The sequence below is a fragment of the Aquarana catesbeiana genome, linkage group LG13, assembly GCF_042186555.1.
Source record: "Aquarana catesbeiana isolate 2022-GZ linkage group LG13, ASM4218655v1, whole genome shotgun sequence".
Taxonomy (NCBI): domain Eukaryota; kingdom Metazoa; phylum Chordata; class Amphibia; order Anura; family Ranidae; genus Aquarana; species Aquarana catesbeiana.
Window position 1 is genome coordinate 162,044,707 of NC_133336.1, and position 72,089 is coordinate 162,116,795.

Sequence of the window (72,089 nt, forward strand, 5' to 3'; positions counted from 1 at the left end):
ACATCAGATATAGTCAGGTGCATTTTTTAAATGCATACGAAGAAAAGGGGGGAGGGGGGGCAGAAGTGGAACAAAGAAATGTCCCCAAGAGGATAGCAATTAGGAGGATCAGCCACGGTGTATCAAAAACTAAAAAAACTTTATTAGGTAATCAACAATGAGATTAATCCACTATAGGTATGGTAGCACCATGATAGTGGAACCTTCCCCCCAGTGCACCCAGGTAAAACCACATACATAAAATTGACAACGTTGTTACAATATGGCGCCAAACTCAGGGCCCTACGCACACACATCCATGCATAACCAGCTATGGAGAAGATGGAGCTGCTCTAAGTGGTTCATCCAATATAATGATGCTAATGGTCTGTGGTACCGTACTCTACACCTGGCATGTCCATAGGTAGGGCTTGTGCAATTATTGTGTTGATATGTTGCCTTGGTAAGTTGTAGGTCACAGAGAGTTATAGGACACACAGACGACGGGGCATCCAGAGTCAATTATGCAATTTGCATATGCCAGCATATAGCCGAGTTCTGATTAAACCAGTGTCCATGTAACATGAAAAAAGGTAGTCTCTTAATGTACCGAGGATAATTCAATCTGGTCACATATAGAGGTAACTGTCAGTGTTTCATGCTAGGTATGCCTTAACAGACTTCACAGTCCAATATTGATGGAATATGACATGTCACTGGGAGCTCAGTTGAGGGGTTTGTCAAGTAGGAGAGGGAGGGGGGGATGCCCATGGGCTCTCACCACTCCATGGTAGTAGCTGTGATGACGATGATGTGTGAATCACGTTCCTTCATAGACACTGCAGTCAGCGTGTGGATGAGTTCTTGACAAATCCTCATGTTTGTTGCATCGGCTATCTGGCAAGCAACAGCTAGATGCTGAGCATCCAGTCGGATGTTAGGTATGTCAGGTCAGGAGGCCCGTAAGTGAGTGTGGAGCAGGCTTGTCCAATCAATCCATATGGAAATGTCAGCTCGATGTTACGCCGCACACTTGCTGGAACGCATGGTGGAGCGCAGGGCGGAGATGGCGCTGCCTACATCAACGCGTTTCGCACATGTTCACAAGTGCGAAACACGTTGACGTAGGCATACCTATAGTGGATTAATCACATTGTTGATTACCTAATAAAGTTTTTCTACTTTTTGATACGCCGTGGTTGATCTTCCTAATTGCTATCCTCTTGGGGACATTTCTTTGTTCCACTTCTGCCCCCCCTTTTCTTCGTATTGATTTAATATACCACTGGAGGTATCCCGTCCATTGGACGAATCGATTACTAATATATGCTAATATTTCCAATGCTTGGAAAGTGGGTCTCATGTCTGATTTTATTCTTGCATTTTTAAATGCTGTATGAACATGGTGCAAAGGCATATCCAAGAAAAATGTATATCAGTGAGCCTAGTTTACACCATTGCAGTGCTTTCACATGCAACATACTGAGCAGGGTGTATGGTGTTACTTCACCTTTACATTTTTTCTGAAAACGTGAACCAAAACTTTAAACAAACACACTGCAAATGCATGGAAACACACTAAAAATGCACTGAAAACACTCAAAGCATGTAAATGCAGTAGGAGCCATGATCTTATTTTAACCCCTTCAGTACCAGGATGTTTAAAAAACAAATACCTTAGAGGATGAGGGGTTAAAGACAGAACCTTTGTCAGGTAACCTTTCCAAGCCTCACCTTTCTAGGAACACTGCTTTCAGACATAGCCTGGTCCTCGTATTGTCAACAAAATTCTAGTAAAATGAAACCACTTTATTGTCTGTCTTGTTCAGCTGTAAGATTTATTGTGAAGGTGTACAGGCATGCACAGGTAAACAGCCATCAAAGAAGAAACCTTGACTGCAGAAAGTTTCTTCTTTGATGTTCGTTTATCTGTGCATGCCTGTACACCTTCACAATAAATTATATAGTCAAACAAGACAAAAGATGAAGTGGTTTCATTTTACTGGAATTTTGTATCACGTAGACCCCGTTCACACAGGCATTATAAAAGGGCAGCTCATCCGCATATTTACCCCCCCCCAAGGCAGCAAGAGGCGATTGAACACATGCAGTAGCAAATTAAACTTGGGCAGCAAAGCCTGTCAAACTTGCCCATTGTCAAGTCAATGGGACCACACTGCAACTGCAAGCCAAGTACTAAGCTTTCAGTTGTGGTGTGTTCCATGCAAAATTGCTGTTCAGCAAAAACAAAAAAACAGGCATCCAGGATACAGTATCACCTCCCGAGTGCCAGAAAGCCACTGCTCTACCACCCTCTGAAAAGCAATATTGCCAAAAAAAAAAAAGCTGTGGAAGTTTTAAGTTACTCCCAAGCTTAAACCCCCCCCCCCCCTTGTAAAAAATGTTTGAGCCCAAATCACCTTCATGTACATGCACATGTGACCATAAACATATGCCCCAGGGAGTGACTGTGCACAAAAACGTCAATTGCACTACATATTACGTATTGCCATGTATGCTGGAGTTTGAGCAATAGTTCTACAGACAATATTCACAGTTAATTCTAAACTGATGTCCTGTATGGCCTTCTAAAGCATCACCTATGGAAACATTGTTGAGGAGCGCACAATTTGAAAACTTTAGATGTTTGGTATCTGCTTACTTGGTGCAACTTCATCTTTTATACTTTACCAAAAATTGGGTAATATATTGTATTTGTGGGCCCTAAGATTTCCAAGATTTCTTGAAACAATAGTTTTTCGCAATACTACGGGCGCACACAATTTTAAGACGTGACATGTTTGTTATCTATCTACTTGATGCAATCCCATCTTTTATATTTTACCTAAAATTGGGTATTATATTGAGTTTATGTACACTGAAAATTCATTTTATTATATATTTTTTGTTTGCTGAAAGTATGCATTTGATGAACACAATAAAAATTGTGCAAATATTGTGCAACATAAAAAAATTGGAATTACTATCTTTTTATTATATGAAGCCTCTGCTTTCAGAAAATACACAATGTTCTGAGAGTTTTAAGTAATTTTATGTTATGTGTGCAAAAAATGAAAAAAAAATTGCTCCAGGGCAGAAATAGTTAATGAGCCTCAGGTAACCACTGATCCATGTGTTCAACTACTAGGACCAATTTTGTTGGGCTTATAGTGTCTGCAGCTGCTGTTCTCCTCTATATGAAGACAGGCTAATTTGAATAGAGTTGTCAAATAGTTTTATTTCAGCTGCTTGGTTCTCCAATGTTTGTTTATCACTTATTTTCTAGTACTGTACTTATTCCAATAGCTATTTAGCCCTAGTCGAGCAGCCTGCTAATTGACCTTAGTTCAGCAGCTTTTGTTGAGCAGGAACCAGCCAAGATTCAAACTGTGTATGGGCAGGCTGAATGTACCAAGTTGATTGATCGATTAACTTGGGTACAACAACCAGCCTGCCAGATTCTCTTGCAATTATTGCTTCTCCTGGCATGGACAGCTTCCCCTTTTTACAGCAACTTGGCTTCTCTTGGTTTTACATTAGTTTACCGGTCCAATTACAGGAGTTTGGCTCTTAGTGCTTTTGTATTCATTCCTGCAGGGGTAATGTAGTCATATTTCAGCAGCTTGATTTTTTTTTTTTTTAGTCCTCATTTTAGTAGTTATATAGTTGTATTGGTTTTATTTCAGCAGGATGGTCTTTCAGGTCTGATTTTTCAGTGCCTTTCTGCACATTTTCTCTGTGATGCTATGTATGTATATTTAGGTGACTCTGCCACCTTTGGGTGCCACGATTATGGCGCCTGTGCAGATATACCCACAGGCTCTGCCCGGCCTTCAAGTCCTGGCAGAGCCTGTCAGCACAGCTGATTTGCCACACAGGTGCAAAGACTGGGATCTTTTCAGATGTCTCTGGTTGCAGTCTTTGCACATGCATGAGAAACTTGACGGGTGCGCAGATGTGTCACAGGGCTCTCTCTGAGCCCAGCGGCACATATATGCATGCGCAGGAGGCTGGAAGAAAGCCTTGCCTTGGTAAGAATTCTGTATGTGATACTTTGCAGCACAAATAAAGCCTTTTAGAATTAAAAAAATGGATATTCCATTTGTGAGAGGGAGGAGGTAGGGGAGCCTAACATTCCCTAAAGGGTGAAGAGCTGCTTTAAATACATTACCTGATGATTCTGCCACAAGGGCACTTTCTTTAATTTGGTGACAATGTTCTCTCCTTATTTCCCTTGTATTCTCCTGCATTGTCACCTTCTCTCTTAATGGAAACTACAAGCAGCAGTGCCAGCTTCTGACTGAATTGAACTTACCTGAAAGCACTACACCTGGAACAATACCCACAAGAAGGGGGTACACCCTGGAAGCTTGTCCTAAAAATGTGGTTGTTAGTGCAAATAAAAAAAGTATCACAGACAGTACTCAATTGTTTCTGTTGCAAGAACACTAATATGGCTATAATCCCCTGTAGTGAAATAGCATCCTTACAGGATGTCTCCAACTTACAAACCGACCTCAGTGCACTGTTTAATTGGGCAACTATCTGGCAAATGAGGTTTAATGTTGATAAATGTAAAGTTATGCACTTGGGGGCTAAGAATATGCATGCATCATACATACTAGGGGAGTACAACTGGGGAAATCAATGGTGGAAAAGGACCTGGGGGTTTTGGTAGATCATAAGCTCAATAATAGCATGCAATGCCAAGCTGCGGTTTCCAAAGTGACCAAAATCCTTTCTTGTATTAAGAGAGGTATGGACTCCAGAGAGAGAGATAAAATTTTGCCCCTGTACAAATCATTAGTAAGACCTCATCTGAAATATGCAGTTCAGTTTTGGGCTCCAGTTCACCAAAAGGATATTGAGGAACTGGAGAAAGTGCAGAGAAGGGCAACCAAACTGATAAGAGGCTGGATACTAACATTTATAGGTAGTGTTGATCCAAGGAACATCCGATTGCCTCTTGGGGGATCAGGAAGGATTTTCCCCTGCTGAAGCAAATTGTATCATGCTTTGCTGGGCTTCTTTTGCCTTCCTCTGGATTAACTGTGGGTATAGGATTGTGTATATAGGATTGTAAAAAATAAATGTTCCCCCTTTCCTGGTTGAACTGGATTAACTTGTGTCTGTTTTTCAACCAGACAATGTAACTATGGGGTTGATTCACTAAGAGTTAAATATCACCAAATAAAATGCAGTAAAATACCACATGCGGTAAATCAATTGTGAAAGTTCAATTCACTAAGAATTTAGCGTTAAATGACAAATGCGGTATTTTTTTGATTACTCGGTAATTACGGCATTTTCTCATGCGGCAATTTATCGCACCTGACAGTAGTTAAGGGTTGTTTGCCTTTATTTCCATGAGGTCATGTCAGTGTTTAAGGGTTGAATTAGGCTCTTTGTGGGTATTCTGTGGGTTTCAATAGGCCCCTCTTTCTGGGTCTTCTATGGGTTAAACTATGCTCTCTGTGGCTGTAATTAGGCCCCTCTCTGAGGGTAGTATTCCACCCCTTTCTCTGGGTGGAATAGTACCCCTTCCTGTTGGTGGAATTAGGCCCCTTTCTGTGGGTGCTATCGCCTCAAATGTCTGAATGAGAGAAATAATTCTAGCAGCAGAGCTCATAGATAACTCTAAACTGTTAAGCAGTAAAAGCTTTTAAAACATGGCCTATGAAGACTTCTTGGAAGGGTTTATTTCCCAATGGGCCTTTAAAACAGCCATGTACAGGATCATAGAAATTATTTCTTATTGATATATAAAGAATGGTTTATTTACAAAATGTCCAATATCATGATTTAATTAAATACGATATGTACAATAAAAAATCTAGTCCAATGACACAATTCATATTTCACAATTCATTAAAAACACATTGGTGCACATTGTTACATTACATAATGTTGCGTAATATGCGAGCCCCGGCGCGTTTTGACCTAGATACAGTCTCTTCAGGGGGCACAATTAGATCTAAAAAATATATTACATGTATTCAAAATTAAAGAAATATATCGTCATTCATCACATTAAATAGACCATGATGGTATATTTTTACCGTTCAAGGGTGGAATGGGTGTCCTATATTCCAGGATAGACTGAAGACTTCTTGGAATGATAGCTTTTTGCAATACCACAGGCGCACACAATCTTAAGACTTGACATGTTTGTTATCTATCTACTTGACGCAGTGGCAGCCGGTGGAACCACTGTAGCATTTACCCCATCACCGGCAGCTTGCACTTCTCGGCGTGGCAGCCTGCCGTTCTCCTGCTCTCCACGGGTCATCATGTTGATGGCGTCTTCCATTTCCTCCCTCCTCCTCGGCGGCCAATCGGGAGTCTTCTCTTTTCAGCCAATCGGAAATCGGGTCTCACATCCGCTTCTGATTGGCCAGATTGAGGATCAGTGTTTCAACAGCGAATATTAATTTGCTGTTGTAACACACCTGGGTGGGCTCCGGTCGCATACTCTGTGACCCGAGCCCACCCTATTTTGAAGCCTATTAGAGCCTCTGGCTCTAATCTGGTGCTTCAAAACAAAAAACCTGGCTGCTGTAATTCATGCGCCCGGAGCTCTGAAAGGGGCCAGATGAATGAATAAGGGGTGGCCGCGGCGGCCGTGGATAGATTCATGCTGTGCATGAATCTATTCATTGCATATAGGGGGTGGCCTGGAGAGAGGGGGCGGCGCCCGGGCGCCCCTAATGGACTGGCAGCCACTGACTTGACGCAACCCCATCTTTTATATTTTACCTAAAATTGGGTATTATATTGAGTTTATGTACACTGAAAATTCTTTTTGTTATATATATATATATATTTTTTTTGCTGAAAGTATGTATTTGATAAACACAATAAAAATTGTGCAAATATTGTGCAAAATAAAAATTGCAATTACTATCTTTTTATTATATAAAGCCTCTGCTTTCAGAAAATATACAATGTTCTGGGGGTTTTAAGTAATTTTATTTTATGTGTGCAAAAAAAATGAAAAAAATTGCTCCAGCGCAGAAATAGTTAATGAGCCTCAGGTAACCACTGATCCACGTGTTCAACTACTAGGACCAATCTTGTTGGGTTTATAGTGTCTGCAGCTGCTGCTCTCTCATCTATATGAAGACAGGCTAATTCGAATAGAGTTGCCAAATAGTTTTATTTCAGATGATTGGCTCTCCAATGTTTGTTTAGCACTTATATTCTAGTACTTATTCCAATAGCTATTTAGCCCTAGTCGAGCAGCCTGCTAATTGACCTTAGTTCAGCAGCTTTTGTTGAGCAGGAACCAGCCAAGATTCAAACCGTGTATGGGCAGGCTGAATGTACCAAGTTGATTGATCGATTAACTTGGGTATAACAACCAGCCTGCCGGATTCTCTCACGATTATTGCTAGTGGCTGCTATAGCCGCTAGAAATAATCACTGCCTTCTCCTGGTGTGGATGGCTTCCCCCCCGTGGTTGCAGGAAAGAAACTTGCACCGTTCATGGCCAGCCTTAGTGATTTGTCATTATTTATTCTATTAGCCAATTAGCCTTTTTTTTTTTTTTTTTACAGCAACTTGCAAGAAATAATCACTGTCTTCTCCTGGCGTGGACGGCATCCCCTTTTTAAAGCAACTTGGCTTCTCTTGGTTTTACATTAGTTTACCGGTCTCATTACAGGAATTTGACTCTTATTGTTTTTGTATTTATTCCAGCAGGGGTAATTTAGTCATATTTCAGCAGCTTGATTTTTTTTTTTAGTAGTTATATTAGTTTTATTTCAGCAGCATGGTCTTTCAGGTCTGATTTTGAAGGGTTGACTTAGGCTCTCTGTGGGTTGCAATAGGCCCCTCTTTCTGGCTCCTCTGTGGGTTGAATTAGGCTCTTTGTGGGTGTTCTGTGGGTTGCAATAGGCCCCCTCTTTCCGGATCTTCTGTGGGTTGAATTATGCTCTCTGTGGTTGGAATTAAACTCCTCTCTGAGGGTAGTATTGCACCTCTTTCTCTGGGTGGAATAGTACCCCTTCCTGTGGGTGGAATTAGCCCCTATTCTGTGGGTCTTCTTTAGGTTGAATTAGTCTCTCTGTGGCTAGAATTAGGCGGGCCCCTCTCTGAGGGCAGTATTGCACCCCCTTCTGTCGGTGGATTAGTACCTCTTGCTGTGGGTGGAATTAGGCCCCTTTCTGTGGGTAATATTGTGCCCTTTTCAGCGGGTAGATTTGTGTCCCATTTTAGTGGTTCCATTTGTGAGGAACATGTATGCAGATCTTCTTAGTTGGTATAGTTCACCATCTGTTGGTGTTTCCTAAGAAGTAATTTTATGTGCCCATTTGTTTGGGAGTCCTTAGTCGGACAATGTGCCCATTTGTGTGGTGGGTGGGACGGTGGGGTGGTATAATGCTCAATTGCGTGGGTTTCCCATTGAAGAATATTGGGTGTCGAGGAGTAACAGAGTGCTCATTTTTTAAAGTGTTATATGTAAATTGTTCATTTTAAGGATCATATACATAACTGCTATGTAAAGACCACTGTGTCCATTTTTGTTTTAGTTGTATATTTCCTACATGTCGTGCTGCAATAGTTAAAATTGCTGGAAATGAATAAATGAACGAAACAAAAAAAAGATAATGAATTTGACTTTGATTCATTTTTAATCAAGCGTACATTGTTATTTGTTTAAATGTGTTGTGTTTACTAATTGTTGTTTAACTCGCAGCCTAATGTACAGCATCAGGATCAGCTCCTTGGTCAGCCTAAACTTCCGTAGAGCCTCACCCTCTGTGAAGTTGTCCAGCAGGGTCCTCTCCACAAAATGTCACAGAGCCATCTCCATAGTCCTCCTCCTCCATCTCTGATGCCTTCTGAGCAAGTTAAATTGGAAAATATTGCATTTAAAAAGCTCCATAGCTGTAATGCTGCTGAGCACGCTCTCTCATCTCCCAATCACTCCAACAGGAAATACTGTACTGGTTACCGCCACCAAAAGGGCGGTGTTAAATACCGTGACTTTTTTTAGTTCCTGTTCTGTTTGTGAGTTGGACTTAGTGCACGATTTGCGATGTTTACTGACAATTTTTTTTTCGATATGTACTGCTTTTTTTTTTTCTAAAGAATTGGACTTTGTTTACCAAATGTGATAATTTATGCAAATGAGTAGCATGGTACCCTTATCGCAAGCGGTAATGTTTAGTGAATTGACCCCTATGTAACCTCAAGTACACTATGGGGGCTATTTACTAAAGGAAAATCCACTTTGCACTGCAAGTGCACTTGGAAGTAAAGTCGCTGTAGATCCGAGGGGGACATGCAAGGAAAATAAAAAACAGCATTTTAGCTTGCACATGATTGGATGATAAAATCAGCAGAGCTTCCACTCATTTCAGATCTACCCCTTAGATTTACAGTGACTGCGCTTCCAAGTGCACTTTCAGTGCAAAGTGGATTTGCCTTTCGTAAATAACCCCCCAATGTATAAAATACCGATGCCTAGAATTCATCTGTAACTGTTGGTGTACTTGTTATTCCTGCCACTAGATGTCACCACACTTCCTTAGTTTGCTGCATGGAAACAAATCTAGCTAGGAACCTTTCTTAATGCATTTCTGTGGATGGGGAAGCTTTAGACTGCTGCTCCTTTGTCATATAAAAACACAGCACAGCTGAATGGTAAGTGATGTCTGTAGGCTCTGGGAGCTGTGCACTTCCTCTCTTATGTAGATTCTGTTCATTTTTATCAGCCAGCTATCATTAATATGTGGATGATACAAAGGAGGGATATGTGGGGTTTGCTCTGTAGATGAGGAGCAGTTAGTAGCTGACATATATCCATTCACCCTGATAAAGATCTTATGAGTTCTCAGAGGTGGACTGAGGGGAGATAGTGTTGTTTTTTGATAAAACCTTTGTTTATTTTTAATGGTGGGGTTGATTTTAGGCTTTCTACCTTTGCCAACTTTTTGAATGGCAGCTTACACTGTCATCAGCGGTATTCAGAGGAGGGAAATCATTGCGCACTCTATTCCTCCTAACTTAAAGTGGAGTTCCACTTCTAAAATTATTTTTGCATTATTCAGCTGCATTAAAAACAATTAATAACATTTGGTAAAAAAAAAAAATTTTTACTCACTTTTTCATGACTGTTGCTGGGGGTCCCTCGTAATTTGCCTCTTCCTCTCCCTGGCGCCTGACATCATTTCCCTCGGCGCCCGTGCTCGCTAGTGCTCCTGGGAGATGCTTGTCATCATTCGCAAGGAGTCAGTGGGGAGCGCCGAAGGGTTTCGTTGCCATCACAACGGGGGCGGGCACTTCCGACGACACCACCCGTTGTGATGGCAATGTCAGAAGTGTACGGCGCATGGGCGAGAACGGCGCGGTGCATGCTGGTCACTCAGCTGCACCAGAGCCCGGAAGATAGTGCTTGTGGGCTTCACATGCCCACAAGCACTATGGAAACTGCCAGCAAAGAGGAATACAAGATATATTCCTCTTTGAAATTGGCAATCGAGCGCAGATTGAGCACAGAAAAGTGAGTGCTCTAAATAATCGTTAGAATCAAAAGATATTAATCCTAAAAAAAAAATTGTTAACAGTGGGAACTCCGCTTTAAAGGGTTAGTTCTCCTTTACCAGAAAACTGCCTATGCAGATGAAGGGCGCCTGTAGATAAAAACAAGCTGGGCAGCTTTGACCAAAGTTGAATCATTCCCTTGCTATAAGTGTAAGCCATTTACATACCCCATGAGGCCTGACTGAAAACTCCCAGGACTTTTCTAAAAGACACCAATGCCTCGTTTCCACTGAGCGGATCGTTTCGGGTCGGTACAGTTTGAATGGTCTAGAATGGTCCGGTCTGTTCTGGTGAGAGTTTCCACTGCAAGTGGGACCACAAGGGGCCATACAGGGTTTAGAAAAAATGCCTCAGCATAGCACAGAAGAGGGTTTTCTGTCAGCCAATCAGTGGAATGTATCGTAGCTCCGCCCTAACTGAACCGTTCCATTTTTTATGGCCCCACATCTGAACCAGGACCCTGAATGGAACGGTTCGGTTCGGTTGTATGGGCCGCTTTCATAATGGAAACACGCAAAATAGCGTACCGAACCGATCCGCTCAGTGGAAACGAGGCACTAGTCATTACTGTTCACCTCCACCATCACAGGAGTGAGCTCTTTCTCTGATTTAACCCCTTCATGCCTAAGCCTTTTTCTGACACTTGTTGCTTACAAGTTAAAATCTGTATTTTTTGCTAGAAAAATACTTAGAACCACCAAACATTATAATTATATATTTTTTTTAGTGGAGACCCTAGAGAATAAAATGTCAATTTTTGAAATATTTTATGTCACACTGTATTTGCGCAGCAGTCTTTCAAATGCAATCTTTTTGGAAGTAATACACTTTTATGAATTAAAAAAAAAAACAGTAAAGTTAGCCCAGTTTTTTCGTATAATGACAGAGGATGTTACGCCAAGTAAATACATACCTAACATGTCATGCTATAAAATTGCACACACTCGTGGAATGGCGACAAACTACAGTACTTAATAATCTCGATAGGTGATGCTTTTAAAATGTCTACAAGTTACAAACTGGTTACAGATGAGATCCTGTGCTAGAATTATTGTTCTCGCTCTAATTATTGCGGGGTACCTCATGTGTGGCTTGAACACTGTTTACCTCTGCAGGCAAAACTTACGCATGCGATCTTTTCTTCGCGCGAGCACGGAGGGATGAAGCTCTTTCAATTTTTTTTTCTTATTTTTACACTGTCCCTTTTTTCATTTCTGATCACTTTTATTGCTGTCACAAGGAATGTAAACATCCCTTGTGACAGTAAGGCTCCGTTCACTCCTAGGTGTATTTGGGCGTTTTTCTGCTCTAAGCCTCAGCTCTTCAAACGCCCAACAAGACAAATCCTATTAATTTGAAAAAAGAAGGGGAGAGTGGTGCGCTTATTCAATATAATGTGCTGTTAACATACAACCTAAAAATAAAATATAGTGCAAAAAAAGTCCCAGTAAAACCATATAGTAGGAATCAGTTTATATAGAGATAGATGTCTCATAGACATAGGGATGAAACTTGCACGCTACTATGTATAGTTTAAAGTAAAAATAGAACATCAAACTCCAATGAATATAGTGAAATAGAAAATCAGAATACACGCAAAAGAATAAAATGAATGTGAACAGCTGCAACCACTTAGTAGTGTACTCAAAATCACTGCATAAACAAATGAAAAAAGAAGGGGGGAGTGGTGCGCTTATAATGTGCTGTTAACATACAACCTAAAAATAAAATAAACTAAAATATAGTGCAAAAAAGTCCCAGTAAAACCAAATGGTAGGAATCAGTTTATAGATAGATAGATGTCTCATAGACTAGTAGCTTGATAGAAGGAAAACAAAACATCAGTCCAACATCGATTGTAAAATTTATAGATTGGCTGCTCACCTCCAACAATGACCAAAAGGTCAAACAAGGCTCATCGTGGATCTACGGAGACTTTCGGGTCCCAAGCAAAGACGAAATGCTGCATGGATTCTTAGCAGCAACACATTCTGCACTCACCACTGGGAAGTTCCATATATAGAGAAAAGCTTGCTCCAAAAAAACTACTACTTCATGTGTAGATAGCACTCAAAGGACACAAAAAACAACCATAATGCAATATAGCTAGATAAAGTAAAACTTGTTTAATAAAAAACTGCTTACATCAAGTAAGAACAAAATCCGGAATATAAAATAGGAGTACCACCACGCTTCCGCAATAGACACCGGAAGTGACGTCACAAGGCCCCATCTGACGCGATGCGTCACTGGTAACTTGACTTCCTCAGGGATAAGAGCCACGTGATGAGCGCCGGGTATTTATGCCCCATCTACACCAGTGGGTTTGCCTTAGTAACAAGTGAGTCATCAGTTCATTTGTGTTCTATGTAATTATGTGGCCAATAAGAAAAAAAAACACCAGTAATTGCTAGAAAACTACCTAGCAACCGAGGCTGATAGGTTGAGTTCAATACAATAAATACAATGATAAAATGCGGACTAATACGGAGATTAAATATAAACATTACATAAATGATTACAAACATTTTATAGACAATCACAATCCACCAAAGGGGTTTAGGAGAGAAAAACACCCCAACTTACATTAAAAATAAAATATGAAATAAAATGCAAAACGAGAGAAAGAGGTGCATTATAGTGACATCTAGTGGGCAAGAGCGATTATGCTGCCAAGTGAATCCTATATGAAAAATGTATGAAGAAGAAGAAGAATGAATGTATGTAAATAACATCTAGTGGGCAAGAACCAGGGCTTTTTTTCAGCAGGAACTAGGGGGAAACTCAGTTTTACCACCTCTGGCTCAGGTCTTCTGCTCCCTGCTCACCACTATCACTTGGTAACACTGAAGTCCAGCTTCTGCGTTTACAAGTGATAGCTTATCTCCCAGTAGCTCCCACAGATCAGATCTCCTGCGCAGATCCAACTGAGTGCCGGACAGGGACAAGGGAGATACAGAAGAGGTGCTCAGGGTTCAGTGCAGTCATGGACAAGTTGTTCTTTAATGTATTGCTCATGGGTGATAAGATCCCACCACAGGCTCATCTTCTTTTCCATAAGGTGGCCACATTTTCTAAAAATACTTTCCATATCTCTGGTGTCTATTGCGGAAGTGTGGTGAGGAGGCGAGTGTGTCACTACTCCCATTTTATATTGTGTATTTTGTTCTTACTTGATGTAAGCAGTTTTTTATTAAACAAGTTTTACTTTATCTGGCAATATTGCACTATGGTTGTTTTTTGTTTCCTTTGAGTGCCATCTACACACAAAGTAGTAGTTTTTTGGAGCAAGCTTTTCTCTGTACATGGAACTACCCAGTGGTGAGTGCAGGATGTGTTGTTGCTAAGAATCCATGCAGCATTTCATCTTTGCTTGGGACCCGAAAGTCTCCGTAGATCCACGATGAGCCTTGTTTGACCTTTTGGTCATTGTTGGAGGTGAGCAGCCAATCTATAAATTTTACAATCGATGTTGGACTGATGTTTTGTTTTCCTTCTATCAAGCTACTGGTCTATGAGACATCTATCTCTATGTAAACTGATTCCTACCATTTGGTTTTACTGGGACTTTTTTTGCACTATATTTTAGTTTATTTTTAGGTTGTATGTTAACAGCCCATTATAAGCGCACCACTCCCCCCTTCTTTTTTCATTTGTTTATACAGTGATTTTGAGTACACTACTAAGTGGTTGCAGCTGTTCACATTCATTTTATTCTTTTGAGTGTATTCTGATTTTCTATTTCACTATATTCATTGGAGTTTGATGTTCTATTTTTACTTTAAACTATGCATAGTAGCGCGCAAGTTTCATCCCTATAACACAAATCCTATTAATTTGTCTCCTGTTCACATCTGAGCGTTCTGTTGCCTAAATCAAAATGCCCATCGCTCAAAAAAGTACATGAGCTTCTTTTTTAGCAGATTACAGGCGTTTTATTTCCTTTACATTGGTGACCTTTTGAATTTCAAAATGCCTGTACAAAAAAGCCTGAAAAAATGCCCGGAAAATAGGCGATGCCTAGATGTGAACAGCGCCTAATAGGCAGTGACAGGTACTCTTTGTGGAGGGATCTGGGGTCTATAAGACCCCAAACCCCTCCTTTGCACTTAAAAGCATTTAAGTTTGGCAGTTTTAAATACTGTAATTTTTAAAAAAATTTGTCGCCTTTAAGTCTTCAATAAACCGGAAGTGATGTCATGACTATTAACCGGGTTACTAGATCCGAGACCCGATCAAAGCCAATATCGGCTTTGTTTGGGTCTCCAGCCAGCTGGGCAGAGCAGCGGGAGGTGGGGATGTCCCCTCCCACTGCTTGGGATAATAGCTGAGCAGCTGCTTAGCCACATCGGTTGTTATCAGGAGAAAGCCGTCCGTAAGCTCTAAAAAACGATATTGGGGTGATGCCTGCAGCTGCAAGCATCACCCCAGTACTACCCCTTTAAGCTGAAGCCGCATATTTGGGTTACGTCGGCGTGAAGGGGTTAAACCCTCTTACATGCGCTTTCTCTCCCCTGATGCTGTAGTGAGCTCAGTGATTGAGAGCTCTCTTCTGTGATGGTGGAGATGAACAGTAACAGCAACATCCTGGAGTTTTTCAGTAAGGCTTTATGAGGTACTTAAATAGCCTACACCTAAAGAAAGGGCATTTTTCAACTCTAGTCAAAGCTGTACAGTTTGTTTTTATCTACAGATGCCCCTTGTCTGCATAGGCAGTTTTTTGGTAGAGGTGAACTACCCCTTTAATTGGAACTAAAGACAAAAATACTTACCTTGCTTCCAGCAGTCCTCTGACGCCCATAAGGTCCCATCTTCTCCCCAGCTTCTGGGTGCCAGTCTTCAGTTATATCGATTGGCTGGTGTGTGATGACTTTAATCCCGCAGAAGCGCAGTCTTCCCATCACACAGGCACTGTGCAAAATGTCAGGTAAGCTGTACATGCGCAGCTCCGTATACATTCTACAAAGGTTGGCGAACAGGCAGGTAAATGTATTTGATGGCCTTATTCACATTGGGTTTATGAATCCATACCCTGTGTGCAGGCCATGTTTACCAGTATGGAGATGCACAGGTGTTCCGTCCATCCCCTTGCAGGCAGTCCCAAAGCTGTCACTTGGGACGCAGTGGCTGCATGGACATGCAACCCAGCGTGTATTCAAGGCTGTGCACCCACACGGACGTCACATTAGGAGCAGCAGTTGTGTCTGTGCAGCCGGTGCGGTCCAATTGACAGCTATAGGACTGCCTACATGGGGGTGGACGGAACACCTGTGCAGCCCCATACTGATAAACATGGCCCTCACTCGGGACATGGATTCATACATCCTGTGTGAACAAGGCCTATTGCAGAAAACACATTGCATGCTTCTTCTGTAATAAAAAGTCTGCCTGTTTGCAGGTTTTTATTTTTCAGCTTTAGTTCCACTTTCAAGAGAAACTTCACCCATTTTTTTTTTTAATTAAGTTAGCAGCTGCAATTACTGTAGTTGCTGACTTTTAAAAGTCAGGTACTTACTGGTCCATGGGTTTCAGCACTGTTTTCCCGCAGCCAATTCCTCTCACCACTGTGGGTCCCCGACACCGCCATCCTGGATTTGGGAGAGGGCTTTGACTTCCTGATGAATGTGTGAGATTGTGTGGCACAGTAAGGCTCAATGCACATCTATGCATGTTGCTTTTGAGCGTTTCTGCAGTGCTTTTTGCGGTGCTTGCCGCGTTTTTGCCGTGATTTGCGTTTTTTCTTTTACACTGTATATAGCTAGTTGCAAAGGAGGGGGCTGGGAAGCTGGCCGCCGCGTCCTTAACAACCAATGAGTCATCAGCTGTCAGCTGGCTTCCCGCTCAATGTACAAAAAAAAATGCCGGCTAAAAAAAAAATTTGTGAAAAAAAACAGCGTGGGGTCCCCCCCCGAGTCCATACCAGACCCTTGGGTCTAGTATGGATTCAGAGGGAACCCCCACACACCAAATTTTTTTTTTAAATGGCGTGGGGGTCCATCCAAATCCAGACTCTTATCCGAGCATGCAGCCCGGCAGGTCAGGAAAGGGAGGGGATGAGCGAGCACCCCCCTGAACCATACCAGGCCGCATGCCCTCAACATGGGGGGATGGGTGCTTTGGGGCGGGGGGGCTCCGCAACCCCCAGCCCAAAGCACCTTGCCCCCATGTTGATGGGGACAAGGGCCTCTTCCTGACAACCCTTGCCCGGGTAGTCGGTGTCTGCGGGCAGGTGGCTTATCGGAATCTGAAAGCCCCCTTTAACAAGGGGGCCCCAGATCCCGCCCCCCCCATGTGAATGTGTATGGGGTACATTGTACCCCTACCCATTCACAAAAAAAAGTAGTGTAGTGTTAAAAAATACAGTAGACAGTTTTTGACAAGTCTTTTATTAAAAATCTTCTTTTTCTTCTCCGCTTCTTCCTCCGGTCTTCCTCCATCTTCATCCTCTGGTCTTCTCCTTCCCCCCCAGCAGCTCCACCCCCCCACAATTAGAATCACTCCCTAGGACACACAGTTAACCCCTTGATACTGCTATAGCAGGCGCGCGAGGCGCGTTGCCGGAACCCACGATGTCCACCGGCCACCCGCAATCGCGCCACAGAGAGCCAGAACGGGGATGTGTCAATGTAAACAAACAGATCCCCGTTCTGACAGGGGAGTACAGAGTGATCGTCTGTTCCTAGTGATCAGGAACAACGATCTCTCTATACTCCCTGTCAGTACACTCCCCCCACAGTTAGAAACACCTCCCTAGGCAACGCTTAACCCCTTCATCGCCCCCTACTGTTAACCCATTCCCTGCCAGTGTCATTTCTACAGTAATCATTGCATTTTTATAGCACTGATCGCTATCAATGGTCCCAAAAACGTGTCAAAATGGTCCGATCTGTCCCCCACAATGTCGCAGTCCTAATAAAAATCGCAGATCACCATCATTACTAGTAAAAAATAAAAAATAATAAAAATGCCATAAATATAGCCTCTATTTTGTAGACGCAATAACTTTTGCGCAAACCAATCAATATACGCTTATTGCAGTTTTTTTGTTTTTTTTTACCAAAAATATGTAGAAGCATACATATTGGCCTTGACTGAGGAAGAAATTTGTTTTTAAAAACATTTTTGGGGACATTTATTATAGCAAAAAGTAAAAAAATATTGTTTTTATTTTTTTCAAAATTGTCGCTATTTTTTTGTTTATAGCGCAAAAAATAAAAATCACAGAGATGATCAAATACCACCAAAAGAAAGCTCTATTTGTGGGGAAACAATGACATTTTAAAACAGAGTTTATAGCAGCATTCAAAAAGCAAAACATGTATTTTATTTCAACATGGGTTGTACACTGTTCACTCCTGGAGCCCCAGAGCCATAGTCAGAGGTGACACCGGAAGTAACCAGAGTCCATGGTACTGGGTCAGGTCCCCTAAAAAGACCTACAGGCACGACTGACTCTGTTTGTTATAAGGCAAAAGGGTCCAACCCATTTGGTGAGTCTCGAATTTACACTACCCCCAAGAGGTGGATCACCACAGTATTGGGACTTGGAGCACTATCTGGCACTTTCTGGCACACAGAAAAGGACTATTTGCACTATACCATTATAGGCACTTTAAATATATTGCACTGTTGTCACTTTATAATTTATTCATTTTTTAACATTTGTTTATTAACCACTTGCTTACTGGGCACTTAAACCCCCCTCCTGTCCAGACCAATTTTCAGCTTTCAGCGCCGATGCACTTTGAATGACAATTGCGCGGTCATGCTACACTGTACCCAAATGAAATTTTTATCATTTTTTCCCACAAATAGAGCCTTATTTGATCACCTCTGCGGTTTTTATTTTTTGTTAAAAAAAATTTAAAAAGACCAAATTTAAACTTTTTTTTTTTTTTTTTTTTTTTTTATACAATTTTGCAAACAGGTAATTTTTCTCCTTCATTGATGTACGCTGATGAGGAGGCACTGATGGGCACTGATAGGTGGCAGCGATGGGCACTGATGGGTGGCAATAATGGGCACTGATCGGTTACACTGATAGGCAGCCAGTGGCGTAGCGTGGGTTGTCAGCGCCCGGGGCAAGGCAAGTAATTTGCGCCCCCCCCCAGCGGACTTTTAGCTCTCCCTGAGTCCCTTCAAATACAATAGTACTGACCTACCTGAATCCTATACTGACCACTACACTGAGAACTACACTACATTGTCCACTACACTGACCACTATACTATACTGACCACTATACTATACTGACCACTATATTACACTGACCACCATACTACACTGTCCACTACACTGTCCACTACACTGTCCACTATACTACACTGTCCACTATACTACATTACACTGTCCACTATACTACACTACACTTGACCACCATACTATACTGACCACCATACTACACTGTCCACTATACTGACCACCATACTACACTGACCACTATACTATACTGTCCACTATACTACATTATACTGACCACCATACTACACTGACCACTATACTACACTGACCACCATACTACACTGACCACCATACTACACTGACCACTATACTACACTGACCACCATACTACGCTGACCACCATACTACACTGACCACTATACTACACTGACCACTATACTACATTATACTGACCACCATACTACACTGACCACTATACTACACTGACCACCATACTACACTGACCACCATACTACACTGACCACCATACTACACTGACCACTATACTACACTGACCACTATACTACACTGACCACCATACTACACTGACCACCATACTACACTGACCACTATACTGACCACCATACTACACTGACCACTATACTACACTGACCACCATACTACACTGTCCACTATACTGACCACTATACTACACTACACTGTCCACTATACTACACTGTCCACTATACTACATTACACTGTCCACTATACTACACTACACTTGACCACCATACTACACTGACCACTATACTACACTATACTGACCACCATACTACACTGACCACTATACTACACTATACTGACCACCATACTACACTGACCACTATACTACACTGACCACCATACTACACTGACCACTATACTACACTGACCACCATACTACACTGACCACCATACTACACTGACCACCATACTACACTGACCACTATACTACACTGACCACTATACTACACTGACCACCATACTACACTGACCACCATACTACACTGACCACTATACTACATTATACTGACCACTATACTACACTGACCACTATACTACACTGACCACTATACTACACTGACCACCATACTACACTGACCACCATACTACACTGACCACTATACTACACTGACCACTATACTACACTGACCACTATACTACACTGACCACTATACTACACTGACCACTATACTACACTGACCACTATACTACACTGACCACTATACTACACTGTCCACTATACTACACTATACTGACCACCATACTACACTGACCACTATACTACACTGACCACCTTACTACACTGACCACCTTACTACACTGACCACCATACTACACTGACCACCATACTACACTGTCCACCATACTACACTATACTGACCACCATACTACACTGACCACTATACTACACTGTCCTCCATACTACACTGTCCACCATACTACACTGACCACTACACTACACTGACCACTACACTACACTGATCACTATACTACACAATACTGACCACCATACTACACTGTCCACTATACTACACTATACTGACCACCATACTACACTGACCACTATACTACACTGACTACTATACTACACTGTCCACTATACTACACTATACTGACCACCATACTACACTGTCCACCATACTACACTGACCACCATACTACACTGACCACCATACTACACTGACCACCATACTACACTGACCACCATACTACACTGACCACCATACTACACTGACCACCATACTACACTATCCACTATACTACACTGTCCACTACACTAACCACTACACTACACTGTCCACTATACTACACTATACTGACCACCATACTACACTGTCCACTATACTACACTGACCACCATACTACACTGACCACCATACTACACTGACCACCATACTACACTGTCCACCATACTACACTGTCCACCATACTACACTGACCACCATACTACACTGACCACTATACTACACTGTCCACTACACTAACCACTACACTGACCACTATACTACACTACACTGACCACTACACTAACCACTACACTGACCACTATACTACACTACACTGACCACTACACTAACCACTACACTGACCACTATACTACACTACACTGTCCACCATACTACACTGTCCACCATACTACACTGACCACCATACTACACTGACCACCATACTACACTGTCCACCATACTACACTGACCACCATACTACACTGTCCACTATACTACACTGTCCACTACACTAACCACTACACTGACCACTATACTACACTACACTGACCACCATACTACACTGTCCACTATACTACACTGTCCACTATACTACACTGTCCACTATACTACACTGACCACCATACTACACTGTCCACTATACTACACTACACTGACCACTATACTACACTGACCACCATACTACACTGTTCACTACACTAACCACTACACTGTCCACTATACTACACTGACCACCATACTACACTGTCCACTATACTACACTATACTGACCACTACACTAACCACTACACTGACCACTATACTACACTACACTGACCACTACACTAACCACTATACTACACTACACTGACCACCATACTACACTGTCCACTATACTACACTGACCACCATACTACACTGTCCACCATACTACACTGACCACCATACTACACTGTCCACTACACTATACTGTCCACTATACTACACTATACTGACCACCATACTACACTGTCCACTATACTACACTGTCCACTATACTACACTATACTGACCACCATACTACACTGTCCACTACACTACACTGACCTCCATACTAAACTACACTATACTGACCACTATGCTAACCACTATACTATACTACACTAACCACTATACTATACTACACTAACCACTATACTGACCACTATACTACACTATACTGTCCACTACACTGCCCCCCATAGTGACACTACACTGTCCTGCCTACAGTCTCTCTCTCTCGCCCTCCTCCCAGTAACAAGACTCTCACTTACCTTCTTATCCTGGCTGCATCGATCCGGATGAGGAGGAGAACACAGCGGCGGCTCACTTTCTTCTCTCCCCTGCGCTCTGCTTGCTGCCATGTTCAGTATCCAGCGCCCTGTGATTGGGCATATGGGGGTCATGTGAGGAGGCGGGGCGCCTCACATGACCCCCATACACCCAATCACAGGGCGCGGGACACTTAACATGGTGGCCGGAGCCCGGGGACACAAAATTAGAAATTAGGAGGAGGCAGCCAGTGACACATACTGGCGCCCCCCTAAATATCGCGCCCGGGGCCACGGCACCCCCTGCACCCCCCACGCTACGCCACTGTAGGCAGCACTGCTAGGTGGCACTGATTGGCACCACTGGTGGGCATTGATAGGTGGCACTCATGGGCATTGATAGGTAGCACTGGTGGGCACTGTGGGCACTGGCAGGGGGTACTGGTGGGCACAGATGAGGCATAATTGCCTCTTCCTCTTCGGGACCGATGTTACTTGCAGATAAGATACTGAGCTTTTGTTTACATCATGTGATCAGCTGTCATTGGCTGACAGCTGATCACGTGGTAAGGGGTCGGGACTGGCCCCTTACTCGGATCTGTGATCACCTGAGTTTCAGTGACTCGGTGATCACAGCACGTACCGCAAGCGCCCTGCAGGGGGCGCGTGCACAGGGGAGGCCATCACATGACGGCCTCCTGGAAATTCAACGCGCGCTGTGGCTGTCATTCGGCTATAGCGTGAAAGGCAAGTGGTTAATTTATGCACTGTAATATATGATGTAATATTGTCACCTTATTATTCAATTTAATCTATTGGTATACAACTATTTAGTTGGTATAAGGATCCACTTCCATTATATTTAGTATCAGCCACCGGGATTGTGTGTTAAATACTCCGGTTTCCTCCCACACTCCAAAGACATGCTGGTAGGTTAATTGGATCCTGTCAAAATTGGCCCTAGTATAGGTATGAATGTGAGTTAGGGACCTTAGATTGTAAGCTCCTTGAGGGTATAGGGACTGATGTGAATGTATAATATATATGTAAAGCGCTGCGTAAATTGACGGCGCTATATAAGTACCTGAAATAAATAAAATAAATAAATAAAACTGACAGGCAGGAGTCTGAGAGCATTGGTGCGGCTTTGCTGCCGCCTGATCGATCGCACACCCCCCCGGTACAGGCGCTACCCCCCCCACTCTGGTGCCCCACCATACTTACTAGGCTCCGCTTGCCCATTGGCGGGCCCGGGATCTCCATGGTGGGTGCCGGTGGGTAGAGGGGAAGGAGAAGAATGGACACACTTTTAGACCCTGCATATCTCAATAAAGAGAACCTTGTCCCCTATGTGATTAAAAAAAAGTTAAGTAAGAAAACTGCAAAAAAATAAAGTTACACCCAAGCATATAAACCCCCCCCAAATTTTCTAGCCCCCCCCCCCATAAACACGCGCACGAACGTAAATGCATGCGTCATAATTACATAGTAGGCGAGGTTGAAAAAAGACACTTGTTCAACCTATGTGTGTGATTATATGTCAGTATTACATTGTATATCCCTGTATGTTGCGGTTGTTCAGGTGCTTATCTACCGTAATAGTTTCTTGAAATTATCGATGCTCCCCACTGAGACCACCGCCTGTGGAAGAGAATTCCACATACATCCTTACTGCTCTTACGGTAAAGAACCCTCTATGCGTCAGGGCACTTACATGTGAAAACGTCGATTGCGATACACATGTAACATATCGCCTCACGTGCCGGAATGAGAGCAATAATTCTAACACAATACCTCCTCCGTAACACTAAACTGATACCTAAAGGGGACTTTTGAAGCGTCGCCTATAGAAAATATAGGGTACTGAAGTTTGTTGCCATTTCACGGGCACAGATAAATTTAAGGTTTGGCATGTTGGGTATCTGTTTACTCGGTGCAACTTCATCTTTTTTATTTTACAAAAAATTTGGGTATTGCGTTTGTTTGCCCTAAAATTCATAATAGTGTGTTTTTTACTGAAATTTTGCGTTTCCTAGACCTTTGTGGTAATATCATGTGACAAAAAATTGCAACTACCACTATTTTATTCTCTAGGGTGTCTGCTTTCAGAAAATATATAATATTTGTGGATTTTGTGTAATCTTCAGGCCTAAAATGATTTTTTAAACATGTGTGCAAAAAACACAAAAACGGAGCTGGCAGCGAAAGGGTTAAAAGCCTTTACAATTGAAAGCAGGGGAAGGCAACCTTAAAAAGGTGAAATTTACCTGAACTACATGGGAGAAGTCTAAGATCACCGCACAGTGTTGCCGTGTCCCCTCCTCACACATTCAAATCTCTAATTGCCATACTACCGTGTGTCCCAATAGTGTGCATTGCACACACACACTGCCTGCTGCACTTGTGAATGAGTCTTCAGTAGCATTTGGCAGCGGCACCCTTAAGGCTTGTTCACACGTAAAGTTGTGGGGTGGTAAAACCCTGTGGCTGAGTCGCGGTTTTACCGCCCTCAATCCCTACCCCCTTTTAGCTGCTGAGGCAGCAGCCAAAAGGTGTACACATGCTGCAGCAGGCATTAAGCCCCCTGTTGCTTTTCGTGGGTGCTACCGCCTGCCATTTGCGGCCCATTGAAGTAAATGGGGCCACTCTGCAAGCGCCCTGCAACTGCATGCTTCTGCGGGGTCCAAGGGGTTAAAGCAGGTGGTGAGAAAGCAACACAACGCTGCCTGCTTTAACCCCTTGTTTGCTGGGCACTTGCAGAGCGGCCTCATTCACTTGAATGGGTTATGCTTGGCAGGTGCTACACCCACCAACCAAGATAGGGTGTATAACTCTAATGCCCTGTACACACGGTTGGACATTGATCAGACATTCCGACAACAAAATCCTAGGATTTTTTCCAATGCATGTTGGCTCAAACTTGTCTTGCATACACACGGTCACACAAAGTTGTCGGAAAATCCGATCATTCTGAACGCGGTGACGTAAAACACGTACGTTGGGACTATAAACGGGGCAGTGGCCAATAGCTTTCATCTCTTTATTTATTCTGAGCATGCGTGGCACTTTGTGCGTCGGATTTGTGTACACATGATCGGAATTTCCGACAACGGATTTTGTTGTCGGAAAATTTTATAGCCTGCTCTCAAACTTTGTGTCGGAAAATCCGATAGAAAATGTGTGATGGAACCCACACACGGTCGGACTTTCCGACAACAAGGTCCTATCACACATTTTCCGTCGGAAAATCCGATTGTGTGTACAGGGCATTACTGCGGCTGCGACATGTGTACACCCCTGGCCACTGCAGCTAAAAGGGGTCCAGTTGGGGCAGGGGTGATAAAAACATGCCATAACTATGGAGTTTTACCACCTCCCAAACTGCAGGATTAAGGCTTTCACACTGATGTGCTGTGGTTTACCTACACAGCGGGTGCACTGCAGTACATCTGCAACTTTCCTGGGTTAGCTGTGCTTTGCCTTAGGCCCCTTTCACACGGGGCTGTCCGTTTTTACTACTCCGCTTGCTCAGCGGGGATCGCTCTGTTGATTCACGCTGAGCCGGCGGATGACAAGTCCGTCTCTGCACTCTGTGCATGGACGGACCTGTCAGAGAGTCTGCTCTCCCCTATGGGGGGATCATATGATTACGGACCGCCTGTCAGTTTTTATCCGATCCGCCGTACGGATGGAAAATAGGACATCCATCCATCTGGATTTTGCGGAGCAGATCGGGGCGTATCGGATGTCAGCGGACATGTCACCGCTGCCATCAGACACTCCATAGAGCTGTATGGAGCGACCGTTCAGATCCGCCTGAAAAAACTGACAGGTGGATCTGAACGGTCCGCATGTGTGAAAAGGGCCTTAGACTTCTAATATATCCTGCAGGTGTGGTGCACTTCCAGAAAGTGCAGGATAAAATAGAAGTCTATGGCTAAACACAGCATACCCACAGGAAAGTTGCCTGTACACTGCACTGCACCCGCGGTGTGGGTAAACCGCAGCACATCAGTGTGAAAGCAGCCCTATATTATTATGCCCAGTGTATTGCTTCACAGTGACCTAAAGATCTCTTCTTTCCTGCTGCTGGCACCACACTGGAGACCACTAGAAGGGATAAGAGCTGGAGTGCAGTTGGTATTACTCTGCATGGAATAGGAGCGGGATGGGAGCCAGCACTACAGAGGAGGCATCAGCTTATGCGGCTCTTGCTCTCTACTACAGCTTCAGCTTTACAAGTAGTCTTCTGCATTGCAGTCTGTTTGATGCTCTGAAATGGTGAGTCAGCAAGCCCAGGTTTAGAGTTAACTCTGATTTCCTGTCCAATATTCACAACTACAGCGCTATACTTCCAGAACTGGAAATGAAGATCCCAGAATGCAGGGTGTTCTGTGAATGGACAAGGGGAGAGGAGAGGCAGGTGAATGACAGAATCTCCCCTTGTCCAGTCAGCGAACACAATGCATTCTTCACTGTCCTTCTCTCTGACAGCAATTACCTATTATTAAAGCAGCTAAGGGTAATTCTCCACTCACATTCGGTCAAATAATAGAAAAATACCTATTTTGCAAGTGACTTTGCAAGTTCATCTAGAGGGTTATTTATCTCTTTGCATTCTGTGCATGGAGCTGTCTGCTTTTATTAGGGCAGATCAGAATTGTAACTAGCCACAAATAAGATGACATACTAGGTACTAAGTAGATGGTTTTTGTTACTTGCTTATTTATTCCTACTACTGACACCTCTTGTGAATATTTTCATTGTAGGTACAGAAAATGTGTGCCGGAGTACAGATAACATTTGGGATGACTAATGATCAGTAGCAGAAGTTTCACTAGAATATTATGGATGAACACAATGGTAAGTGAGACGATATGGGCAAGCATGGCTGAAAATAACTAAAAATGATGACATTCGCTTAGTAGAGAACAGTCTTGATAACCGCAAAAAGCAATTGCTTATATAATATATATATAGCTATAGATAGACAGTATATATTGGTGTGGGACATTTGGGCATTCTGCTTTCAGTGGTTTACATTACGATAATCATGTTAAAGCGGAGTTCAACCCAAAAGTGGAACTTGTGCTCATCTGATTCCTCCCCCCCCGGTGCCACAATTGGCACTTTTCGGGGGTGGGAGGGGGGACCGGATACCCGTCTCAGGTATCCTTTCCCACTTTTGGGAGCCTCAGCTGCAGCTATTGACGTCACCGCTGGGGCTCCCTCCTCCTCCCTCCTCCTTCCCCTGTCGCCAGGGCCAGTAGAAGAGAGGAGCGGGCCTCGCGCATGCGCAATAGGGTTCCCAGCGTGAAGCCGAAAGGTTGATGGAAACATTAGCTGCGGTGGCGACATCGCTGGACTCCAGGATAGGTAAGTGTCCTATTATTAAAAGTCCACAGCTGCAGTATGTGTAGCTGCTGATTTTAAATTCTTTTTTTTTTGGGCGGACCTCCGCTTTAAGTTGATCCGTTTCTAAAAAAAAATTAAAAATGGAATGTTGAAGGACTATGATTTTCCTTTAACCACTTCAATACGGGGCACTTTTACCCCCTTCCTGCTAAAAAAAATTAAAAAAAGACACAAAATCTTGAAAAAAAAATTTTTTTCATCGTTTCTGTTATAACATTTTGCAAATAAGTAATTTTTCTTCTTCACTGATGTGCACTGATAGGCTGCACTGATTGGCACTGATGGGGCTGCGCTGATAATCAAGGTACTGATGATCAGTGCTCTGATTTTCAGTGTAAACATTGTGCTGACAGGCGGCTCTCCTATTATCACACAGGCACAGCGTTGGAGGAAAGGAATGCCAATAGCCAGCAAGTCGGTTTACATGTGATCAGCTGTGATTAGACTCAGCTGATCACATGGTAAAGGACTGCTGTGATTGGTCCTATACAAAGATTTGTGATCAGCTGTGTCCAAAGTGGGGCGGGGTTCTGGGAGGATGTCTATGGACGCTCCTCCAGGAATTGGAAGCCCGCGCTGTAGCCGTCTTTTGGCTATAGCACAGGTGGGAAGTAGTTAAGGTTTTAACTCTCAGCTCCTTTAATGCCTGCTTGAAAATAAAACCTATGATTGAGCAGTAAGCGCCAGGAACCCATTTCTTGCTTTGAAAGTTCAGTTCATGGATGGTAGTGACTCGCCTAACATACTGCAAGTTTGTTAGGGCTTTCTGAATGTTCTGTAGTTCAGTTGTGTGCAGTGGGTATTCTTTTCCCTCATTTAGGCTTGGCACATGGTTGTCAGTGCTAGTAGTTGGCTGACAAGTGACAATCCTTCCTAATGCCGCGTACACACGGTCGGACTTTCCGGCATACTTGGTCCGGCGGACCAGAGTGTGCCGGACAATCCGCCCGTGTGTGGGCGGCGGCGGACTTCTTCCCAAAAGCCCGCCGGACCTAGATTTTAAACATGTTTGAAATCTTTCCGTCGGACTCAGTTTCGGGCGGAAAGTCCGCTCGTGTGTGTGCTGGTCCGACGGAAAGCCCGCTCGTGTGTAGGCTGGTCCGACAGACCAAATACGACACGAGGGGATGGTATTGCATCTCGCGCTCGCTGCAATAGGAAAAACAAATCTTCCTATTGCGGCGAGCGCGGGGCATACCAGGCCCTTAGATCTGGTTCAGGAGGGGGGGGGGCGCTCGCTCGTCCCCACCCCCTTTCCTGACCGGCCAGGCTGCGTGCTCGGATCGGGGTCTGGTATGGATCTTAGGGGGACCCCACGCCGTTTTTTCGGCGTAGCGGGGTTCCCCTTTATAATCCATACCAGACCTAAGGGCCTGGTATGCCCCGCGACGGGGCTAGCAAGGTGTCAATCTCGCCGATAAAAGCGGCAAGATTGACATCCTTTTCTAGTCCCGTCGCACCTGAGTCACGTTCAAAATGAACGGACTTGTCCGTGTGTGGGCAAGTCCGTTCATTCTGAAAGTCCGCCGGAACTCCGGCGAAAGTCCGTCGGAAAGACGGGCGGACTTAGCCCGCCGGAAAGTCCCGGCGTGTGTGGGCAAGTCCGTCCGTTTTAAAGTCCGGCGCACCTGGCGGACAAAGTCCGTCGGAAAGTGTGCCGGACCAAGTAGGATAGAAAGTCCGCTCGTGTGTACGCGGCATTAGATATTTGCATAGTTAGTCTGGTTGAAAAGACACAAGTCCATCCAGTTCAACCCAGAGAGAAAAAAACACACACACACAAACCTCTATATACACAATCCTATACTCACAGCTGATCCAGGGGAAGGCAATCAAAACCCCAATAAAGCATGATCTAATTTTTTGATCCCCTTAGAGGCAATTCAATATTCCCTGGATCAACTTCACCTATAAATTTAAGTATACAATTATATTTTGAGCATTTAGGAAAGAATCCAGTGCCAGATATTGAAGTGGTAAAAGTGTTAAAGTGAATAACTCTACGCCAAGTTCACTATATGGACCCCTTATGTATTTGTACATGTTGATCATATCCCTCCTTAATCTCCTCTTCTCAAGAGAGAACACATTCATCATCATCTTTCATCATAGCTGAGCTCCTCCTATCAGTTTGGTTTCCCTTCTCTGCACTTTCTGTAGTTCCCTGATATCCTTTTTGAGAACTGGTGCCCAAAACTGAACTGCATATTGCAGATGAGGTCTTACTAATGATTTATACAGGGGTAACATTATGTCTCTTTCTCTGCCGTCCATACCTCTTTTAATACAAGAAAGACATTTGCTTACTTTGGAAACCGCAGCTTGGCATTGCATGTTTCAGTACAGTTTGGACTTTTTATGTCATTTAAGGATTTTGAGCGCAACTTTTTCTGTTCCATTGTTGTCTATTTTGTTATAGCTCACATTTTATTGTTGCTGCTTTTTATTCGTTTATTCACAAAAGCGCAGTATTGTTTTGTTGTTTTTCCTATTGCATGCTTTTATTATGATCTACCAGAGCACCCAGATCCTTCCCCACCATTGATTTCCCTCAGTTGTACTCCCCCTAGTATGTATGGTGCATGCATATTCTTAGCCCCCAAGTGCATAACTTTACATTTATCAACGTTAAACCTCATTTGCCATACAGTTGCCCAATTAAACAGTGCATTGAGGTCACTTTGTAAGTTGGAGATATCCTGAAAGGATGTTATTCCACTGCATAGCTTGTTGTCATTTGCAAGGACTGAAATGGTACTTTTAATCCCAGACCCTATATCATTTATAGATATTTTAAAACGTAAGGGTCCCAACAATGAACCTTGGGATACACCACTATTTACCTTAGGCAATTTAGAGTATGAATCATTAACCACTACTTTCTGAATATGGTCTTTTAGCTAGTTTCTTCTGGGCTTGTGATTACGTTATGGAGTGCTATATAAGAGTGCACCATTGCTTGCTTTACTATTTGTACAATTTTCAATAAAAAAATTTAAAAACAAAGAGTGCACCATAATACATATACAACTGGAGACCTGGTTTCTGCTTTTTGGGTTGCCATGAGAATGTTGTTTTTTATCTCTTTTGCCGTAAGCTGAATGCCAGGCATGTCCTTCAATTGAAATATATCCCCTTGAAGCTACAATGGATACGGATCCACTGTGTATACAAAAGAGAGCTGAGCTATGGGGGAACCCAGCTAGTCCACCTACTACAGGCTGCCTGCAGAATTCTACAGGGATTGAATACAAGACCAGTCAGTCTTTATTATAGAAAATGCCTACACTAAAGTGCATGAGTTGTTTCGTGTTTGATTGCTGCATAGATCTGTCAGAAATAAAGGATATCAATATCCAATGGGCAATACACATGGCTTTTGTATTTAATGATATTTGTTTAGCCCCGATTTGAGCTTTTTGGCTATATTACTTAGCATCCTAATAAAAATGTGTTTTTATGTAACATACATAAACAGGCACTTTCTGTTTTTTCTAGACACACCCTTGTTAATATTTTCTCAAGTCCTAATTTTCTGCGGTTTAAATTAATATGTTGGCAATATGAACTATTCAATAGTTCTTATTTTTTTTTTTTTTTATAGATGATGACTGTCTGAGAGCACAGGAGCCAGAAGAGCCAATAGCAGATTTAAACAATGATAAATCATCACCACCTTCCCTGGGTAAAACGAAATCCCAGAAAGTGAGAAAGAAAAAAGACCGACATAAGGAGGAAAACAAAAATGATCAGAACCCCTGTGAGGATAGGCGTCGGAGCCTCCGCCAGTCCACTTTGGAATACAAGTGTCAACAAACTGTCAAAAGCTCCCTGGAGGTATCAAAGGTGCCTGTCCAATATTCATCCAGCAAGCCTCAAAAGAAGTGCATCTGCTCTGATTGTGGGCGTAGCTTCATATCCATGTCTCATCTGATAATTCATCAAAGATCACACACTGGGGAAAAACCATATGAATGTGCAAACTGTGGAAAGTGCTTTGCTAGGAAGTCCTCTCTGGTGATCCATGAGCGGATCCACAGTGGGGAAAGGCCATACAACTGCACACATTGTGGAAAGAGTTTTACCAGCAGTGCAACTCTGTCCACACACATCCGCATCCACACTGGAGAGAGACCATACGTCTGTTGGGAATGTGGGAAGAGCTTTACCAGTAACTCATCCCTCTTCATACATAACCGCACCCACACTGGGGAGAAGCCATATATATGTGTGGAATGTGGAAAGACCTTCTCATGTACGTCGGCTTTGGTCATACACAAGAGGTCTCACACCGGAGAGAAGCCATTTACCTGTGAGGAATGTGGCAAGAGTTTCGCTGATAACTCCCGACTGGTCAAACATCGGATGGCTCATACAGGGAACTGGGCATATATATGCAGTGACTGTGGGAAAGGGTTTACCTGCATTTCCAATCTGAATGTCCATCAGAGATCACATACTGGAGAACGCCCATATGCTTGTGCTAAGTGTGACAAGAGGTTTGCCTACAACCGGGATCTGGTGCGACACCAAACCACTCACACTGGAGAGAGACCATATGCTTGTTCAGAGTGTGGAAAGAGGTTCACCCGCAAATCTCATCTTACGACACACCTAAAGATCCACTCCAGAGTAAAACTAGTCATATCATCAGAATAGAACTGTTTATACATATACTGTATATTGTAATTTGAAAATGGACCAAATGCAATTGCAATACAGTGTAGGTAGGTAGGGCTGGACAAATGCCAGCATCTACATAGTCAAGGCAACTGAAGAAGTTCATCGACATGAACTGACTGGCCCTTAATTTCACTCTGAATTTGTCAACTCCTCAAATAATGCACATTTATATAGCACTTTCTAGAAAGGTCACTTTTTCATTTAGTTTTTGTACAATCCCAATTTTTAAAAAATGCGGGACGCTGTGTAAAATCTACATAAAAACAGAATGCAATACTTTTCAAATCTCATAAATCCATATTTTTCACAGTACAAAATAGAAAATATATCAAATGTTTAAACTGAGCAAATGCACCATCAAAAAAAGATCATTTTGAAAATGATGGCAGCAGCATGTCTCAAAAAAGGTGCAACAGGGCCAGGTTTACCACTATGTAGCATCTTCTCTTCTTCTTTTGGCATGTTGTCCCATTCTTGTCTGATAAAGGATTCTAACTGCTCAACAATCCTGGGTCTTCTTTGTCATATTTTACATTTCAAGATGTACCAAATAGTTTCAATTTGTGAAAGGTCTGGACTGCAGGCTGGCCAGTTAACCACTTAAGCCCCGGACCATTTGGCTGCCCAAAGACCAGAGCACTTTTTCCGATTTGGCACTGCGTCGATTTAACTGACAATTGCGCGGTCGTGCGACGTGGCTCCAAAACAAAATTGATGTCCTTTTTTCCCCACAAATAGAGCTTTCTTTTGGTGGTATTTGATCACTCTGCGGTTTTTATTTTTTGCGCTATAAACAAAAAAATAGCGACAATTTTGAAAAAAAGCATTATTTTTTACTTTTTGCTATAATAAATATCCCCAAAAAATATATAAAAAAGCCAATTTTTTTTCCTCAGTTTAGGCCGATATGTATTCTTCTACATGTTTTTGGTAAACAAAAAATTGCAATAAGCGTTTATTGATTTGTTTGCGGAAAAGTTATAGCGTCTACAAAATAGGGAATAGTTTTATGGCATTTTTATTAATAATTTTTTTTTTACTAGTAATGGCAGCGATTTTTATCATGACTGTGACATTATGGTGGACAGATCGGACACTTTTGGCGCGATTTTAGGACCATTCACATTTATATAGCGATCAGTGCAATTAAAAATGCATTGATTACTGTGTAAATGTGACTGGCAGTGAAGGGGTTAACCACTAGGTGGTGCTGTAGAGGTTAAGTGTGTCCTAGGGAGTGATTCTAACTATGGGGGGGAGGGGCTATGTGTGACACGACACTGATCACCGCTCCCGATTACAAGGAGCGGTGATCAGTGTCAGTGTCACTAGGCACAACGTGGAAATGCTTGTTTACATCAGCATTTCCCCATTCAGCCTCTCAGTGAGACGATCGCGGGTATCCCTGCGGACATCGAGTTTGCGGGACCTGCGATCACACTCACGGAGGTCGCGCGCAAACCGCTTCTTAAAGGGCAACGTACAGGTACGTTAATCTGCCTGTACGTGCCCTTCTGTCGACGTATATCGACATGAGCCAGTCGGCAAGCGGTTAAGCACCCGGATTCTTCTACTATGAGGCCATGTTGATGTCATACATGCGGTATGCGGTTTAATAATTGTCTTGCCAAAATGTACAATGCTTTCCCTGAAAAACATATTGTCTGAATGGGAGCATATGCTGCTCTAAAACCTGGATATAGCTTTCAGCATTGATGGTGCCTTTCCAGATGTGCAAGCTGCCCCTTCAGTACACCCTAATGCATCCCTATACTATCAGAAATGCAGGCTTTGAACTGAGCCCTGATAACAAGCCTGAAAATCCCTCTTCTCTTTAGTCCGGAGGATGCAACATCCGTGGTTGCTAAAAAGAATGTAGAATTTCAATTCATCTGACCACAGAATTGTTTCCCACTTTGCAACAGACCATTTTAAATGAGCTTTAACCCAGAGAAGACGGTGACATATCTGGATCATGTTCAGAAATGGCTTCTTCTGTGCATAAAAGAATTTTAACATGGTGAACTGTGTGTTACAGACAGTGATTTTTGGAATTATTCCTGCGCCCATGCAGTGATGTCAGTCACAGAATCATGCCTGTTTTTAATGCAGTGCCATCTGAGGGCCGGAAGATCATGGGCATCCAGTATTGCATTTCAGCCTTGTCACATGCGCAGAGAGATTTCTCTAGATTCTCAGAATCTTTTTATATTATGTACTATAGATGATATATATTTAAAGTCTTTGCAATTTTATGTTGAAGAACATTATTCTGAAATTGTGAAACAATTTTATGTTTAGCCTCTTCCCGACCAGCCGCCGCAGTTAAAGGTTGGCTCCCCTGTGTGAGCCATCGTAGCTATATGTAGTCTCGCAGGGACAAGCACGCGTGCTGCACAGCGGGGGTGCCGATGCTCGTGGCTGATGGTCACGATGACCGCCGGTCACGAGCGATCGTGAACAGGAGACACAGAACAGGGACGAGTGTGTTTAAACACACTCGTCCCTGTTCTGTTCTGACAGGAGTGACAGATTGTATGTTCCTGTTAGCTAGGAACCACGATCCGTCACTTCCTCTAGTCAGTCCCCTCCACCTTCAGTTAGAATCACCTCCCAGGGAACACGAACACAGTTAACCCCTAGATCGCTAGTGTTAACCCCTTCACTGCCAGTGACATTTTTACAGTAATCAATGCATTTTTATAGCATTGATCGCTGTATTAATGCCAATGGTCCCAAAAATATGTCAAAATTGTCCGATGTGTCCGCCATAATGTTGCAGTCATGATAAAAATCGCAGATCACCGCCATTACTAGTAAAAAAAAATAAATAAATACAAATGCTATCAATCTATCCCTTATTTTGTAGACGCTAAAAACAAACCAATCAATATACGCTTATTGCGTTTTTTTTTTTTTACCAAAAATACATAGAAGAATACATATCGACCTAAACTGAGGAAAAAATTAGCTTTTTTAAAAAAAAAAATGGGGATATTTATTATAGCAAAAAGTACAAAATATTGTGTTTTTTTTTCAAAGTTGTCACTCTTTTTTTGTTTATAGCGCAAAAAATAAAAACCACAGAAGCGATCAAATACCACCAAATGAAAGCTCTATGTGTGGGGAGAAAAATGACGTCAATTTTGTTTGGGTGCAATGTCGCACGACCGCGCAATTGACAGGTAAAGTGATGCAGTGCCGAATCGCAAAAAGTGTTCTGGTCAGGAAGGGGGTAAATTCTTCCGGGGCTGAAGTGGTTAAATAGTCTTTATTGAATTATTGAACGAGTACAGAAGAAAGGAAAAAACAGGGGTTCACAGTTATAAAAAATGACACATAGTGAGTTTGCAATACTCATGCAATACTTACAGTGCCTTAAAAATTATTCATACCACTTGAAATTTTCCACATTTTGTCATGTTACAACCAAAAATGTAAATGTATTTTATTGGGATTTTATGTGATAGACCAACACAAAGTGGCACATAATTGTAAAGTGGAAGGAAAATAATTAATGGTTCAACATTTTTTACAAATAAATATGTGAAAAGTGTGGCGTGCATTTGTATTCAGCCCCCCTGAGTCAATACTTTGTAGAACCACCTTTCACTGCAATTATAGCTGCAAGTCTTTTTGGGGATGTCTCTACCAGCTTTGCACATCTAGGGAGTGGCATTTTTGCCCATGCTTTGCAAAATAGCTCAAGCTCTGTCAGATTGGATGGAGAGCGTCTGTGAACAGCATTGTTCAAGTCTTGCCACAGATTCTCAATTGAATTTAGGTTTGGACTTTGACTGGGCCATTCTAACACATGAATATGCTTTGATTTAAACCATTCGATTGTAGCTCTGGCTGTATGTTTAAGTCATTGTCCTGCTGGAAGGTGAACCTCTGCCCCAGTCTCAAGTCTTTTGCAGATTCTAATTTTTTTCTTGTAAGATTGCCCTGTATTTGGCTCCATTCATCTTCCCATCAACTCTGACCTGAGGATGGTGTGTTCAGGGTGATGTGCAGTGATAGTTTTCAGTTTTTCAAGGTGCTGTATATAGGGTTTGATAGTGGACCCAAGGGGGTACATGGTCTAATGGTCTATGTTGAGCTTTCACTGAAAGCGTGAACCGGGGGGGAGTGCAGGGTTAGGCGGTATAGGAATAGAGAAATAGGGAGTGAGGAAGGGAGAAGGGAAAATGTTGAGGGGTTGGGTTTAGAACAATGACAACAGGGGTTAATCAAGTACCAGTCTATATAGCATTTATACAATGTACTCCAATATTGTTTGAGCTATCAGAATGAAACTGTGCATTTAGGATTGTGCAATCAAAGAGACCAAGAATGGACGAATTTAGCCTAGTTAAGGTTTTTAAGGGCAGGTTAACAATAATAGTTCTAGATTTAGTAGGGAATTATTCTAGGTTCACATGGAGTAAGGCCAGTTTGGGGTTAGGAGTGATCGGTTTGTCAATGATCTCAGATATTAATGTAAAGATCTTGTTCCAATAGGATTTAAGTGTTTTGCAAGCCCACATAATGTATCATAGTGAACCAGGGTCTCCACATTGACACCAGCATTTGGGTAAGTGAGTAGGGTACATTTTGGAGAGTCTTAAGGGCGTTAAATACCAATGGTTGAGGGTTTTCACATATGATTTCCAATGATTAGCACAGTGGGAGGCTTTAGCAGTATAAAGAAAAGCCTTTTGCCAGGCTTGGTCAGGGATATTTTGGCTAAGGATCGGTTCCCATTTGCTCAAGGAAGGTGTCTTAAGAGGGAATTCTAGGTTAGTAAGAGTAAAAACTGAAAATTCCATTACCTAAGTATTTGGGAGTGGTAATGGGAGGAAGGCATGAGGAGGAATGTTGTTAGCTCATAGGCAATGATTAAATCTTATATAGGTAAATAGTTCTGAGAGGGGTAAGGCAAATCTGTTTTGTAAGTCATAGAAGGGTTCTAGTTTATTGTCCTTATAGATATCCTGCAGATTATGTATCCTGCGTTTTTTTTTTCATGGGACTAGGTTTAAATTGGCAGTGTGTCGATGTTCAACAATTTTTAGATGCAGTTTTTCACAGATTGGTGAACCTCTGCCCATCTTTACTTCTGCGACACTCTGACTCTAAGATTTATACCCAATCATGTTACTGACCTGTTTTTTGTTTTTGTTTTTTTGCTTTTTGTTGCCCTTTCCAAACTTTTTTTTAGACGTGTTGTTGCCATCAATTTCAAAATGACTTTGTTTTTTTTTTTTAAATTGTATATTTTCATGTGATATGTTTTTTCTATTGTGAATAAAATATGGTTTTATGAGATTTGCAAAATCAATGCCTTCTGTTTTTATGTAGATTTTACACAGCATTCCAACTTTTTTTTGGAATTGGGGTTGTAGTTTGACTTTTCTGTTTATGCATAGTACATTTTTCTCTTTACTGTACTAATGGTAATCTGTGTAATGGTAATGCAAAATGTTCCCTTTTTTTAAATCTAAATATCATATGTTCAAAGCCCTCCATTCTTTTGGCAAGCCATTTGTGTTGCACCTTATAGTCCAATTAGTTCAGTTTCTGGCCAGATAAAAGTTGTCTGAAACTGTGTTTTTTACAGGAAAGGTTAGTTGTTCTTGTGAATGTGATAGATGAGGTTGGCATTATTTGTTTCCGACTTCAGCACAAGTGGGGATAAAAAATCCTTGGGTGGCCATGGCCATGGTTGTTATCTCAGTTGTGTTACCTTGGGCTGTGCTATGGACTAGGAATTTGGTTTCTGTAGTATCCACTAGAGACCTTTTGATATGGGATGGTTGTATGTATCTGGATATTCTAACCAGATACACACACAATTACATTTGTGTATTTTCTGTATAGTTACACGATCAACTAAGTTGAAAAGTAGACATAGCATCCAAAGTCAAGCTTTCACAACTGCCAACTTACCTTTATCTGCTTTAGATAAAGGCAAACACACCCCTCTGGAAAACTGATCAACTTTAGCCCCACATAATAAAGCTGTCCATTCATGGATTGAAATTCGAGCAGTTCAGCAGGGCCCAATCAAATTTCGATCCATGCATGGCTACTGTGGTTGAACAGAAGTCGATCTACAGACCGACTTCTGTTCAACCACCCTCTTGGAAAATTCCCACTCAACAGCAGAAAGTCTCCCCACTGACAGAATACAAACATACAGCAGAAAGGATTCCCCATCCATTGGTTGAATGGAAAAAAATACTCATCTATGGCCAGTTTAGGAGTCCAGTGAAGTCCCTTATTCTATTGGTTGGTCTATCTGTTGGTATCATTAATTTTGAAAAAAAATCTTGTCCTTTAATGGTTTTGTCATTGCTACTGCATAAGAGAGGGCATTTCACTACTTAACCAGTTTTACTAACAAAGAACCTCTTCCTAAATGGATTGTAAACAACTTTCCTTCAGATGAAGCTGACATCCCCTTTGACTTATCTTCATAATTATATTGATTATATTAATATTGTATACAGTATATTGATTTGCCTCTTCTTTTTTTGTTAAACTAAACAAGCTCAATGTTCCCCTTTAGTGCAATTTCACATCTATTTTATTACTTTTGTTGCCTGTCTTTGAAACTATTGCAAACTTCTATGTTAGTTTTACAGTGTGGTGTATCCCTAATTCAAGATGTGGTTTTGCAAGCCTTTTATACAGGGGCAATACTGTTCTAGAATTAGTGTTTATCTCTGTTTTACATCCCAAGATTTTTTGGCGTTGCATTATATCCCAATATTTTTTGGCTTTGCATTACTGCTTAGCTTACTGTTATTAAGTATTCCCAAGTCATTTTCCAGCTTTGTGTTTTCAAACTATTTTATTTTGTTATTTTTTTAAATTGAATTTGATGTAAAAGAAAATGACAAAACAGGCATTGGAGCATTCCCCTGACTTGAAAGTTACAACAGAGTCAACAGACATAATAATCAAAGTTGAAATTATATTTTGTTTAATGTATTTAAAGTGATGCTAGGACTACTGCTAAATGGGTCTGTGTGTATGACCCTACTTTTTACAACAATTCCAATAAATATAATATCCCATTTTAAGGACAACTATACTTTACATAAATTTAGGGCCAACTCCCAGCCTGCTTAAACTTGCGAGTGGATGGCTCAGTTCAGCTCTTCACTGAGCCGGCATAAGCCATTCCTAGCTGCTCTAAGGTATATATTGGTTGAAACAGGGAGGGCAAGGGTAAAACAATCTCTCATAGCACTTTGAAACAAGCTTTTACCTATGGGGTAATTCATTTACGAAGTTCAGAACAGAGGCACTGAAGTTTTAGATTTTTTTTCTATGGTGCAGATCTTGGCAGCCTGACAGTCTTCTAATATAAACATTCAGCAAGTGACTTAGGAGTCTTTGAAGTGATAAGTTTGGGTTTGACCCAAACCCAGGATCGTATGAACCCCAGAAGTTAGATGTCATTGCTGGACCACACAAAGTAGTAAGGATGCTAGTGACACTGACCCAATACGGGCACATGGCCATATTAGTTCAATGTCAAACTAATTTGGCCATATTAAGTCAATTATGTCACAAGCATCCCCTTTACTTTGTATATATGTAGGGTGGGGAATCTGCCCACAGCTCATTGGTCCAGCAATGGCAGCTAATTTCCGAATTTGGACTGAACACAAGCTTATTCCAAAGCACCAGCACGCGGACCGGTTACAAATGACTCGTAGGCAGGGCCGATCCTGGTGGGCGGGTGCACGGGGTCTGGGAGCTTTCTCTCTCTGTCTCCTGTGTCCTCTCCCCTGCATGCTGCTGCAGCGCCACCTGCGCAGCAAACAAAACAGACACAGCACAGGAGAACAAAGCGGAGGGAGAGTCCACCAAACGCTCTGGAGATCTTCAGAACTGTGCTTCCTCGGAGGCTGTGCCCAGATCCAGGGTCCTGCAGCCACCTTAGGGCGGGAGAGCGTTGGGTTCTCGGTATGCCCTGTCAAGAGGCCTGTGTTGAGCCAGGACCTGACAGGAGGAGAGGACTCTGGAGGCAGAAGATCAGGCCACCATCTGACTGCCAGGAGGAGAGGTAAGTGAGTCATCACACCGAGGCTGAGCAAAGTCCTTAGTGGGGTGACTGGGGTTGAAATTTGTGAAGAGGGGGTAGTTGTGAAGTGTATGGGGGGCGTTAATAATGCATCCACTGACACCAGTGCTGGGGGTTATTAGTGCGTCTGCTGACACCAGTGCTGGGGGTTAATAGTGCGTCCACTGACACCAGTGCTGGGGGTTAATAGTCCGTCCGCTGACACCAGTGCTAGGGATTAATAGTGTGTCCGCTGACACCAGTGCTGAGGGTTAATAGTGTGTCCGCTGACACCAGTGCTGCAGGGCTAATAGTGCGTCCACTGACACCAGTGCTGGAGGTTAATAGTGTGCCTGCTGACACCAGTGCTGGGGGTTAATAATGTGTCCGCTGACACCAATGCTGGGGGTTATTAGTGTGTCCGCTGACACCAGTGCTGGTGGTTAATAATACGTCTGCTTACACCAGTGCTGGGGGTTATTAGCGCGTCCACTGACACCAGTGCTGGGGGTTAACAATGCGTCCGCTGACACCAGTGCTGGGGGTTATTAGTGGTCCGCTGAGACCAGTGCTGGGGGTTATTAGTGCGTCCGCTGAGACCAGTGCTGGGGGTTAATAGTGCGTCTTCTGACACCAGTGCTGGGGGTTAATAATGCGTCCGCTGACACCAGTGCAGGGAGGCTAATAGTGCGTCCGGTGACACCAGTGCTGGGGGTTAATAGTGCGCCCACTGACACCAGTGCTGGGGGTTAAGAGTGCGTCCACTGACACCAGTGCTGGGGGTTAATAGCGCGTCCACTGACACCAGTGCTGGGGGTTAATAGTCCGTCCACTGACTCCAGTGCTAGGGATTAATAGTGCGTCCGCTGACACCAGTGCTAGGGATTAATAGTGCGTCCCCTGACACCAGTGCTAGGGATTAATAGTGCGTCCGCTGACACCAGTGCTGGGGGTTAATAGTGTGTCCGGTGACACCAGTGCTGGGGGTTAATAGTGCGCCCATTGACACCAGTGCTAGGGATTAATAGTGCGTCCGCTGACACCAGTGCTGGGGGTTAATAGTGCGTCCGCTGACACCAGTGCTGGGGGTTAATAGTGCGTCCGCTGACACCAGTGCTGGGGGTTAATAGTGCGTCCGCTGACACCAGTGCTGGGGGTTAATAATGCGTCCGCTGACACCAGTGCTGGGGGTTATTAGTGTGTCCGCTGACACCAGTGCTGGGGGTTAACAATGCGTCCCCTGACACCAGTGCTGGGGGTTATTAGTGCGTCTGCTGACACCAGTGCTGTTGTTTTTGAAGTTTGAAAGTTTGCATGCGGACCCATGGGATATGAAAACTTGTCTTGCGGCCCTCAGGTAATTTGAATTTGAGATCCCTGCTTTAGAGTATAAGCAGCCAGTGAAGTGAGTGAGGGCTCATTTTACAGCCCTTTTACTGCTGGTTAAGAAAATGTAACAGGCACCTTAAGGCAGCAGTTTCCTTATAGAGTCGTGAAGGCTTTTATTGTTTACAGTCTTTGCAGATGGACTTGTGCTTTGGCAAGGTATGACATTTACTTTCATTAGAGTGATTTGTAAAAGTGGCCTTTTGCAAAAAAATAAAACAGTTTGAAAAAAAGACACCCTTTAACATTAGAATGCTAATATTTACCTGGTCTACCACCAGAGAAAGGAATCTTAAAGGGGTTGTAAAGGTAATTTTTATTTTTTTTTAAAATAACAAACATGTTATACTTACCTTCACTGTGCAGCTCGTTTTGCACAGAGTGACCCCGAACCTGGTCTTCTGGGGTCCCTCAGTGGCTGTTTTAGCTCCTCCCCACAAGGACTCACCACCTTAATGCGAGCTCCCTCGCATGGTGGTTAGTTCTTGCGGGCGCGCTCCCGTGATACAGTGGGCGGCTATAGCCGCTCACTGTATCACTCGGCCGCGCCGCGTCATTGGATGTGATTGACAGCAGCGCGAGCCAATGGCTGCACTGCTTTCAATCCATCCACTGTAGCCAATCAGCGGCCAGGCTGAGCGGCGAAGAGGATGTCGGGAGCGAGTGCGGGACTTTCGAGGGGTCAGGTAAGTGGGCTGGGGGCGGCGGTATTGTCGGAAGTTCTTTCACCTTAATGCATAGAATGCATTAAGGTGAAAAAACTTTTACCTTTACAACCCCTTTAATTCTCTTGCTCTCTTAAATCCAATCTTCAACTTCCAAGACCTTCAGGTGTGTAGGATGCCTTCAGACACTGGTGATGTAGTGGCTGTCAGGTTTACCATGGTGTATGGCCCCTTTCACACGAGGCGGGCTCCATTTCTACGGAGCCCGCCTCGGTCCGCCGGCTCAGTGGGAGATCTGTCCGTTGATCTCCGCTGAGCCGGCGGATGACAGGTCCCTCTCTGCTCATTGAGCGGGGAGGGGCTTGTCAGTTGCCGCTGCCGACTATGGAGGGATCGGACGAAAACGGACAGCGTGTCCGTTTTCGTCAGATCTCACCCGATCCGCCAGCGACAGATCTGGACGTAGAGCCATACGTCTGCTTTTAGCGGATCGGACGGGGTCGGATGTCAGCGGACATGTCTCCGCTGACATCCGACGCTCCATAGGCTAACATGGATCGCCCGTTCAGGTCCGCCGTCAAAACTGACAGGCGGACCTGAACGGTCCGATCGTGTGAAAGGGGCCTATAACAGATAGACACAGACATCTGACACACCTGGAAGTCTTGGATGCTGACGATTTTACAGGTGGGTGTAGCTCTGCAAGAGAGAGTTCATTCACTGCTTACTATTATTACTATATCTTTAATTGCTGCCTGTTTTATATTTTTCTAGTGACAGAGTTATTGTAATTGTTTTTAGATCATGTCATAATGGCCTGCAAACCCAGTAGTTATTTACTGTTCTATATAAGTTCATATATAATATATATTGAATACAATTACTGTACATGTCTTTGTAGTTTCACATTTGTCTTGCAATATTGCTTTAGTCAAGTTCTGTTGTTTGCAGTCTTGGGAGAAGGTTAGCTGAGAAGTCACAGCAATACCAGGGTGACCCAAGTAGTAAATTATTGCAGCCCAACAACCTAGAAATTCAATAAAGACTTATTTACACCATGTGCATTTTCACACATTTTACAAAATGTAGGCAAAATACAGTACATGAATAAATGAACATGTGTTTTTTCTATAGGAGCCGTCCCCACTATCATACTGTGGTGCAGTGTTGTGGGAAAAACGGCATGTGTGCTGCATTTTTCATGCATTAACCTGCATGGTCAAGGTAAGTGCACGGAATCCTTTAAAACTCAAGAGCAAGAGTAATGTGCTTAATGTGTTCTGCTGTCAACAAGCCCTTTAAGAGAACCTAAACTGAGAAAGCTGTGCCCCAAGAAAAAAAAAAGCGCAAAGGACTAGTCGTAACCAGTATTGCCTGAGGTCTCCCTGCAGCTGATCATTGCTGAATTACCATGCCTTGTTTTACATTGTGTTTCTGTGTGACTGTGGCCATCTTGGTAGAGGAATAAGGCTTTTTTTCTTGTGTCAGAACTGCCCACGTGAAGAGTGGTGGTTTGATAACTGACAAAATAATTAAGTTTGCCATAGATGGAGCAAAGTTTGGCCAGTTCAGCAGGGACCAGACAAATTTTGATCCACCCATGACCATTTCCATTTGAGAGCAGTTGATCTAATAATTGACTATTCTCGAACAGGCTAGTTCGAAAATTTGCAGCCAATAAGAGGAGTGCCCACTGTCAGAATACAATAGCACAATGGGGAGGATTCCCCCTCCACCTCACTTGTGTGGATGTGAGAATACATTCAGTTTTTTTTCAATCAGCCCACAGGTTGCACAAATCCAAAAGAAAAGGCACTCCTATGATTAAGCCCAATCCTGTGGGTAAAATGTGTCAGGGAAGAATGTCTTTTAGGCCCCTTTCACACGGTAAGCCCGCTCGGATCCGCGTGTCCATTTTTCAGGCGGATCCGAGCGGACCACCTATGGGCAGGCGGGTGTCAGCGTAGATGTGTGCGCTGACACCCGTCTGCCATCCGATCAGCTCAAAACAGACGTATGGCGATACGTTTGCCATCAGTTTGGCCCATCGGATCGGGTGTGATCTGATGAAAATGAACATGCTGTCTGATCTTCTCATAGAAATCAGTGGGGCTCTGACAGGTCCGTCAGCGATCTCCCACTGAGCTAGCGGAGTGGATCCGCCCTGTGTAAAAGGGGCCTTAGGCAGGGACTCTTTGTTCATGTTGTCCGGGTGAATAAAGTTACCAGCGTTTGACCAGCGGTCTTTTACTTAGGAAAGAACTGCAAGTTTCTCAAAAAAACAAACTGCAATTTATCCAATCTGCTTAGTGCATGAATATGTATTGAGCCTCTTTGACTAGCAGTACAGGTAGTTGTCAAGTGTGATCAAGTTTAATGTTTGCCCTTCGCACTGACACATCTATTCGAAATTGTTTAGAAAAGATTAAATATGACAATGATTCATAGAAAGCCATAGGTCCTGCCTATCACAGAGGCTCAGAATTTATACTAAGGGGTTTCAGAGAGTGTCACATGCACTAAGTACTGTAGTCAATCTCAAGTAGTCAATATCGGTGAGGTATAGAAGCATACCGTTGATTGTTATACAGATCTGTGCAGACCTTTTCCCCTAAATCATTCTTTGCCGTTTTTTTTCTGAAGCGTGGTCCGTAAATTTTTTTTCTTCATGTTTTCTCTGAGTTAAAAGCCTGAGGATGGCCAAATCAAAATTATTAAAGCGGGGGTCCACCTATCTATCGTTTTTTTTTTTTTTTAGTTCATTCACAAACTTTTCTTCTCAGCATTACATACTCACATATTGTGTGTAATATGTCCGCCTGTGTCAGATTTCGTCGGAAAGAATAACTTATATTATTCACTGCAGGCGGTTTCCATCTTCATTGTGGGCATTTGAAGCCCACAAGCATTTATTTCCTGGATGTGGTGAATGCTGTGCTCCCAGCATTCACTGCTCATTCCCGCACATGCTCAGTGGCATCCTGGGAAGCCTGAGACTAGCTCCCAGGAGTCTGGGAGAGGCAAGAAACACGCCTACTCCCACGGGAGGAGAACCAGGAAGTGCAAAGAAGAATAGAAAAATAAAAGGTAATTACGGCGATTTAAATTTTTTTAAACGGCATGTCAGCATCTAGGCAAGGAAGAGAATGCATACAGATATTGTTCAAAATTTGGCTGGACCCCCCCCTTTAAAAACAAAAGGATATGTTCACAAAAGGATAATGCATGTGATACAGTATGTGAGTTATTTCATCATTTCAATTTTTTTTTATCTATGTACTGTTTTATTGCATGAATCACAATTTTTGTGGTATTTTGTATGTAAAACTCAATTCACAAAAACTTTTTTCACAGGGTTTGCATGTTAAAATACAACTACCTCCTGTTTGGACAGTGATATTCTATGAAGTGTCTATTGAGGAGAACAAAGAAAATGGAGCTACCTGAGCCAATGAGAAATAAAGTTTGTCCATTTCATGTAAACAAAATATCAAATTCACACCTAAGCAATATACTGTATGTTTGGGAATTAAACAATATGATAAGAATACCATCAGAAAAAATAATTACGGTATGTATGTAAAATGACACAGTGGGGGTTATTTACGAAAGGCAAATCCACTTTACACTGCAAGTGCACTTGGAAGTGCAGTCGCTCTAAATCTAAGGGGTAGATCTGAAATGAGTGGAAGCTCTGCTGGTTTTATCATCCAATCATGTGCAAGCTAAAATGCTGTTTTTTATTTTCCTTGTATGTCCCCCTAGGATCTACAGTGACTTTACTTCCAAGTGCACTTTCAGTGCACTTGCAGTGCAGAGTGGATTTTCCTTTAGTAAATAACCCCCAATGTATTATTATATACTACTAGAAAATGCATTTCCTGGGGAAAATGCGTGGGAATGCTGAATAGCTGAATTGCTAAAACGGCCCCCATCAAAACTGCCCTCATCAAAACTGCCCCCATCATATTGCCCCCATCAAAACTGCTCCATCAAAATTGTCCCCATCAAAACTGCCCCATCAATACTGCCCCATCATATTGCCACCATCAAAACTGACCCATCATATAGGAAATCGAATATTCCGCGCTTAGGATCAGTATTAACAAGGAACTGCAGCCCCCCAAGCAAACTGGAAACACCGAAGTGAAATCCACATAATACAATGTGTTCTAATAGGGGAATGGCGCTGTTCACAGACAATAGAAAAATCAGAAAAAACAACAAAACAAAACCCACCAAAAAATGAGAATGAGAAAATGTGGATGAAAAAATGTGAAAAATATTGGGAAAAAAATGAACAATAAATGTGCAGTGTGCACCAAAGTCCACAACAAACTATGTGAGAGATTCTGGCTAAAATCCTGTAGGTTAATCCATTACGTATATTACATGGGATGTGAATGTGCAAGTCACTACCATTAGTGAAAAAAATGCAAAATCATACATGATACAAGATGAATGAAAGTGACATAAAAAATTATATCAGCATTTGAAAATCCCACTCACGTGCCCAATAACATAAAAAATACATGTAAATGGGCCAAATAAACATCTGTGATCCCTCTGACATAAATGGTAAAAAAATGTTGATAGAAAATGTGTATGTTTTTAGGTGAATTAATCAAAAAATGAAATAATGAATATGTGCGATCAAACAAGATATAAATAAATTAATGTATGTGATACAAAAAAAATCGTCCAATGTAAATTGTCCAATGAAGGTATATCAAACAGATATGTAATCCCCAGCGAATTTTCAATAATAGTGTGTCCGTGTTTGGCAGGCCCCCTCTTGTGCCCTCACTCACCAGAAAGCCCAACCCCTGCAGGGGTGAAGGGCATGAATAGATCCTGTGGCCGGAATCCTGGAGACCCGGAATCCCCCTCTCAGGTTCAGCGAGCCCCTTCCACCTAGATCCATGTTGTTCAGAAAGCCCAACCCCTGCAGGGGTGAAGGGCATGAATAGATCCTGTGGCTGGAATCCTGGAGACCCGGAATCCCCATCTCAGACTCAGCGAGCCCCTTCCACCTAGATCCACGTTGTTCTTTTGTTATTCTGAAGAAATAGATTTCTTCAGAATAACAAAAGAACAATGTGGATCTAGGTGGAAGGGGCTCGCTGAACCTGAGAGGGGGATTCCGGGTCTCCAGGATTCCGGCCACAGGATCTATTCATGCCCTTCACCCCTGCAGGGGTTGGGCTTTCTGAACAACGTGGATCTAGGTGGAAGGGGCTCGCTGAACCTGAGAGGGGGATTCCGGGTCTCCAGGATTCCGGCCACAGGATCTATTCATGCCCTTCACCCCTGCAGGGGTTGGGCTTTCTGGTGAGTGAGGGCACAAGAGGGGGCCTGCCAAACACGGACACACTATTATTGAAAATTTGCTGGGGATTACATATCTGTTTGATATACCTTCATTGGACAATTTACATTGGAGGATTTTTTTTGTATCACATACATTAATTTATTTATATCTTGTTTGATCACACATATTCATTATTTCATTTTTTGATTAATTCACCTAAAAACATACACATTTTCTATCAACATTTTTTTACAATTTATGTCAGAGGGATCACAGATGTTTATTTGGCCCATTTACATGTATTTTTTATGTATTGTTTATGTTATTGGGCACGTGAGTGGGATTTTCAAATGCTGATATAATTTTTTATGTCACTTTCATTCATCTTGTATCATGTATGATTTTGCATTTTTTTCACTAATGGTAGTGACTTGCACATTCACATCCCATGTAATATACGTAATGGATTAACCTACAGGATTTTAGCCAGAATCTCTCACATAGTTTATTGTGGACTTTGGTGCACACTGCACATTTATTGTTCATTTTTTTCCCAATATTTTTCACATTTTTTCATCCACATTTTCTCATTCTCATTTTTTGGTGGGTTTTGTTTTGTTGTTTTTTCTGATTTTTCTATTGTCTGTGAACAGCGCCATTCCCCTATTAGAACACATTGACCCATCATATTGCCACCATCAAAACTGCCCCCATCGAATTTGCCCCATCATATTGTCACCATCAAAACTGCCCCATCATATTTCCACCGTCAAAACTGCCCAATCATATTGCCACCATCAAAATGGCCCCCATCATATTGCCCCATCAAAATTGCCCCCATGAAAACTGCCCCATCATATTGCCACCATCAAAACTGCCCCATCATATTGCCACCATCAAAACTGCCCCATCAGAATTGCCCCATCATATTCCTCTATTATAAATCAGTACATGGTGTGTCTGTCCCCTCCCCCGGGCTCTGTAATCAGAGCTGAGATGCTCCAGCCACCTCCCCCACCGCCCATCACTGTGTGTAACAGAAGCTTTGGTAACCATGGCAACAAAAGCAGCCCAGTACACACTGTTTAATCGATAAAATTTCCTGAAATGACCACTAAACAAACAGCTTTTTCACAAAAACTGTAAACGATAACAAACTGAAAAGATATAGCCAGATAGCTGAATATTTTGTGAACATTTTAAAGTTTGTTTGGAGTCTGTAGGTGAAAGTATGAAGGAGCTGAAACTTTTGGGAGCGGAAGAAGATTTTAAGGATTTGAAGTATGCTCTCATTGACTTCAATGTTAAAAAAAAGTGTTAAAAAGCTTAATATTTAAAAAAGTATAAATAGTAGAAAAAAAGTTGAAAAAGTCCCCTCATGAAGCTGTCCCACTAATTAATAAATAAAAAAACGAATAACAATAGTGGAACTGCTGAAGCATTCCCACTAATTATAAAATGTTTACATTAGCGGCTACTGTAGTTACAAAAATTGCTTAGTGGAATTTTAAAAGTGGCTATTGTCTTTGCAGGTCTAAGGCAGGCCATACACAGTGCAAATTTATTTTCTGCCATGGGTTGCAGGAAAGAAATTTGCACAATTCCCCCATCAATACAGACAGTGCGGACAGGGGAATCCCTCCTGCCCAGCAATTGTCTGCTCTTGGCGGGGGGAGGGGGTGTTCGGGGGAAGCCATCCCCGCCGGGTGAAGACAGTGATTATTGCTAGCAGCTGCCTAGCAATAATTGTAAGAAAATTCAGCAGGCTGGTTGTGCCCAAGCTGATCGATCAATCAACTTGGGCACAAGCCAGCCCATTAACGGTTCGAATCTCAGCCGGTTCAGCAGGATTTCATTCAGCAGGATTTGAACCATGTATGGCCGGCCTTAATGTACATTTCCAAGCTACTCATAGCTTGAGGATTAAAGCTGACCTCCAGGGAAGAAAAAAATCTCCTTGCTGTGGGACTCCAGCAATGGAAGGATTACATGTTTATTTTTTTGTCTAGGGTACCATTAAAAAGCAGTTTCATTTTAGCTTATCCCTCACTTGCCCTTGCCGGCGCTCTCCTCTTGCTTTTGATACTCTGGGTTGTGAGCGGACCCTTGCTTTGGCATCCTCACTTACTGCTGCTAAAGGCAGGACTGCTGGTCCTGCATTTTACATGATATCATCGGACTGCTTTCTACCAATGAAGCTCTGAAGAAAAGTAGCTTTAGGAGACTCGTCACAAGGAGAGGAAGAAGTGAGTGAGGGATAAGGCAAGCACCACTGCATTTTAATGTTGCCTTAATGTTGACTAAACGTGTTGACTAAACAAGCATTTGACCTTTGCAGCGTTGGGGTGTCAGCTAACATGATGTAGTGATGCCATTGAACACAGGGATGGAATTTCCAGTTAAGTCTTGTACTAAGTGACTAATGAGTAGCTTTCCTATTAAAATAAAATAAAAGATACCTTTAGACATTTCAACAGCTAACAATCTCCACCTGTCTATGAGGATCATAGTTCTGGATATAACTTTTGTGTACCTGTATCCCGGACTACTTTGGTATGCGTTCCTAGTATAAATAATGTAACCCACAAAGGGGAGAAATGGTACTTTGTGATACCCTCAAAGTGTAAAAAAATAAACAAAATATAAAATCAAATTTTTTGAGAATATCATTAAAATAGCCCCATAAAGCCTTGAATAGTATGCTACATACACAGTATCACAAATTGAAGATAAAAAATATGTTACATAATATCATAACATTTCATCTTTGATGACGATGGAAGAATGGCGAGAAAACATGATGTCCTTTTCACATATCCAAAGCACTGACGCGTTTTGACCAATTAGGTCTTCCTCAGGGGGATGGCAGTCTTAAAGGATCACTAGGACATACATAAAGGTCAGTATGGCAACTAGAGAATTGCCAAAGTATCATATATTTAGAGTACAATCATGTAAAGATGATAAGATGCAGTGCTGTACGGAAGGTGTAAATGTGTCAAAAGTACAAGGGATCTACAAGAATCACCCTATATAATGAAAAAGATCCTATTTAAAGACACAAAAAACAACTGTAAGAAACATATGAGAAATATATAGGCTCAATTATAGCTTATAAAAAATCAGGTCAATAAATACCTGAATCTCCTATGCTCCTATTTTCTTTCCCCTTTCTGTCCTTCCACTTCCCCTCCCACCTCCTTTTTGATTTTGTTTTGTTGGCACACAACAATGATGTATGGTTGTATTTATTTGTATATATTTTTGTGATTCATGTGAATGCTGGGGGTTCCCCGGGTGAGAGGTCAATTTAGCTGTCTCTTTTTTTCTTATAGTGTTGGTCCATCCCATGTGTCCTTTGCACCTGACATGCGCAGCCTCCTCTGCTCCTCGATCAGTAGGGGCAATATCAGAATTTAGAAGGCCTCTTTTTTCAGGAATGTTTCCTTTTTCCCCAATAAGAGGGCGCTGGTTTCCTCTGCTCTCCTGTTGACATATCCACGCTGTTCTGTCTCCTATTGTTGCCCTTTTCCAACATGGCGGCTTGCGACCTTGCCAGTACCAGAAATTACGTCTTGACGTGCTGCAGCGCACGGGAAATTACATTATCTGTAACAGGGCTGGCTCTATGGAGTTGATGTGGAAGATTCAATTGGAGACATCTGTCTCCAATGATCAGACGATTAATCCTTCACATATTCACACCTGCGGTTCCCACTGGTACTTAGTTGCACCCTGCTGGTTGGTGATTTTTACATAGTTACATACAGTAGTTGGTAAGGTTGAATAAAGACAACAGTCCATCCCATTCAACCTGTGTTGGTGTGTGAAAAGACCAAATGTTAAACTACAAGCGACATTGTTTCTCACCCAAAATATAAATGTCAAAGTCCCCAGACTAAATATAGTATACCCTAGGTGTGTTTTGTAATGTTTCCTCCCTCCATCCCCATGATAGTTATACCCACCTTACTAGTGTCATGACTTTGGAGCCGGCGGCAATACTCAGTGCACTTAGGAATAAGGGGAGCACTGGACCTTCTCACATGTGACAGTTCTCGGGCCTAGAAGCTAATTTCAAGGCCCAAGCACTGTCACATAACTTAGGGAGTGACATCACTGCTTCCCTTGGTGCTTGACAGCAACAGGCGCCTAAGAATTCAGTACGGGCTGCAGCAGAGGCAGGAGCTACAAGGAAGTCGGTAAGTTTAGTTTAAGGGCCCATAAGTGCACATCTGTCAAAATGTGTTTTATTAAGGTCGCCCACAATGTGAATTGACCCTGTAGCATTTTCTCTAGTGCATAGTAGTATGCTACAACAAATGTGCATTGAGGTGCATTCACATGGCATGGCACTGCAGCACACCAGCATGTGTGGCATACAAACATGTGCATTACCATAACACAGTAGTGTAAATGGGTCCCAACTGGGTTGAGGGAAGGGTCCCAAACCCACTGTCACTTTGCCCTACACAGGCAAGATGACAGTGTCTCTTTAAAGCAGGGGTCGGCAAGCTGTCGATCATGATTTACTGGTTGACTGCGGGGAGCCAATAGGTAGATTGTTACTGCTGACTTGTGGTCCAGCAAGCATGGGCAGGGACGATATATTTAATTCAGAGCACACTGGGTATCTCTGCTTGAAACACAGAAGGATGCAGGACTGGGCTCAGTGCTGCAGGTGTTGTTGGTGAGGAACCAGATTCGTCAGCTCTACCCCCTCCTCCTCCTCCATGCCCTCCTCTGCTGAATTGTCCTATGAACCTCAAGTACCCCCTAAGCATTCAAAGGGCTATTCAATGAGTCAGGCTAAAAGGTGCCATTGAATGCTTTAGCTGGTGTGTCTAGGGGACAGGAACCGCACGGGAGCAGAGATTCTTGCAGCTCTGCAGGGACAGGCCCAGAGGTGGTTCACGCCACACAAGCTGGAGCCAGGAATGGTGGCGTGTGATAATGGCACAAAACTCCTGTCCGCCCTTAGACAGGGAAAGTTGACACGTGCCGTGCCATGCCTGGCACGTGTCCTCAATTTGGCGGTGCAGCGTTTCCTAAATAGGCACCCAGGGTTGGAAAATCTGCTAAAGCAGGCCAGAATAGTGTGTAGCCATTTTAAGGGGTCATACACAGCCAGTGCTTGGTTAGCTTAAATTCAGTGGGAATTCCCCCTGCCCATAAACCACCTGATTTCCATCAGGTGGAATTCGACTTTGACAATGCTGCAGCAGCTGCACATGCAGCAGAGGGCCGTCAAAGAGTACCCGTGTGAGTATGGCACGACGGCAGGCTCAGGCTGGCTCGGCTTTTTTTCCCCACGCCAATGGCTGCTTATAAAGGATGCATGCACTGTACTGTCACTATTTGAGGAGGCCACAAGGGTAGTGAGCCATGACAATGCATGCATTGGTGACATAATCCCTGTTGTGTTCCTGCTGGAGCAGACTCTGTGTGACATTATGGACAGGGCACTCAAGGCAGAGCAGCAGGATGAAGAGGAGGACTTCCTTTCCTCTGAAGGCCCACTTTATGCAGACACCATTGTTCCTATGAAACAGAACACACAAGAGGAGAGAGAGAGAAGGAGGAGGATTCTGGCATTTTTGGAGGCATTGAAGCAGAGGAAGACATACGTCAAACAGTAAGAGATGGTTTTCCACCGGCAGAACCGTTGGGAGTAGTACGTGGCTGGGAGGAGGCAGTTCCAGATACTATATGTCAGAAACCATGAACCAGACCGAGACAGAAGTACAGAAAAAAAATCACACTTGTTTATTAATAAAAATAAAAAGGTAAATAGAGTAAGCGTAGTCAAAGCATAGCCAGAGTCCAGTAACCGGATCGGGTAATCAGCCAAGCCAGAGTTCAGTAACCAGATCGGGTAATCAGCCAGGCCAGAAGTCAGGGATCCAAGTTGAGGAACAGCAAGCAGGATAAGGAGCCAGAAGGGATGTCAGCAAAGCCAATCTTTAAACAGGAATGCAGGAGATGGTTTCTTGTGATGTGACCAAGGCGAAGGGAGGAATGAAGTGAGCTGGAGATCTTTAAGTAGGCGGGTACTGACGAGCAGATCCACAACAGCTGGTTAACTGTGGAGAGAGATGAGAGCTGGCAATTAGCTGACAGCTGAGTGGCCAGCTCAGAGAAGGAAGGGCTGAGCCAGCCCTGACAGTACCCCCCTCCTCAATGACCCCTCCCCCTCGGAGGACCATCGGGCTTGAGGGGAAAATGTCTATGGAAATCACGGAGGCCGGCAGGAGCATGTACGACCGAGGATATCATCGAGATAAACCACCACACATAACTGCAACAATTTTTTTTTTCATTGATACATGTCCCCAGGGCAGTACCAGGACCCCCATATCCATTGTGTGCCCAATTACTTGCATAAAAGCCTTCAAAATGGGCACTTTTGATTTTTCATGTTTGGGTCCCATAGACTTCAATGGGCTTCGTTATTCGGTTCCGAACTTTCTGATGTTCGAAAGTTCTGGTGCGAACCGAACAGGGGGTCATTCGGCCCATCTCTATTCTGCAGCATACTTAGCAAATACAGAATCACAGTATATACAAAATAATATGCAAAGTGGTTGGAGGGATACTTCAGAATGGCAAAGATATTTTTATTACAAATTATTTGAGCAGACTGCAGTTCCTCTTTAAAGTATTATACACTGTTGAACCGAAGGGCAATCCGTGAGTTCTGACCTAAAGTGGAGATTGTGGGTGACTCTGTGGTGGAAGCCTGGCCATATTACAAGCCCGATTTGACTGCTCTGTAATAGGGGGTCAAAGTGTTCTGGTAAGCAGGAGCCATTTAGTATTTGGTGGATGGGGAAAATAAGTGGAAAATAACTGACAGGTATTCTAATCACTCTCCACTCTATCCAAAACAAAAATAGGATTTTTATAACAGCTTACCTGTAAAATTTTTCTTGGAGTACATCACGGGACACAAAGCCACAGTAATTATTGTATGGGTTATATGGCACTTTTAGGTGATGGACACTGGCACACCCTAGACAGGAAGTTCAATTCCCCATATAACCCCTCCCCTTATCGGGAGTACCTCCGTTTTGTAGCAAAGCAATACATGTGTAACAAGAAAGAGTGGAGGGACCTTTGTGTCCCGTGATGTACTCCAAGAAAAGGATTTTACAGGTAAGCTGTTATAAAAATCCTATTTTCTTTATTGTACATCATGGGACACAGAGCCACAGTAATTATTGTATGGGATGTCCCAGAGCAATGCCACCTGAGGGGAGGGGACACAAACAAAAGTAGGGTGCAATCAGACCTGAGGACCTATACTGCCACCTGCAGTACACTGCGCCCAAAGGCGATATCCTCATGCCTTCTTACATTCACCTGATAGAATCTGGTGAATGTATGGACTGAAGACCAGGTTGCGGCCTTGCAGATTTGAGCCATGAAGGCTTGGTGATGCACTTGCCACGAGGCACTAACAGCCCTTGTGGAGTGCGCTTTGATTTGAAAAGGTGGAACGTTCCTCTTCAAGCCATAAGCTTGAATAATTACTTACCGAATCCATTTGGCAATAGTGGATTTCAACGCTGCCTGTCGTTTCCCAGGACCTCCAGGCAACACAAACAAAACATCTGTTTTCCGAATCTGAGCAGTCGCCTTCAAATAGATTTATACTGCTCTCACTACATCCAAAGAATGTAGTGACGTTTCTTCCTTAGAACAGGGTTCTGGAAAAAATGAAGGTAGAACAATATCCTGGTTTAGGTGAAAACCTGGAACCACCTTAGGCAGAAAGCTAGGATGAGGATGCAATACTATCCTATCCTTGTGACTGATTAAATATGGCTCTTACAAGAAAGAGCCGCCAACTCTGATACCCTTCTTGCAGAAGAAATGGCTACCAGAAAAACTAGCTTCCTTGTCAAAAGGACCAAAGGAATATGTTATATCGGCTCAAAAAACTTTCTGTAATGCCGACAGAACTAAATTCAAGTCCCAAGGGTTCAGGGGTGCTCTAACTGGTGCATTAAGCCACGTTACCTCCTGTATAAAGCTTCGGACCAAAGAATGCGAAGCAAGTGGATTTTGAAACAATACCGATGTCATGTACCAGATAAGACCAGAACTGTGTGGACTGCAACAGAGGAAACCCAGACGTGTATTAGTGAAAATATAAATGATTTATTAAAGACAAATGAATAAATATAAGAGCCCTTGCACACTGGGGCGGTTTGCAGGCGCTATTGCGCTAATAATAGCGCCTGCAAACCGCCCCGAAAGTGCCGCTGCTGTCATCCCAGTGTGCAAGCCCCGAGGGCTTGCACACTGGAGCGATGCGCTGGTAGGACGGTAAAAAAAGTCCTGCCAGCAGCATCTTCGGAGCGGTGAAGGAGCGGTGTGTATACCGCTCCTTTACCGCTCCTGCCCATTGAAATCAATGGGACGGCGCGGCTATACCGCCGGCAATGCGCCTCTGCAGAGGCACTTTGCGGTGGTATTTAACCCTTTCTCGGCCGCTAGCGGGGGGTAAAACCGCCCCGCTATCGGCCGCATACCGACGGTAAAACGCCGCTAATAATAGCGGCGTTTTACCGCCGACGCCGCCCCCCGCCCCAGTGTGCAAGGGCTCTAACACAACCACCTCCAATATCACTCAGTGCACCACAACCAATACAAAACAGAACCCCACAAATAATAATAATAACAGAACAAATATATACAATTAAGGGAAATACTGAGATCATAAACAGAGCCAGGCCAGGGTCATCAACGGGAGGTCAGCAGCTGGGGAAGGGAAACAAACAGGACAAGAGAGGATGGAAGGATCACAGGAGGGATGAGTCAGATACAAGGCTCAGGGTCCAGAGCAAGGAAACAGACAGGGAACAGGATCAACAGGCTCCAGGAATCAGGTCTCAGGTACAGGAATCGGGTAAACAGGATGCAGGTCAGGGCTCAAGGACAATACCAAGGCAAGATATGTGTGCACCTGCCGGGTATTTATACTGCAGCTGCTAATTAAAGTCAGGTGACACCTGTCTGCAGAGGGGAATACCTGCTCCATACTGCCAGGATCCCTCCGCTGGTGGACGCCAGTACTGCGGCCCAAAGGTGACAAAATACCAGCAGGGAAAAGCTCTTCTGACAGCTCCAAACTGCCAGGAGACACCTGCTGATGGACCTCAGTACTGCACGCCAAATGATCGATATTACCAGTGGAGGGGACCTTTCCTGACAAGCGATGAGGCCAAGACCTGGCCCTTGATAGTACTCAAGGCCAGTTTCATCTCTAGCCCCATTTGCAGAAAGGCAAGAATTCTACCTATGACATACTTCCTAGGATGCCAACCCCTGGATTCACACCAGGAAACATATGCCTTCCAGACTCTATAATAAATGACTCTGGAAGCTGGCTTCCTTGCATTAATCAAGGTAGATATCACTGAGCCTGAAAGCCCACGATTCTTCAGAATGTGGGTTTCAATAGCCAAACCGTTAAATTTAGCATTTGTAAAGTAGGATGGAACACTGCGATAGCAGGTCTGGACGTGGTGGGGCCACTACCACCATCTTTACTATTTCTGCATACTAAGATTTTCTGGGGCCACAAGAACTACTCACTTCCTTTCCTGCTTGATCCTGCAAAGAAGTCAAGTTAGCAGCAGAATAGGAGGGAATGCATAAATCAGTGAGAACTGATCCTACGGGGTCACCAACGCCTCTGTTCCGCATGGGAGTGGATCCTTTGTTCTTGACACAAAGTTGTCGACTTTGTTGTTGAACCTGGACGCAAACAGATCTACGTCCGGGATCCCCCATCTTTGGAATATAGCCAGGAAGGTGTCGGGGTGAAGGGACCATTCCCCCGGGAACATCTGCTGGCGACATGCTTTACTGCCCAGGTTAGGATATGGTTTATCTCTCTCTGGGCTGCCTGACTTCTGGTGCCCCCTTGGTGATTGATATAAGCCACTGCTGTGGCATTGTCGGATTGAATCCTGACAGGAGAATTCTGCAACCTGAATGTCCGGGCCCTTAGGGCTAGACGTGCTTGCTGAATCTCTAGAATGTTAATGGGCAAGGTCCTTTCAGTTCTGGACCATTTCCCCTGGACAGACACCTCTTCCAGGACTGCTCCCCAACCTGAAAGGCTGGCATCTCTTGTTACCTTCCAGGTAACCGGTAAGAAGGATTTACCCTTCTGCAGATTCTCGGATATCCTCCACCAACTGAGGCTCTGGCGAACTTTTGGCGACAAATGCATCAGAAAATCTAGAGTTTGGACCTTCTTGTTCCAGGCCGATAGGATACTGTTTTGCAACAGTCTTGAATGAAACTGAGCATAGGGAACTGCTTCGAATGAAGCTACCATCTTCCCCAACAACCTCATACAAAGGCGAATAGAAGGACCCTTCTTTGCCCTGACCACCTGAACCAGCTCCTTTATGGCGCTGATCTTTGCCTGGGGTAAAAAACACCCTCTTCTGGGCTGTATCTATAACCAGACCCAAGTATTCTAATCTTCTTACTGGCTTTAAAGAAGATTTCTCTAGGTTGAGGACCCAACCTAGGTATTCCAGGTAGTTGACTGTGGTGACCATGCTTTGGTCCAAGCGGGCTACCGACCGGTCTATCAAGAGCAGGTCGTCTAGGTATGCTATTATTGTTATACCTTGAGTCCTTAATCTGGCCAGAGGAAGGGCCAAAAGTTTTGTAAACACCCGAGGTGCAGTAGCTAGACCAAAAGGCAAGGCTACAAACTGAAAATTAAGTTTTTCTACTTCGAAACGCAGATACTTCTGGTGAGCGGGGAAAATAGGTACATGCAGGTATGCATGCTTGATGTTGATTGATGCCAGAAGTTCTCCTCTTTGTAGGATGGAGACTACTGATCGGATTGATTCCATGCGAAAAGAGCGAATTTTCAGGAACCGGTTTAGATCTTTGAGATCTAGAATGGGCCTGACATCTCCATTTAGTTTTGGAACCGTGAAAAGGTTTGAATAAAACCCCAACCCCTGCTCTTCCACAGGGACCACCATGATCACTTTTTGCAACAAAAGTCGGTCTAACGCTAGAAAAAAAAACTTCTTTTTCTCTGGATCTTTGGGGACATTTGACCTGAGGAAACGAGGAGACAGGAATTCTCGGAACTCTAGTTTGTAACCTAGAACTATTGTGGAGACCACCTATCTGTCTCGAAATTCTTCCTGCCAGACCCTTGAGTCTTCCCCCCAGTCGAGCGAGCGGGGCACCCTGAGGTTTACCTCTTGAACCTGACGGTGGAGGCCTTCGTGACTGCCTGGAGGCTGATGCCCCCGACACTGGAGAAAGAGCCCGTTTAAACGAGGGACGTTTACTCTTTTTCTTAACTGGCAAAAGGGTAGTTTTCTCACGTGAAATTTTTTGGATATATTTGTCCAAATCCTCCCCAGTTTTTCACAGTGGAAAGGAAAACCAGCCAGGAGCTTTTTGCATGGCGCTTTGGCTGACCAACTTTTCAACCATAAGATTCTACGCATATATACCAACCCAAGCGTAAGGCAAGAGGTTTGAAGAATAGAATCTCTGATTGCATCAATTGCAAAATACATAGCCGCTGGCAGCTCGGCTAACTCCTGGGCCTGTTGTTTAGGGAAAACCTTGAGCATCTGTTTCAAATGGTCTCTCAAGGATTGACATACCCCAATTGCCACCACTGCAGGTTGAGCCACTGAACCTGCCAAGGAGAAAATGTTTTTTAAAAGGAATTACAATTTTTTATCAGTTGGATCCCTAAGCATTTGCGCATTGTCAACCGGACAAGTCAAACTTTTTTTACAGAGGATATAGCAGCGTCAATTGCTGGTATACTCCACATCTTAGTAAATTTTTCCTCCATAGGATAAAGTGTTGAAAACTTTTTAGGAGGGAAAAAATGCTTATCTGGGTGATCCATTCAGAATACATAAGCTTTTCTAGCAATGAATGGACAGGAAAGGCACGCAAGGCTTGAGGAGGCTTTAGTGAACCCAAACAGGAAGTGGGCTCTTCAACCGACTCCTTTAAGGGTAGCTTAAATGTGGAGCGGACCAGTTCAGTAAGAGAATGCACCAGCAAAGCATTTGACACAGTTCCCCATAAATGTTTACTGTACAAAATAAGGTGCGTTGGCATGGACCATAGGGTGAGTACATGGATTGAAAACTGGCTACAAGGGCGTTGTTCAGAGGGTGGTGATAAATGGGGAGTACTCAGAATGGTCAGGGGTGGGTAGTGGGGTTCCCCAGGGTTCTGTGCTGGGACCAATCCTATTTAATTTGTTCATAAACGACCTGGAGGATGGGATAAACAGTTCAATCTCTGTATTTGCAGACGATACTAAGCTAAGCAGGGCAATAACTTCTCCGCAGGATGTGGAAATCTTGTAAAAAGACCTGAACAAATTAATGGGGTGGGCGACTACATGGCAAATGAGGTTCAATGTAGAAAAATGTAAAATAATGCATTTGGGTGGCAAAAATATGAATGCAATCTATACACTGGGGGAAGAACCTCTGGGGGAATCTAGGATGGAAAAGGACCTGGGGGTCCTAGTAGATGATAGGCTCAGCAATGGCATGCAATGCCAAGCTGCTTCTAATAAAGCAAACAGAATATTGGCATGCATTAAAAGGGGGATCAACTCCAGAGATAAAACGATAATTCTTCCACTCTACAAGACTCTGGTCCGGCTGCACCTGGAGTATGCTGTCCAGTTCTGGGCACCAGTCCTCAGGAGGGATGTACTGGAAATGGAGCGAGTACAAAGAAGGGCAACAAAGCTAATAAAGGGTCTGGAGGATCTTAGTTATGAGGAAAGGTTGCGAGCACTGAACTTATTCTCTCTGGAGAAGAGACGCTTGAGAGGGGATATGATTTCAATTTACAAATACTGTACTGGTGACCCCACAATAGGGATAAATCTTTTTCGCAGAAGAGAGTTTAATAAGACTCGTGGCCACTCATTACAATTAGAAGAAAAGAGGTTTAACCTTAAACTACGTAGAGGGTTCTTTACTGTAAGAGCGGTAAGGATGTGGAATTCCCTTACACAGGCGGTGGTCTCAGCGGGGAGCATTGATAGCTTCAAGAAACTATTAGATAATCACCCGAATGACCGCAACATACAGGGATATGTAATGTAATACTGACACATAATCACACACATAGGTTGGACTTGATGGACTTGTGTCTTTTTTCAACCTCACCTACTATGTAACTATGTAGCATGTGAAGCTAAAGGTCCTTCCCCACTTGATCCCTCTGAAGAGGAATCATCAGCCTCTTCACGGTCCCTTGAAGGGGATTCATCTTCCCCTCCCACTGTCCCTGTTTGAGGATCCTGGGTGGGATGCGTTTTCTTCCACTCTGTGAAGATGCGATTAAAGCCACTCATTTTTCCTCCAATCCACTCATAGCTGAGGAGAAAACCTGCTCAGTTAAATAGACTGAGGCTGAAGTGTCGGAAGCAATTGCAGCCCCTGATGACCCTGATGGCTCACTCTGACCAGCCTCCCTAGATCTGAGGGGGATGGTGTTGCAGAGGGACGGTCCTTAGGGCCTGAGGGCGACCCCTTTGTGCCCTTGGTTTTTGTGGTATTTATACCACCCCCTCTGCTCATAGTGCTGAGCACAAACGCAAAGGTACTACCAAAAAAATGCACCCACTGCTGAGTAATAGTCCAGCAACTGCCGCTGCTATTAAGCTCAGCCTGATGCTTAAGTAAATGTGCCCTTACCTTATCCAGCTGCAGGGTTCTGTGGTAACAGACCCAATCTTCACCACTCACGGGGGGCTCCGTTAAAAACCTTCAGGGACCGGGGCCCACTTTTTATCGGGGGATCCACAGCCCTGGGCCTGTAAAGCACCCCGCCAGGAATATGGCTGAAAAAAACAAATACTGGATCTTGGGGTCCAGCTCTCTAAATAGAGAAGCGTTACAGGTAAAACCTCATTTCTTCGGACACGAGGCACAGGTACTATTCAATTCGGCCTGGAAAAGACTTTGAATAAAGCCAGTTGCATAGCTTGCCCCAGCAAAGAAATATTCCAGTGGAGCTCAGCACAGCACTTGTGACCAACACCTAAGACACTGGCGAAAAAACGGAGGTACTCCCGATAAGGGGAGGGGTTATATGGGGAACTGAACTTCCTGTCTAGGGTGTGCCAGTGTCCATCACCTAAAGGTGCCATATAACCCATACAATAATTACTGTGGCTCTATGTCCCGTGATGTACAATAAAGAAAAAACATTTTTTCTTTAGTTCTACTTAAAGCATTATACAAAAATGTTTCTTATCATACATCACAGGACACAGAGCCATAGTAGTTACTATGTGGGTTATAGGCCACCTTCAGGTGATGGACACTGGCACACCCTAAGACAGGAAATCCACTCCCTATATAACCCCTCCCACTACTGGGAGAACCTCAGTTTTTTCGCCAGTGTCTAAGGCAGTGTTTCTCAACTCCAGTCCTCAAGGCGCCCCAACAGGTCATGTTTTCAGAATTTCCCTCAGATGAAACGGTTGTGGTAATTACTAAGGCAGTGAAACTGATCAAATCACCTGTGCAAAATAATGGGAAGCCTGAAAACCTGACCTGTTAGGGCTCCTTGAGGACTGGAGTTGAGAAACACTGGTCTAAGGTGTTGGTCACGAGTAAAGATGTGCTGTGCTGAGCTCCACTGGAGCAATCCTTGCTGGGGCTAGCTTTGCAGCTGGATCCATTCAAAGTGTCTTTTAGGCCAAATTGAATGGTACCCGGGCCTCGTGTCTGAAAAAACAAGGTTTTGCCTGTAACGCTTCTCTTTTTAGAGAGCTGGACCCCGGGATCCAGTACTTTGGTATTTTAAAACCATAACGTTTTACTGGCGGGGTGCTATTATGGGTCCAGGAGTGTGGGTTCCTAGAGGGTCCCTGTTCCTGCAGGTTTGTTAACGGAACCCACCATGAAGGGTGAAGATTGGGTCTGTTGGTTTTACCACAGAAAACCCTGCGGCGGGAAAGGTAAGTGGAGTTTTTCTAAGGAATTTTTTAATTTTCTTATGAAATGTCTCCTTTAAAAAGTAAATGTTGTCATGCCTAAGTGTCATCACTGGGAGCTGTATGGAGCACGTACCTTCTCCTGCTTTCTTCAGAGATCACGCTGTGTCAGGAAGCACCAGGCTTTTTCCTCCAGGTAGCAGGTCAGGCCTCCGGTGAGTTTGCTTCCACCAGACACCCCACACCTGGGTTAATCTCTCCCCCTCTTCACGGGGAAGGGGAGAGCTAAAACAATCAGCGATGTTGTTTTCTTTCACTGCCCCTGCACGGCGGCGGCTCTCAGGTCTCCTCCTCGCTATCCCTCCCTCACACACAAGCCGATCCCGTCAGATTGGAGGCCCGCGCTCGCGCGGGAAAACTCTCTATTGAAAGAGAGAGGGGGGGGCGAAGTGACGGAGGGGGCGGGGCTTAGTGCGGTGTTGGCCTCCTCCAACGTCCGGTGTGGGAGTGTGTTTTAAAAACTCCATTTGTGCTGGCTGCAAGTTGTCGGGGGGACACAAGAGCAAAGAGGGGCATGAAAGAGGTTTGGTGACACAGGCATTTCCTATTGACACATTTACTATTAGCATCAGACTGAGCATTAATAGCAGCGGCAGTGGCTGGACTATTGCTCAAGCAGTTGATGCGATCCTTCTGGTAGTACCTCTGCTTTTGTGCATCGGGCTATGGTCGGAGGGGGGGTAAAAACACCCCAAAAATAAAATTTAAAAAAGGGCTCAAGAAGGACTTCTTCAGCCACAAAAAAGCCTAGAACCATCTCGAAAAAAAAATTGGCATCCTCCCCTGAGAGTTCTGAGGTGGCTGGTCAGAGTGAGCCATCAGGGCCGTCAGGTGTTGCAACTGCTTTCAACACTGCAGCCCCTGTCTATATTACTGAAGAGGTTTTTTCCTCAACCATTTTAGGGTTGGAGCAGAAGATTGATGCTTTAATCGCCTCCCAGAGTGTGACTAAAAGCAATAGGTCCCCTTCCATTACCCAGGACCCTCAAACTGAGGAACCAGGGGCGAGAGATGATGAATTTCTCTCAGTGGACCAGGAAGAGGCTGATGACTCCTCTTCTGAAGAGTCAAATACGGAAGGATCAAGTTCATAATCTGAAAGATTGATGGTACAATTACTTACTATATTTGGTCCGCTCCACATTCATGCTGCCATTAGCTGAGTGAGTTGATGAGCCCACTTCTTCTTTGGGTTCGCTAAAGCCTCCCCAAGCTATTCATGCTTTTCCTATCCATTCATTGCTGAAAAAGCTTATGTATTCTGAGTGGGATCACCCAGATAAACAGTTTTTTCCTCCGAAAAGGTTTTCAACACTTTATCCTATGGAGAAAGAATTTAATAAGAATTGGGTGATGCCAGCAATTGACGCTGCTATATCCTCTGTGAATAAAAATTTGACTTGTCCGGTAGATAATGCTCAAATGCTGGATCCAACGGATAAGAAGTTGGAATTCCTATTTAAAAACAAATTTTCTCTGGCAGGTTCAGTGGCTCAGCCTGCGCTGGCAGAAATCGGTGTTTGTCAATCCTTAAGAGACCAGTTTAAACAGGTGCTCAAGATTATTCCTGATCAGCAGGCCCAAGATTTGGCCTGGATACCAGGGGCGTTATGTTTTGCAATAGACGCTATGAGAGAGATTCTATTCTCCAGGCCTTACGACTTACGCTTGGGCTGGTGCATATGCGTAGAGTTCTATGGTTGAAAAAATTGGTCAGCCTAAGCGCCATGCAAAAAGCTCCTGGCTAGTTTCCATTTCGCGGTGAACGGCTGTACACCAACCCTAATGAGAGAAAGGCCAAGATCATGACTAAAGTTGTGAAAAGTCTGCACAGGAATTTTGGGGTAAGATGATCTAAGGCGCAATTGAGGAAAGGCTGGTCAGACCTGAAGTTGAGTATTCCAGCTTTGGTAAGGGAAAAAAATCATGTCTTCAGCTTGGAACTCTGCCAAAACAGACAATTGTACCCCACTTCCAAGCAATGTTTCATATTCATATTTCTGGCCTCAAATATCGGTGTGCTAAGTATACCTTTTTGTTTCATTCTCATAGGGGAGAAAAGACTCGGGGCATCAGAGGACACCAGGGTCCCCCTCTCCTGAAGAAGGGGAACAGAGGTCACAACCTGAGGATGTGGAGGAAGGAGAGGTGGTGGAGATTGTCACCACAACAGGTGAGTGTCTGACACCACAGATTCAGGTAATAGATGTATGCCAGCATATTTTTAATACATGGTGTGTAATTTTTATTTTAGGTGATGTGCGGGTTGTGGAAGAACAATCACATCATTTCACCAGTGACAGTGCCCAAAGGCTAATCCAGGACATCATGTTAGTTGGGATTTAGACTTTATAAAGCAAAAAAACAAATGAGAGAGAACAAAAACTGAAGAACATGATTGATGTACTAGGAAGAATATAAATACCCCAAAAATGGCACCATTTTTGATATTTGCGGACAAATTTTTTACACATTTTAAAAGCCAAATTTTGAAGATGCACACGGTGTGTAAACATGTGCTATCTACCATCAGGGGATATCAATGTACGCTTTTTGTGGCTGCAAACCCTTCCTCGAAACTCAAGTAGGTGTGAGGAAGTGGTTGCACCCCCAAAACACATCCATTGATCCCCCATAATGGGAGATAGCACATGTTGACATTAGGCATGGGATCAGGAGGAAAATCCCCATTTTGACTCCCAGTTTGTGTGCATCTTCAAAATTTGGCTTTTACAGGGGTGACATCACCCCACCTGATGAAAGAAACTCATCACATTTTGAACACTATTATGTCTGATATTGCCTTCAGTTTTTCAATGTTAAACTTTGTAAGTTCCAGAGTTGTGTATGTTATTTTGATACATGTTTGTTTATGTACCCTAAAAAAAAGAACCTAAAACTTTATGAAACCAAGAATTTGGGTTTTGAACCAAAATATGTTTTACAATGCACATGTGCAAGTGCACGGAATAAAAGCTTTTATACTCAACAATGTGTGGCTTCTTCTTTCAATGATCAATACCAGTTTTTGGGTTAAGTTGGTGTTTACAGTGACAATGGGTGTTATTTAATAATGGAAAAATCACTTGGCACTACAAGTGCACTAGGAGACAGCAAAAATAAACCCAAGCAGTAAATGAAAATCAAGATTTTATCTGATAAAAGAGAAAATTTATTCAAAATTTGCTGGCATAGCAATGGCCCCCCTACCCGTAAAATATTCTACATATTTTTCCCGTACTAGCGGTCAACAGCTAAAACAAAAGGAGTTAGCCCATGGAACTTTAAATGAGTTGGTCATAGAGGTCATGATGAATAGTATAAAGATTTATTGAATTTCCAAAAACATGATTGTAGATGAGCGTAAAAACATCATAGGGCATGGTTTGACCTTTGACATGTTGGTTACAGTAATAGGATACATAGTATACATATACAACTTTTATACTCAACGCGTTTCGCAAGCTCTGCTCGCTTCCTCAGGAGTTGTTGTATATGCAGGATATCTAAAAGACAATAGGTATCTATAAGATATAACAATCAATGATGATTATGGTCAGAAAAGAAGCATGTGGCCTAGAAGAGGCAGCCCATACTTACATTATGGTCAGTTGGTCCATAGGACTGGTCTACAAAGGCAGCAGTGGAGAGTACTCCGACTGGGAGCTGAAGGGGCGTAGCCCGCAGCAACCGAACAGGGGCCTGGCAGAAGGCGGACATGGCAAAGAAAGAGGAAGAAAATGTGGTGTAGTGCCCCAATGGCCACATATGTCATGAAAACTGTAATAAAAATGATATATGTATCTAGGTCAAAGTAAAACCTGACAATAGCTTGAGAGTATAAATAGTGTGGTATCACTATTGTATAGAGAAATCCATGACATAGTAGGCGTGGATGCAAACAGGAAAGAGAAGGAGGTGATGAGGGGAGTGTAAAGAGTGCGAGAATGTGAAAAGGAAAAGAAAAGGATTATGTTCCTTGGTGTGCCTCATTAACCATATATAGTATAATAACAATGTTGGCAATAAAATATATTTATGGTTGGAGCCCTATGTCCGGTATGTACATGGATACCACTTATAGTAAAGATAGGACTTACCATCGGAAATAGACCTGAAAGTGTGGACTTACCATATGAAATGGACCTGAAAGTGTGCCTTGGTCTAATGGCCGGTATGCCAAAATAAGGGGGCATACCCTGGTTTAAGAAATGATTATTCTGTAAGAGAAATGAATGAAATGAATAGTTTGAGAAATGCTGTGAAATGGGGATGGGAGGGTGGGTATCGCGCACAGGAAACCGACAAGCACCACAGGTGAGCGGGCTGCTTAAGTACCCCCCGGGCTCCTCCCATAAATTCAGGCCACCATACTGGCCTTCCTACTTATGGTTGGAGCCCTATGTCCGGTATGTACATGGATACCACTTATAGTAAAGATAGGACTTACCATCGGAAATAGACCTGAAAGTGTGGACTTACCATATGAAATGGACCTGAAAGTGTGCCTTGGTCTAATGGCCGGTATGCCAAAATAAGGGGGCAAAAACATTCAGGTAGGGTTATGATTTTATTGATTTACAATTATTTATTGAGCCAATTTGGAGAATGCTTGTGCCATCTCTGTTTGTGGATTGGGGATATACCGGGCGAAGCAGGCTGACTTCCACCTGCCCAGTCTTTTGATGATGTGGTCTGGAACCCCGTGGCGGGACGCCGCGGAGGCTGCTCCGATACGAAAAGAGTGTCCGGAATACTGACTAGGGTTAAGGTGAAGATTGCGGAGAAGTATCCTTATGTGTTCCACAAACTGAGAGGCGTTTAAGGGTTTAACTGGGAATGGTAGAAGGGGACTGCTGTCTGATTGTTCAGGCAGGAGTGACAGGAGCCGGTTGAGTACGGCGACTGGACACCAGCTGTTGTCGGTTTTGTAGAGGTGAATGTTCGCTCCTGAGCCCATTTGCTGGGTTTTAGTTTAGAGACCTCGAGGTGCAGGATGAAGTGGTCTTGGTATCTAAGTAAGTGTCGTCTGCATAGTACTCGGTCTGTGGATTTGTTAGAAGTGAATTCTCCAGGGCGCAAGAACCCATAGTACGCTAGATATATAGCTGCTTGTAAGACCGTGCTGCGGAGCAGACCGAATGGCGAGGTAGCCAGAACCGTTGACATGTCCCTAAAGATGGGTCCCGTAATGGGCAAGCGCTTAGTGCTGATGACTGGTTGTTGTTTCTGAATTCCCCTTAGAACGGCTCGTATAGCGTGAGATGAGAATAGTGAAGATTTTGTGGGGTCTTCAAGCGCCATGAAATGTTGAATGCCGGCTAGGTATAGCCGGATGGTATTGTAGGATAAGGCCAGCTGCGTGTGGCAGTGTGCAGCGAAGGCCAGTACCTGCTTGATATCTGTTGGTCCTTTACGGCAGGACGTGAGGAATTTGTTAAAGGCCTTCCAGGCTGTCTGGTAGGCTTTAAGTGTGTTGTAGGAGAGGGAATGATTTATAAGTTGTGTAGCTCCGTGTAGATGTTGAACTAGTCCAGGGTCAGTTGTGACCAGACAGGGATAGGGGCCGACATTGGATCGGCATCGGGAACCTGTTTAAAAAAGGAGGAATAATTGAAACGTGACAGTGCGTCAGCTGCTGAGTTGTATCTGCCGGGAATAAACACACAGTGTATATTGAACTGATGTTGTAAAGACAGTTGAACCAACCTGCGCAGGAAGGACATGACTGCTAGGGACTTGGACCTGCCTTTGTTGATGATGTCTGCCGTGGCCTGGTTGTCGGTGCTAAAGACTACAGTTTGTCCTGTCCAGTGGTGGCCCCAGAGTTGTGCGGCTGCCACTATGGGGTAAAGCTCAAAGAGGGCAGATGTTTGGGAAAAGCCGGGTATCGATAGTATCTGTTGAGGCCAGGGTCCTGAAAACCAATGATGGCCAAAAATTGCCGCGAAACCTGTGGAGGCTGCGGCGTCCGTCACCACCTGGGGTGAATGGACCGAAACTATCGGTATGAATAGAGATATGCCATTCCAGGCGGACAAGAATTCCTCCCACATGGATAGGTCCGCTATAGCTGCGGAGTCTAAATTCAAAATCTGATCAGGGTCTTGAGTTTCTGACAGAACTATGAGTAGGCGTGATACAAATGTGCGACCTTGTGGAATAATTCGCATAGCGAAGTTGAGCATACCCAGGAGAGACTGCAACTGTTTTTTGGTACAGTCCTTGGTGTGTGTAAACTCGTGAAGGACTGCCCTAATGCGTGTTAGTTTGTCGAGGGGGAGACTGGCTTGCATTGCACATGTATCCAAGCTGACCCCGAGAAAAGTGATGCTATTAGCTGGGCCATCGACTTTGTGCTCGGCGATAGGAACATTGAGGTTTCCAAAAATTACCCTAAGTCTGTCGAGATCTCCTGGGGGCTTGCTGGGCGGTTCTATCAGTAGGAAGTCATCTAGATAATGGATGACTTCATGGCATTGACCCTTGTGTAATAGTATCCAACCGAGGGACTGGGCGAACGTGTCGAAGAGCCATGGGCTACTCTTCGAACCGAAGGTGAGCTTTGTAGCAAAATAATATGCTTCCTTCCATTTGATGCCGTGCCAGCACCAAAGGGATGGGTGGATGGGCAGGAGCTTGAAAGCATCCGAGATGTCGGCTTTGGAGAGCCAGGCGCCTGTGCCTGCTTTGATGATCGCTTGTATTGCCATGTCCACGGAAGAATATTTTAGGGAAAACTCTTCGGAGGGGATCAGGGAATTGAGACTGGGTATGTGGGAAGAATGAGGCGCAGACAAGTCGTACACCAAGCGTAATTTATTCGAAAACTTGCCCTTGACAAGCCCAATAGGGCTGACTCTCCATGTGCTGAAAGGGGGGCAACTGAAAGGGCCTATCACGTAACCTCGATCCACCTCTGCTTGCAAGAGCCGATCTATGGCTTGTTCGTCAATGGCTGCCGAACGAAGATTGGCACATTCGTGAGTAGTATGGGGTAGTGAAATGAGGCCGGTGTGAAAGCCTGCTGTGAAGCCTTGGATAAGGTAGGTGGCCAGGGAAGGGGTGGGATGTGAAGTGAGATACCATCCTAACCATAAGAGGTTGATCCGGCTTAGTCACGCCTTCTTGTGTTGCTTGACTTCACACAAAATCCTAGGGTGTGCTCTTTGACATAAGGTGCAGAGGTGAAGTAGACGGCATTGGCTGAAGTTACAGGATCCATAATTAAAGTTATTACAGATGGCTGCCCCTCCCACGGTTCGGACTGGGCGTCCGAGTTTGTCCACCTGAGGCGTTGGTTCAGGGATCGGCTGACCCTGTACTGAACCTGAGGTAGAGGGAAACTCGAATGGCCGTCTGGTTGCCGTATTGGCGCACCAGGTGGCAGTGTGGGTGGAAGACTGGCAAATCGCACACAGAGGTGAGCGTAAGCCGGCAAAGTGGCGGCAGAAGAGCTCTGTGTCCATGAGACTCCAATCTGTCGTGATCTGGAACTGTATGAGTCTGGCCGCGGCCTTGGCTGAAAAGGAACGATGATAATCGTAAAATGCAAAACCTCCATACTTGTGGCCCAAATCTACCACAGTATGGAGATACAAGTCCAGCTCTTCCCGCCTGCTAGGGGTGGCTGAGCACAGGACATCTCTGAGCATGCCAAAGGCCAGGGTAAACTCTGGGACTGTTAGTTTGCGGTTCAACCTGGGGTCTTTGGCTTTAAGGACCACCGATATGTCACCCCAGGAGTAGGCTTTATTTTCTGCCAAATCATGGACGGAAATGAGGAGAGAGGCCAGGTTGACGTCCTTGCCGTCCAAGATGTCCTTCCTGATACTGGTTGGGACCAGGTGGGAGGGGTAGACAATGTTGCTTGAGCCTGAGGTACCTGCAGGAAGAGGTGTCAAGGTTTGAGTTGCAGTTGGGTCGGGGACAGCCGTGGCCGGTCGGGCCTCCAGAAGTGCAACCCTGGTTTGGACGTCTGCAACTGAGGTGGATAGAGATGACACCATCGTGTGTAATTGCGAAATGGCGGATGATATCGACTGAAGGGATGCCTGTTGGGTACTAGGTCCTGCTGCTGGTGGGGGAAAGAGGAGTTTGAAAAGCTCGCCTTTCCTTGCTGTGGCGGGGAAGGGGACACCTCTGCGTCTGAGCTCTGCCGTCAGTTTGGGGATAGTCCATCCCCTAAGGGATTGCACGCTGCCGCTTTCTGAGACCGGAGAAGGTGACAGAGGGGCCGTGAGGTCTTCGCTGCCGGCCTGAGACATGGTTGCTCTGGTGAAGATCTCTTGAGCTTTTATTCCCTGGTTGACTGTAACCTATTAGGGGTGAGATGAATTTCAAGTTTTTCTTTTGATCCGCTGAGTCATACTTACCCGACTTATTCTCCCTTCCCTCTTTTTTTTTTTTTTTTTTACCTGGGGGGATATCGTCCAACCTGGTGCAGGGTGGACCTACTGAACTTTGACTGACCTGAGAAAAACGAAAAGGTGACAATTCGTGAAGGGATTGCTAACTGACTTTGAAGCAACGATTTGTATGACAATGAAATGATTCGAAATGTTTGCCTTGATTATGAATGGACTCCATGACAGAGGTCCGGCCTGGTCGTCATCATTAATTCGACCGAGAACCGGGCTCTGGAGCATGTATTGAAATGAGGCAAGTGAAAACATTGGTGCACCCTGGACGAACTGGTGCCTGTTTGACGCATCTGGATTCGAATCGGAGCACAGTGTGAAATGAAATGAGAGAAATGATTATTAGACCGAGGCTCGAATTGGTTGTGCCGTGTTTGCGACTGGCAACCAACCGAGCTCTGGTATAGGTATGAAACGCTGTCGGAACCAGCAAGGCATTCCGTAAATAATCGGTGCATGTCAGATGCGACTGGTTCCAAAACGGTGATGCGTTGTGGGAGTGAAATGGTAGTAATTGCATGGCAGAGACATGGATTAATCCCCCGATGTCTGCGACTAGGTATGATCCGGACTTTGGAGCATGTATCAGAAATGAGGCCGAGCCCTGGGGCACGCCGTAATGAATCGGTGCGTTACCATGCGACTGAATTCATGTTGGAACGTGATACGTGGAAATGAAATGATAACCATGACAGAGGTATGAATGACTGATGAAACGTAACTCTGGAGCATGTATAGAAATGAGGCCGGTCCTGGGGCACGTCGAGACGAATCGGTGCATTACCATGCGACTGGATTCATGTCGGAACGTGATACGTGGGAATGAAATGATAACCATGACAGAAGGTACGAATGACTGATAAACGTACCTCTGGAGCATGTATAGAAATGAGGCCAGTCCTGGGGCACGCCGAGACGAATCGGTGCATTGTCATGCGACTGGATTCATGTCGGAACGTGATACGTGGAAATGAAATGATAACCATGACAGAAGGTACGAAATGACTGATAAACGTACCTCTGGAGCATGTATAGAAATGAGGCCAGTCCTGGGGCACGCCGAGACGAATCGGTGCATTGCCATGCGACTGGATTCATGTCGGAACGTGATACGTGGAAATGAAATGATAACCATGACAGAAGGTACGAATGACTGATAAACGTAACTCTGGAGCATGTATAGAAATGAGGCCGGTCCTGGGGCACGCCGAGACGAATCGGTGCATTGCCATGCGACAGGATTCATGTCGGAACGTGATACGTGGAAATGAAATGATAACCATGACAGAGGTATGAATGACTGAAAAACGTAACTCTGGAGCATGTATAGAAATGAGGCCGGTCCTGGGGCACGCCGAGACGAATCGGTGCATTGCC

At 43.9% G+C, this 72,089-nt stretch overlaps 1 protein-coding gene across 1 annotated transcript; it reads left to right on the forward strand.

Moving 5' to 3' along the window:
• The first annotated feature begins 9,565 nt into the window (after window positions 1-9,565).
• On the forward strand, window positions 9,566-42,990 carry LOC141116422 (uncharacterized). The gene is made up of 3 exons (XM_073608684.1): window positions 9,566-9,627; window positions 26,494-26,587; window positions 30,744-42,990. Exons 2-3 carry the CDS (start codon window positions 26,572-26,574, stop codon window positions 31,796-31,798), a joined length of 1,071 nt encoding a protein of 356 aa, XP_073464785.1. The 5' UTR covers window positions 9,566-9,627; window positions 26,494-26,571; the 3' UTR covers window positions 31,799-42,990.
• The last annotated feature ends 29,099 nt before the right edge of the window (window positions 42,991-72,089 follow it).